At 45.5% G+C, this 71,274-nt stretch overlaps 1 protein-coding gene, 1 long non-coding RNA gene and 1 other non-coding gene across 5 annotated transcripts; 2 read left to right on the plus strand and 1 right to left on the minus strand.

Annotated features, from left to right (window-relative positions):
• Positions 1–4,060: 4,060 nt before the first annotated feature.
• LOC137767904 (U6 spliceosomal RNA) lies at positions 4,061–4,167 on the plus strand. The gene has a single exon (XR_011074595.1). It is a non-coding gene; the product is annotated as a U6 spliceosomal RNA (small nuclear RNA).
• A 2,018-nt stretch (positions 4,168–6,185) lies between these two features.
• Positions 6,186–33,809, minus strand: MKI67 (marker of proliferation Ki-67). Of its 2 annotated transcripts, none has more exons than XM_068548762.1 (15): positions 33,664–33,809; positions 33,054–33,251; positions 29,854–29,932; positions 29,647–29,762; positions 26,388–26,454; positions 24,441–24,486; positions 22,924–23,997; positions 21,442–21,617; positions 18,214–18,529; positions 18,006–18,124; positions 17,727–17,898; positions 15,730–15,885; positions 9,088–14,762; positions 7,756–8,199; positions 6,186–6,491 (listed from the first exon to the last, which is right to left on the minus strand). In XM_068548762.1, exons 2-15 carry the CDS (start codon positions 33,143–33,145, stop codon positions 6,396–6,398), a joined length of 8,628 nt encoding a protein of 2,875 aa, XP_068404863.1. In that variant the 5' UTR covers positions 33,146–33,251; positions 33,664–33,809; the 3' UTR covers positions 6,186–6,395. The 2 variants fall into 2 exon arrangements, with proteins under 2 accessions (XP_068404863.1, XP_068404861.1); XM_068548760.1 differs by having other exon boundaries at positions 18,214–18,535.
• Positions 33,810–45,984: 12,175 nt separating this feature from the next.
• Positions 45,985–55,391, plus strand: LOC137766974 (uncharacterized). 2 transcript variants are annotated; one of them, XR_011074457.1, is made up of 3 exons: positions 45,985–46,044; positions 50,699–50,956; positions 55,327–55,391. It is a non-coding gene; the product is annotated as an uncharacterized lncRNA (long non-coding RNA). The 2 variants fall into 2 exon arrangements; XR_011074458.1 differs by lacking the exon at positions 45,985–46,044 and adding an exon at positions 49,325–49,407.
• Positions 55,392–71,274: the final 15,883 nt, after the last annotated feature.

Here is a 71,274-nt window from a genome sequence, read left to right on the forward strand (position 1 = left end):
TAAAGTCATTTTTCTTTGCCAGTTTTCTCCATTGCATGCGGCTACATTCAAATGCCAAATAGCGATTAGAAGACTACCGTTCTGATCTCCTTGCTGTATCAGTCACTATGTGACTCACTTTACTGTTTCTCTCCATGTGCTCTACGAATGAAGAATGCATACCAGTGTTTTAAAAGGTATTTTTACGTGTTTTTAAAAACTTTTTAAAACGAGCCTGACACCTCGGTTTCAGCATTTGGAGTCATGCCCATGTTATTTTTTTAAATGTGTGATTACTGATACTTCTGTTGTGTTTGTGTTAATTTATGTGCAATCTTTATAATATATGTATGTATTCCGGTTTCAACTCTCATTTTTTTCTTTTATTCCATTTATCATTTGATCTTGCTCTGATTATGATGCCAGTGAATGCTGCTGAATTCTTTGTATATGCAAATTGCAAGATCCAAAACATTCTGATGCAAGGATAAATCTTTACTTTGACTTCCAGCCTGCCTGCGTCTCTTTCTTCATTGAAATCTCCTTATCTCGTTCCTCTGCCTTAAATCCTTTTAGACAAGACATTCGTTAGGAGGGAAGCATTGATTGATGCAGACAATTTTAGGACTTGTAAAATTTAGCTCAGACATGGTATAGAAACAGCCCCCTGGGCATGAGTGGGCGTGATGGCCAGCGGGCTGGTCTTCAGAAGTCCTGAGTGGTGTGTGGCGCACGAGTCACAAGTGGCCCTGCAGAGGGCCCATGTCCCTCCTCGAGTCCAAACAGGGCTCCGAGCTCTGAGCAGTGGTTTCTCAAAATCTACGAGGAAGGTGACCACATGCTCAAAGTCCACAGCCAGGTGGGGTCAGAAAGCCCTTCTAATGTTGCTTCTCCTCCTAAAACCTAAACACCTGTTAGGTCTCCCTTTACACACCTTGTGTCTCTGGTGACCCCAGCTCTCTTTTTCAGCTTCACTGCCCTTCCCCAGCTCACACCCCAGCTTCCTCTTTTAGATACTCTGGGCCTAATGTGGAAATCTAAACATACGCTTTTTATTATTGGTTGTATTTATTTAATAAATTTTATAAGCCTTGTTATATTTGTTACAGATGCGATTAATTAGGATGAGGGCCTAGGAGTCGGGTGGGCCATTAGGGTGGGTCCATTCTACTCCAGTATGAGGGCGCCTTTATGAGAAGAGGGAACTTGGACCCAGAGACACGTGCACAGGGAGAAGAACGTGTGAAAAGAAGGCAGGCATTGGAGTGATGCTTCTGCAAACTGGGAAGCCCGGAGGCTGCCGGAGACCAGGGAGTGGGTTCTCTTTCACAGCCTCAGAAGGCAGCAACCTTGACTTGGCCTTCATGCCTGCCGGACTGGAGACAATAAGACTTGGTTGTTTGAACCATCTGGTTTGTGGCACTTTGTTAGGACGGCCTTAGCAGACCAACACCCTGCCCCCGCTCTGACCCCTACAGCCAAGGTTTCTGTTGTTGGATGTCCCCGAAAGAAGCCCTGAATCAAGCACGTGGGTGCAGGTGGCTAATGGGGAGGAGACCCCCACACGTGCGAGTGAGGGAACAGGGTGGGAGGGGCAGCACAAAGACCCCCCCCGCCCCGGGGACTCGACTCTGCAGTGATGCACGAGGGCCTCCCCGAATCGCCCTCCCCAAGGACGGGACCCTGGAGCCCTGCCCCACCACTACCCCCGGCCCAAGTTGGAGGTTTTCTCCAGTGGTGCCAGCCCCTGGTTTCAAAGGACGGTGCCACCCTGGCGACACAGGGAGATGCGTTTGTTGTACAAGTTCAAACCAAACAGAAAGAGTGTGTACGAACTTGGCCTTTCACTTGACTCCTCCACCTCAGTCCATTGGTAACTTTGGGGTACATCCTTCCAGACAGCTATCTGCAGATTTAAACCTGTACAGTTACATAAACACACGGACTCTTGCTTGATTGTTTGTTTATAAAAACAACAGAGCCGAACTCCCGGTATATCATCAAATCCAGGATGACAAAATTGCCAAACCCACTTTGTTTTGCTGAGAAAGCAAACATACTGCCAATTATTTCTTGCAAGACACCGTCAGTTTTGAGATACATCCTGACGTTCGAGAGGTTAATATGTAAAAACCTCGTATCTTAGAAACGACAAAATGCACTACCTGCGGGCAGTTGTGTACATTGCCCCTTTGTCCCGCCTTAGGATCGGGCCATGTCAGCATATACACAGCTTTCTCATCCTGTCTAAAGGCTGCTTGGCATTCCTGGCATAAAGCTACTCTGGTGGACATAAAACGTGGAGACTAACCCTTTGTTATTCATGTTATAAATATTTCCCTTCGCTTTATAAAAGACTGTCGTTGATGGCTATCTAACGTCCCTTGTCCAGGAAGCTTTGGGACTTACCAGCCTGTTGACAGGGTTGCTGGGTGTGTGGGTGATTCCGCCTGGCAGCAGGGCCCTCTGTGGCCCTTGCATGGCGGCACCCAATAAACGCATCAAACCATTCATGCCTGTGGGATCACCGTGTAGACGCCAGGCGGGGCTTCGCATGAACAAGTCCTGGGCACTTTCTGTCCCTCTGTGAGGAGCAATGTTGATGACATCCACGTGTCAGCACGGCGCTCTGCACCAGGAGAGGGGAGACCGCAGCCATGTCCGGGCGACGGCCCGAGCCCCGGGGGGTCTGCACGGCACCGCAATCAGGGTCCCTCGGGCTGTGGCTGGACCATCGCATCTGTGTCTGGGAAGACGATCCCACCAGCTCTTCTAGAGGAATCGTCTAGAAAGCCCAGCAGATGAGCATTTCCCAGCCACAGTGTCTTACGTCGTTTTTAGTTCAGTAGCTGGACTTGACTTTATGGAGTGGACGTTTCCAATGTGCTTTCCACGACAACCCGGACACCTCCACCCAGCGTGCCCGTCTGCTGAGGCCTGAATTCCTCGGTCTTGACTGTGTTTCGGACTCAGGATGGCCCTTCCTTCCTGCCTCAGCCCCTCCAGGTAGTAACGAACTTGACGCCCGGACACCCAAAAGCCTTTCTCTGCACCTGACAGACTTCTTCCTGGGAACAAACCGACCCACCACGGGCTCCCAGCCCCTGACTTGCCCGCAAGTTCACTCCCAGGATCTACTCACGTTAGGACGGCCAACCTCGGGGCAACACGCGTCTTCGTTTGCTGACTCTGCGGCCCTGACCAAATCCCTGTCCCTGGACTCCCCACTTCTGTCCAGACGAACAGGACAGAGCCAGGGTTGTGGGGAGTCCCCTTCCCCGAATACAAGGGCTGTTCCTGCAGGACAAAAGTGGGCCTGCTGGCCAGGAGGGGAAGCAACTGTCCGGCCACGTCAGAGCTGGGGAAATGCAGACAGGAGGCCAAAGAGTCCACGCCGACCCCACCCCGTCTGCCACTCACTGTCTTGCTTTGGTTTGGTTTTCTTTCCCTTCCCTCCCTTTAATAAAAAATACCGTGGGTTTTAAGATCATTTCATCCCAGACACCTCCTGCACTGGTCACCAGGGTATAGAGACTTGTCCAGCCATGGTCTGCCCACCTGGATGGACAAAGCTTTGTCCTAGAAGGAGGCGTCTAGTTTTCACTGCACTACGTCCCACGAGGATGCACAGCAAGACCCCCGGATACAAAACGGGGGACTAACCCAGCCTGGGAAATGGGGATGGGGGTGAACGAGGCTTCTCTGAGGGAGTCTCACTGGAGCTGAGCTCGGGGCTGACGGGGATCATCCCCACAGGAGGTGGGGAAAGTCCCAGGCAGAGAAAAGAGCAGGGTGTGTGTGTGTGTGTGTTCATCTGCATGTATGAGTATGTGTGTGTGTGTATAAATGCATGAATGTGTATCCATGTGTATGTGTGTAGGAATGGGCGTGGATCCATGTATATGTTTATGTATATGCATGTGTACATGTGTGCAGGTCTACGTATGTGTGAGGGGGATGGGGGGGTTTAACTAAGAAAGACAAGAGTTGGCTCGTACAGAATTGGAGCAAAAAAGTCGAGGAGAGATTGTGGCAGCCATATCACGGAAAAGCTTGGAGATGAAAAAAAATAGCTTCCATCGTGCTCGCCTCGGCAGCACATATACTAAAACTGGAACAATACAGAGAAGATTAGCGTGGCCCCTGCGTAAGGGTGACACGCAAATTCGTGAAGCGTTCCATATTTTTTGTTATACGGAAGAAACTAACACAACATTGTAAAGCAATTTATACTCCAATAAAGATGTTAAAAAAAAAAAAAGAATAGCTTCCATTTAGTGAGAACTTTCCATGAGAGGGATGTTACTCACTTGGAATCTGAGGCTCAGAGAAGGTACCAAACCACACAGCGAGTAGGTATTTATTTCTTGCACCCCATTCTGAAACACACAATTAGCCTGGCTAAATAATGGTGGTTAATATTTCTGACCCTTCACCCTCAAGAATGCTAAATAAAGGATGTGTCCTGTGGACGTGTGCTTTTGTAGACACTTGTTTGAATGACCTTTTCTAATCCAGCACCTACAACCCTGTAAAATAAAACCACTCTTATGCTCTTGATATGCTGTACTTACGAAGGCGAGAAAATATGCTGATATATTTCAGTGAGATTTTTGGTTAGAATTGAACCCTAAGAGATTTTTAATTAATTTTTATCCCATTCCCCAGGCATACAGCTAATTGAAATTTTTCTATACGTAAGGTTCATAATTATTACTAAATGTGAAGTGCTGGCAGAACAATTTCATCATAGAAAATTCCTATTTTACAATTTCTTGAATCTTGCCTACCTAAATGACACATGGATGACTCACACCTTCAAATAGAGCGCCTTTTCTAACGAGGGTTGCGCTTCCTAAAATACTCTCCCTTCTGCTTGCCAGAATTCCACCCCTTTCCGGCCCAGCTCTTTGAATGTCCCCTCCCTGCTTCATCCTCAACCCTCCTGCCGCCATCTGTCACTCACCCTCCCTTAAGATTTCAGACAACACTGTCTAAAACTGTATTACAGCAGCCAAAATAGCAAAAGCAAATACCACTGACTCAGCAGACACACCTAGATTCATGTATTCATTCAGCAAACATTTATTATTATGTGGACCTGGCTCCATGCCAGACACGGGGATTACAAGAGTAGACAGGCAGGGGCACCGATGTTACAGTTCACACTCTAGGGGACAGCGACCTTTTCTTATCTTCCATCCATACCTCCACCTGGCAAGGTAAGTGAATGGGGAGGACTCCATACAGGTGACTGGAGGGAAGGTGTGCTCATTTCTGATTTAGGGAACACAAAGGAGGACAAAGCAGGACAAAGCAGAACAGCAGTGTGATGGACAGCTCTGAAACTGAAGAAAGACAAAGTCCAGGCTTAAAACGAGATGTAGGAGCCATGGGCTCACGTGTAAGTGATTCAGAAATGGTGGGGAAAGAGCCTCACGCTCTGCGGCTGTCAGAAACGGCCGTTCTTTTGGGGGAAACGTTCGGGTTTGTGTTGCTCCCTGTCCAAGGTGACCTGCTGGGGACTAAGTCAGGCCAACAGGCGTGGTCAGAGAAAACACAGGTGAGAGCAGATTTGCAGAAAGCTCAGAATGTGTAAATGACATGAAAGCTCAGAGGGGTGCTACAGTTTGGAATTGAGGGGCACCCTGGCCGATGGCCCTAAGATTGAGTGGGGGGGATCCCTTCTCAGATGAAAGCAGTCCCAGTTTAGACAAAGATACTTAACGTGAAAAAGGCAAGCTACCCGTCATTCCTCAAAGTCTCATCGTTACCCTGAAAATGGCATCACAAACTGTCCTCCAAATCACACATTTATTCCCTTAAGTGGTCAGGACACCAAGGAGAGGACAGCCCTGTGCAGATGACCCACAGCCCTAGTGCCTGGACCCGAGGTCTCCCCAGTGTAAAGGTATATCTTGTAACTTTCATTTTTCTCTTCCTATACCCACTCATTCATGTTTCCAGAGTGCCTGCCTGGTGTTGGGGATGCAGGATAGAAGCCCCGCCTTTCACATTCGGATGGAGGACACAGAAGGACACAGACACACACACAAGCATTTACAACACAGCGTGGCAAGTGCCTGAGCCCACGGCCAATGGGGGTTGACCGTGGAAATCACAAAGTCCAGGGCTTCATCTCGCCAAGTTGAAGCCCACACCTTGGCAAACCCTCCCCCGCCCCCGCCCCCGCCCCCGACCCACCCAAGTTTTAAATTTTTATCAGTTTAGGAGACCCAGCGGTCTCCTTCATAACCTCCATATGGGGGTTTTGAATAAACTATTCAGAGTCAGAAAATTCCAAGCTTTCTTCCCTTAAACCTGCCCCCCCCCGCCTCCAGACAGCATTATTTACAGAATTCACTTTAAAATTTACGGCAAATATTGTACTATAACTTATCGCTAAACTAAATTCATTACATGTTTTTCCCTTTTAAACTTCTTGGCTCTTTATCTTCACTGTCTCGATGACTTCTGGTTCTTATTTTCTTGACACCCACATTGTCATTTTCCTGTTTGGGAACAAAAGTATAACTCTTAAGTAATTTAAAAGAACAATTTTTGTAACCGGCTCTGCAAAAGCCCCGATCCTTTCTAGGTGTGATGCAGGCCTTTAGTCCTAGAAAATTAATCTTGAGGTTGGAAATAAACTTTAAGATAGAGCCCGTAAAAGTTGCCTTAAACTGTTTTTACTATTTAATTTTTTAAAGTTAAATATTGTGTCCTTTGATAGAAAGGTTTGTAAGCTATTTTTAAGTTAATACATCATAAAAAGAGAAAAAAAATTTCCACACAAATACGTATATTTTCACTAAGTTTCATAAATACCATTCAGGAAAAGTGAATTCAAATGTGTCATCAGGCTGAAATCTTTTTTTCTTTTATACGCAAAGACAATTATTTAAGACCTTTATTAACAGGTGCTTGCAGTTGGTTGACTGTTTTGAAAAAAATCAAGCTGTCAACTTCTATTACAAATAAAAAATGAGGTTTTTAAAAATCTCAACTTGACCAGATGTGAAACAAATGAAAAACCAGAAGACCCAAAAGATTTCGGCCTGGTTTTTTTTCTCAGGCCAAAACCTTTTGGGTCTTCTAAACAACTGATGTGTTTGAAGGGGACCGTCCCTCAATACTACACGAGTGTGAGCGGAGAGCACATTTGGGACGGGACAAAGGACACCAGACTGCCTCCCAGATGGGAACTCTTAACAGTACTACCCACCTAAACACACCTCCACTTGTTCTTCATCCCAGCTTTCCAAAGGGACGCCTTCGAAATCAGGCATTACCCCTCTGGAAGTTTCATTCAATCTCTAACCAGAGACTTAAGACAGCTGCCTGGAATCTTAATACAGGGTATGCAATGAGCAGCCAGAAAATACTAACTGGATAAATCCCTTTTTCTTCTTTAAAAATTTTTGGCCACGGCAAGCAGGATCTTAGTTCCCCAACCAGCGACTGAACCCGAGCCCCCTGCGGTGGAAGCTCGGAGTCTTAACCACTGGACCGCCAGGGAAGTCCCATCCCTTGTTTTTCCTGAATGATGACTTTATAATGTGAATTTACTATTCAAAGTGGAATTCCTAACCCAGATACACCTGAATATAGAGCCACAAAATGTGGTTTAGATTCATGCCTCTTAACATTAGTCTAACCGGGAGCTGGTGGTGTGTTATTACATATCATGTGCTGTGTCTGCTCTAGCAACATGGGGCAAAAATTATATTGAAACATTCTATGCACTTAAAAAAAGAGAAACAGGAAATTACTTGCCTTTTGAAGGCTGTTGGCACATCTCCTGGCACCCCGGGTTACTCTCTGCTCGGATTCACTCTCCGAAGGGTTTCCTCGAGGGCGGAGAGTAATCTTTCTGGATCTCAAACCCTTGAAGTCTGAATATTCCGTTGCTTCTTTCTCTTCCTGCTTCTTCACGGGGATTTCCACCCTTTCCTGCCTTGCTGTCTCCTCTGTTGCATCAGGCAAAGGCTTCTGATTCTGCTTCCCAGATCTCAAGTGCCTCCTTCTCTCTTGAACTTTGCCCCCAGAGGTAGGAGTCTCGGCTCCATCTTCTGGGCTTCGTAGCTTCATCTCTTGGGAGGTCTTCATGGACTTCTTTTCACTTCTCTTTATTTTCATCTTTCCTGCTGATATAAGAACCCCAGGTCTTTGCTCCTCTATATTGGTTTTAGTGGGGCGCCTGGTACGCAGGGACATTCCCTAAAAAAATTCAAAAGACATCCAAAAAACGGCAAGAATGAGGAACACAAATCTTAAAACTCAACATGGAGAAAATCATTCGGAAGTGAACTCAAAGGGGAATTAATTGGAAAATTTTCCATTGGTTCATTTTCTAAGATGCCAGTAATCTAATCGAGTCAAGGGAGTGCCTGTCACTTTGTTCCAATGGAGAAATCACCATTTCTACTGATAAACCATAAGTAAGGAATTCAGTATAAATTCCAATCACAATGTCTGAATGTCATATACGTCAGTCTGATTATAGCAAGCGTCAAAAGGGTATTCCAGGAGAATGCCCCATTATTCAGGTAGTAAATGAATTCCTAATCCTTTAACAATCATTGATAGAGCAGGACAGGAAAATCTCAATTTCTGGAATCGAATTTACAAGCTTCTCTATCTGACAGCCCTGACAGTTATGGTCTTCCCAAGACACACGCCCCGTGTAAATTGTTCTAATTGTTTAAATACTGACGCAGATACTACTTCTACCCAGCACTCCAGGTCTCGGTGTCTGGAACAAGGCAGGACTGAATTGCCCACTTTTTCTCGGCACAAAGTTCCACACCTCTGAAGATGAACACAACTCAGTCACTTCCTGAGAAGTTCTTGGCAAAATGTGTAATAATAATTTTGACCAGTTATTTTCCCAAATTAGCCTATTCTCTCTAGAAATCCCCAAAGGATGCTTTACGAAGGTCTGCAGTTACTCACTGTGTTGAATGCGGACCCCGCGGGGAAAGGGTACCCACATATATATTCGGGTTATGTACAGTTTATAGCAAACGTTATACCAGAATGGAGAGCATCCACCCAAGATGACATGGTATGATTACATCACACGATTACATCACACGATTGCATCACCTTATTTGGAGCGTGCGCGTCTTCTCCTTGTGGATCCGTAGCTTTAGTTTTCACGTCATTGTTGGGCAGGTTTCCCACAGGTTTAGTCCTTTGTGCCAAAATCCTCAGGCTTCTCTTCTTCACTCCCGAGGGTTTGGGGGGCTCCCGTCTCTCCCTGGGGGCTGTCCTCTGCTTCTTCTGGAGGGGCTTCTCTTCCTCAGGGTCCTGTGCAGCCATCGTGGGGCATAATCTCTTCCTGACCACAACCCTTGCATCTTCTCCCAGTTTCCTCTTGGGGGACGGGGAGATGCAGCTTTCACCTGGTGATTTTACAGGGTCTCTGCTGCCCACAGGGTCTCCCGTGAACCTAACTTTAGGGGCCCTGAGGACTCTTCGGGATATTTCTACAGGTCTTCTTCTGTCTGCTGCTTGCTTTGGGGCTCTCTTAACTCCAGAAGCATCATTTCCCAGTTCCTTGACCTGATCTGGCTTTTGGAAGAGCTCTTTGAAACTGTCCGGATCTTCCAGGGGTTGGGCCTTTTCCTTAAATGTTCTTAGCCGACTCTTGACACAAATTACATTTTCTGCTGAGTCCAGGTTCTGCCTTGAAGTTTCCTTAAACACTTTGATATTGTTCTCATCACCTACTGGTTCTCTGTGCGTGGTTTCCCCTGCTGTTTGGATGGGCTCTCTGAGTACTGAGAGCTCTTCTAGGTCCACTTTTCCCGGTGGTGACTTGAGCTGCCTCCTTCTACTTGCTGGCCTGGTGACTCGTGCGGCTGGTGGAGACTGGCAGGGCACTGCAGTGGTTATAACATCACTCACCGGTTCTTTGGCCTGATCTGGCTTTTGGAAGAGCTCTTTGAAACTGCATGAGTCTTCCACGGGTTGGGTCTTTTCCTTAAATGTTCTTAGCCGACTCCTGATGCCCGTTACATTTTCTGCAGGGTTGAGTTTCTGCCTTGAAGTTTCCTTCATCACTTTGCTGTCTTTTTCATCATCACATACAGGCTCTCTCTGCATATCCCCTGGTGCCTGTGTGGGCTTCCTGGGTGCTGAGGGCTCTTCTACATCCACTTTCTCTGGCAGTGACTTGAGTCGCCTCTTTCTACTTGCTGGCCTGGTGACTGGTCCGGCTGGTGAAGATTGGCAGGGCACTGGAGCTATATTAACATCACTCACTGGTTCCTTGGCCTGACTTGGCTTTTGGAAGAGCTCGTTGAAACTGCCCGAGTCTTCCATAGGTTGAGCCTTTTCCTTCAATGTTCTTAGCCGACTCTTGATGCCAATTACATTTTCTGCCAAGACCAATTTCTGCCTTGAATTTTCCTTAAACGCTTTGCTGTCTTTTTCATCACATACAGGCTCTCTCTGCATATCCCCTGGTGTCTGTGTGGGCTTCCTGGGCACTGAGGGCTCTTCTACATCCACTTTCCCTGGTGGTGACTTGAGCCGTCTCTTTCTACTTGTTCGACTGGGGACTGGTTTGGCTGGTGGAGATTGGCAGGACACTGGAGCGATTTTAACATCACTCATTGGTTCCTTGGCCTTATCTGGCTTTTGGAAGAGCTCCTTGAAACTGCACGAGTCTTCCAGGGGTTGAGCCTTTTCCTTAAATTTTCTTAGCCAACTCTTGATGCCAATTACATTTTCTGCTGAGACCAGTTTCTGCCTTAAAGTCTCCTTAAACACTTTGATGTCATTTTCATCACCTACAGGTTTTCTGTGTGTGTGCATGGTTTCCCCTGGTGTCTGTGTGGGCTTCCTGAGCGCTGAGGGCTCTTCTACATCCACTTTCCCTGGTGGTGACTTGAGCCGTCTCTTTCTACCTGTTCGCCTGGTGACTGGCTCTACTGCTGGAGATTTATAGGGTATTGTGGTGGTTTTCTCATCAGTCATTGGTTGCTTTGCATGATCTGGGGTTTGGAAGAGCTCTTTGAAGCCAGCCAGGTCTTCCAGCGGTGCAGCTTTTTCCTTGGGTGTCTTTAGCCACCTCCTGCTTCCAGTTACATTTTCTGCAGGGTCCAGCTTTTCTTCTGGAGTTTCCTGAGACACTGCAATGCCTCTGTCACCACCCTCTGGTTCTCTGTGTGAGTGTGTGGCCTCTCCTGGTGTTTGTGTGGGCTTCTTGAGTGCTGAGAGGTCTTCCTGCACAGCCACTTTCTGGGAAGGTGTCTTGAGATGTCTGGTCATGCTGGTTGATGTAACAGCTGGTTCTGGTGGTGGAGATCGGCAGAGCATTTGGGGGGTTCTGTCCTCAGTCATTGGTTCCTTGGCTTGATGTGGGGTTTGGAAGAGCTCTTTGAAGCCAGCCAGGTCTTCCAAGGGTGGGGCCTTTTCCTTGGGTGTCCCTAGCCACCTCTTGCTTTCAGTTACATTTTCTGCAGGGTCCAGTTTCTCTCCTGGAGTTTCCTGAGACACTGCAATGCCTCTGTCACCACCCTCTGGTTCTCTCTGTGAGTGTGTGGTTTCCCCTGGTGTTTGTTGAGGCTTCCTGAGAGCCGAGACATCTTCCTGTACATCCACTTTCTGGGAAGGTGTCTTGAGACGCCCCTTTCTACTTGGTGTGTTCACTGGTTCTGGTTGTGGAGATTGACAAGGTATGTTGGTGGGTTTGTCATCAGTCGTTGGTTCCTTGGCACAATCTGGGGTTTGGAAGAGCTCTTTGAAGCCAGCCAGGTCTTCCAGCGGTGGGGCCTTTTCCTTGGGTGTTCTTGGCCACCTCTTACTTCCATTTACATTTTCTGATGAGTCCAGTTTCTGATTTGGAGTTTCCTGAAACAATATGATGCTTTTATCATCATCTACTGGTTCTCCCTCTGAGTGTCTAGTTTCCCCTGGTGACTGTGTCGTTCTGCATGCTGAGAGCTCTTTCTCTGTATCCGCTTTCCCCAGAGGTGTCTTGAGCCATCTCGTCATGTTGGTTGGTGTGACAATTAGCTGTGGTTGGGAGGACATGCAGAGCATTTTGGGAGTTTTGACAACAGCCCTTGGTTCCTTGGCATGATCTGGGGTTTGGAAGAGCTCTTTGAAACCTGCGAGGTCTTCTAGAGATTGGACCTTTTCCTTGGGTGTTCTTGGCGGCCTCTTGCTTCTATTTACATTTTCTGCTGAGTCCAGTTTCTGCTTTGGAGTTTCCTTAGATAATTTGATGCTTTTATCACCATCCGCTGGTTCTCTGTCTGAGTGCCTGGCTCCCCCTGGTGTCTGTGTGGGCTTCCTGAGCGCTGAGGGCTCTTCTACATCCACTTTCCCTGGCAGTGATCTGAGCCGTCTCTTTCTACCTGTTTGCCTGGTGACTGGTTCTACTACTGGAGATTTATAGGGTATTGTGGTGGTTTTCTCATTAGTCATTTGTTCCTCTGCATGATCTGGGGTTTGGAAGAGCTCTTTGAAGCCAACCAGGCCTTCCAGCAGTGGGGCTTTTTCCTTGGGTATCCTTGGCCGCCTCTTGCTTCCAGTTACATATTCTGCAGGGTCCAGTTTCTCTCCTGGAGCTTCCTGAGACACTGCAATGCCTCTGTCACCACCCTCTGGTTCTCTGTGTGAGTGTGTGGGCTTCCTGAGAGCCGAGAGGTCTCGCTGCACAGCCACTTTCTGGGAAGGTGTCTTGAGACCTGTGGTCATGCTGGTTGATGTAACAACTGGTTCTGGTGGCGGAGATCGGCAGAGCACTTTGGGGGTTCCGTCCTCAGTCATTTGTTCCTCTGCATGATCTGGGGTTTCGAAGAGCTCTTTGAAGCCAACCAGGTCTTCCAGCAGTGGGGCCGTTTTCCTGGGTGTTCTTGGCCGCCTCGTGCTTCCAGTTACATTTTCTGCAGGGTCCAGTTTCTCTCCTGGAGCTTCCTGAGACACTGCAATGCCTCTGTCACCACCCTCTGGTTCTCTCTGTGAGTGTGTGGGCTTCCTGAGAGCTGAGAGGTCTTCCTGCACAGCCACTTTCTGGGAAGGTGTCTTGAGACGTCCCTTTCTACTTGGTGTGTTGACTGGTTCTAGTTGTGGAGACTGGCAGAGCATTTTGTAGATTCTGTAAGCAGTCATTGGTTCCACTGTGTGATTTGGTGTTTGGAAGAGCTCTTTGAAGCCAACCAGGTCTTCCAGGGGTGGGGCCTTTTCCTTGGGTGTTCTTGGCCGCCTCTTGCTTCCAGTTACATTTTCTGCAGGGCCCAGCTTTTCTCCTGGAGTTTCCTGAGACACTGCAATGCCTCTGTCACCACCCTCTGGTTCTTTGTCTGAGTGTCTGGTCCCCCCTGCTGTCTGGGTGGGCTTCCTGAGAGCTGAGACGTCTTCCTGCACATCCACTTTCTGGGAAGATGTCTTGAGCCATCTCTTGCTACTTGTTGGCATGTTGACTGCTTCTGCTGGTGGAGATTTATAGGGTATTGTGGTAGGTTTGTCATCAGTCATTGGTTGCTTTGCATGATCTGGGGTTCGGAAGAGCTCTTTGAAGCCAGCCAGGTCTTCCAGGGGTGGAGTCTTTTTCTTGGGTGTTCTTGGCCGTCTCTTGCTTCCAGTTACATTTTCTGCAGGGTCCAGTTTCTCTCCTGGAGCTTCCTGAGACACTGCAATGCCTCTGTCACCACCCTCTGGTTCTCTCTGTGAGTGTGTGGTTTCCCCTGGTGTTTGCTGAGGCTTCCTGAGAGCTGAGACATCTTCCTGCACATCCACTTTCTGGGAAGGTGTCTTGAGACGTCCCTTTCTATTTGGTGTGTTGACTGCTTCTAGCTGTGGAGATTGGCAGAGCATTTTGGGGGTTTTGTCATCAATCATGGGTTCCTTGGCATGATGTGGGGTTTGGAAGAGCTCTTTGAAGCCAGCCAGGTCTTCCAGAGGTGGGGCCTTTCCCTTGGGTGTCCTTGGCCGCCTCTTACTTCCAGCTACATTTTCCGCAGGGTCCAGTTTCTGCTTCGGAGTTTCCTTAAACAATTTGATGCTTTTATCATCACCTGGTTCTCTGTGCATGGGCATGGTTTTCCCTGGTGTCTGTGTGAGTTTCCTGAGGGCTGAGGCATCTTCTACATCCACTTTCCAGGAAGGTGTCTTGAGCTGTGTGTTTGTCCTGGTGCGCGTGCCGAGTGTTCCTGATCTGGGAGATTTACAGCGCATTTTTGTGGCTTTGTTCTCTGCATCCACTGCTTCCTTGGCATGAGCTGGGGTCTGCAGGAGACTTGGGATGTCCAGCTGGTCTTCCTCAGGCTCTGGCTCCTGCAAGCTCTCGAGGGCGGTCAGGCCTGCTGCTAGTTCACACTTCAGCTCTGAAGCTCTTCTTGATCTCCTCACAGCTATCATCGTTTTGGAATTTTCTTTTGATTCCATGTTTTTTGTACATGTTTCACTTTCCTTCACGTCTCCCTCCAGCTTCTGCTCTGGTTGTGGTGTTTTCCTCAGACATCTTCCCAAGACATTCTCAAGAGTGTCAGGTTTTGTGCCTTCGTATTTACACTCTACACCTGGTGTCTGTGAGCTTCTGAGCTCCATGGACCTTCTAAACTTGTTTGCACTTGATGTTGTCTTTGGTGTCGTTGCCTCAGACGCTGGAGTTTTCATCTCAGCACCTGTTGTTTTATACACGTTCCTCGGAGTTTTCATAATACTTTCATTTATTTTAATACACTGGCGTCTTAAGGCAGGGCTTGCAGAACTTTGATCAGACAGCTCTTTTGGTGCATCTTGAGTCCCGGGGAACACATTCTGTCCTATAAGAAATGAACACATACATGATGAGTATATTCTGTGCACTGTATGTGCCAATGTGGTGTTTTAGCCTCATGAGGTATTATTTAAGGACCAATAACCCAGCCTCCCATCCACCTCAGGATATGAGGCTGCTTATGTGGCCATAAATCTGTCTGACATGAACCACACACAATTAAGAACAATGTTTTTGGGTGACACAGAGTGGGGTCATGCATAGGCAGTGGTAAGGGTCTATGGGGATCGGATAAAAGAAAAACATTCCTTAAGAAGGGTCACCTGACGGCTGCCAGCCAGGTCTCAGTGAGCTGAACACACACATTTTTTTCATCAAACGTGAGAAACAGCTGCTTCATCTGCTGGACCACCAATGCAATAATACGGATTATACTTAGTACGCTAAGGGTCCACGTTACACAGGAAACATCAATTCTTTAGCGACAGGAAGCATCTTGAGTGTAGCACGCTGTCCCCTCTATGACAGAAACTCGGTGACCAGTGTAAACGAGAGAGAAACAGACTCACATCTCACTCTCATCCTGCGGCAGGTGCCCAACCAGAGATTAACAGGAGTACCTGCGCGGTGCACACCTGCTGCCTTTCTCTTTGGTAACTGACAGCACTTTCACATTTGAGTAATTTACATATAGGTATGATGAGAGATCATTACACTTTCCTGCTTGTCAGCCTCTTTACTTATGCTAAGTGAAGAAGGCCACGTGTACACACGTAGATTACGGTTAGTAAACAGGCATGCCTTTTCACGCAAGTCTCTGAAAGCCAGTGCTGGTTCAGCTGCTGACAGAAACCTCCCCTAAAAACAATGGGACAGGGAAGCTGGACATGGTACTTTATCAGGAATATCTGTCATAGAGAAATAAATAATACAGTAGCTGTTGTGAAAAAAGAAGACCATCTACAGTTTCCACTGAAAAGATCAAAGTGCCAGGGGAAAAAAAGAAAACCAACCAGAATTTTCTGAAGCGCACAGCAGAGGTTTTTCTCCTGAATGAGGTAATGGAAGCTCTTTTCCAAGCAAATCCTCTGAATTTGAAAAAGTGGAGGGACACAGGCTCACCCTTTGTGGTTTCTCTTTCACTGGAGTCTTGAACATTTCAGGCAGCCCTGTTACATGAAAATAGTGGAAAAACAGTTAACAGACAGACTGCTCACACCTGCAAACAAGCACGCCCGTCCTCACGTACAACAGAGGAAATGTCAGAAGGCAAACAACAGATCACGCCCTAGAACTTCTGGGAGACAGGGTCTCATGGGAGAGGTTGATGCATCAGCTGTGAACCCATTTTTTGAAGAGGGAAATGGGAAGTTAGACTCATATATGGCCTCTTCTCTGGCCTTCCTCTTGGAAAGAAAATGGAATGAAGGAAGTCAATGTCCACCCTCTTCTAGAGTAAACTCCAGCTGTGAGCCCTGGCCAGAGGACAGAGGCTGCCCTTCAGGGTCCCTCTCCATGCTTCCCAAAATCTAGGGCCCTCATGCTCCTTCAGTAAGTCCTAGGTTATGCAGTACTAGAGTTTATGTAGAAATAAAATGTCCAAATTTTAAAAGTGAGATAGGACTGCCCATTTTTAGTATTGTCAAGTAATAATATCACCATCTTTTCATTTTAACACCAAAAGGTAGTACTAACATAATCTCAGAAAAAAACAAGCAAAGCCATCCAGTTCTCTAAAGGGAAGATTTAAGTTTCTCAAACTCTCATTCTCCTCCTGTTCTCCTTACTTTTCTCATTCTGACATCAAGGGACCAAAACGCTCTCTCAGTCTGGCGGCCGTCTGCAAATTGTGTTTGGGAAGCCTGTTCTGAAGGCACCCAAGCCAGGCAACTCACTTAAAAAGCTCATTCCTCTGCCACCGTTCAGGCCTTACTTAAAATATCCAAGATTTACTATTTTATCACATATTAATGTTTTGTCATAAAAGTACTAACACCGAGGGGTGGCCTTTGTTGAGTGTCTAGAAAAATGTTTTGAAGGAAGGCTGAGAAAATTTACCATCCCAGGTACTATTTAAACTTCTATTTATCTTATAAATATTTTTGAGAATTTGTCTTCAATGCTTCGTAACACATATAGTAGTACAGTCACATGTGTGCATAATTTACAAGGATACACAGATACAGATATATCTGCGTATTGGGTGGTATAAGCTCAAATTGTTTTTTACTCATGGAGCATGCTATCAGAACTCTGGCTATCACTGTTCTACATTTTTATAGTTTGCTTTTAAAAAGCTAAATATGTTGATCCAAATGTGATTCTAATTGGAGGGTATCTTGCATGGGTTTTATAAGTGGTACAACAATTCTCCCATCTTAAAATCTGCCAGGAAATAAAAACAAGATTCCACCTAATGGATTCAAGTGTCACCTCCCTCCAGAAGTGCTCAGAATGGAAACTACTGGTCAAACAATGTAGCATAACATCCCAAACCCAGGGCCCTGCCGTGGTTCTAATCCGGTACAAGTATCAGCAGCTCACATCACACTTTTACTGAAAATGGCAATACTGGCTCAACTATGAATGGCTCAAAGAAGCCTTTGCTTCACGAACCAGCTAAGGTACATGGAAGGAAAGGAAATCTTGAAGAAGCAAAATATCACTCAAACCAATTGCTCCAACTCTGGCAATTATAAGAGCAAGGCTGCTTTCTTCACCATAAAGCCGCTGTCAATGTCGTATACCTGCGCTGCTCTCCCAGGTAAAGATGTGCATTTCCTGCCATACCTGCTTCCTACAGGCCATGTGACCCCAAATCCTCAGGGACCTGGCCTTGTTCTCCAATCCAGCACCCTCTTCCTTGAATATCATGACCCTCCGAGTTGACTAGATTGTTTATCCTCCTGTCCCATGCACAGCAGATAAACAAACGTGATACCCACCCAGGTGGACCCACACAGGAGGATGAAAGGGTTCTGGTTCTTAAGAGCCATGGCTATGCTTTTACCTGAAAGATCTTCACTAAAGACCATTGGTTTGTTGACCACGAAGTTGTTCAGCATCCTGTAGGGCCGAGCTGGCCCGTTCACTTTCTCGATGTGAGCTTTCCCTATTATTATGGTACAGGGAGAGTTTGCATGGCCTGTGCTAAATTGATTGTGAACGATGCCAGTCGGCTTCTGGAAAACAATCAGGAAATCAACAAAGCGTCAAAGCCTCAATCCACACTTAATGTATCCCTTAATCATATTATGTGTCAAAGAGCAATTCACATTGGAACACCTACCTTCGGAGTATTGGTTCTTCTTTGCCTTTTGCTCAGGGGTCTTGGAGGGCCACGTTTAACAGCTTTGGTCTGGGTCTGCTTGGTACCAAGTTTTACCACGTCTGCCCACGATTTTGCCACTGTCACAGGGAAAAGATGTTGAGACTTTTCAAAACCGGCAGTAACGAGAAAATCAACCTTGAAACCTATCTGCTGATACAACACTAACCAACTAAATTGGCCTCAGAAGCGCCACTCCTTCTCTTGGAATAAATCATCTGTAAGATGCCATGCTGGCTTCGATCCAGGGAAGCTCTCTTGGAGGGCAGGTTGCCACTTTTTCTCCCTCCTCTCTTGGGAATGTCTGTCTGATGTGGAGATTTGCTGTCGCTGGAGATGGAAGACGCCTTGGATAACCTACGGCCTCGGTCGGGTGCATCTGGAGAAGCGGGAGCAGCGTTAGGAGCTGGAGATCTCGTGAATGCGTTCTGTGCAGTCACTTCCAGACAGACTTCTGAAGAATCTTCTTTCCCTGATGGCTGCGGCTGCTCCTGACAAGATTTAAATGTGCATAAGAAACCTTACCACAAATATAACTTATCTGTAGGTTCACGATGGCGGAGTAGGACGTGCGCTCAATCCCTCTTGCGCGAGCACCGGAATCACAACTAACTGCTGAACACTCATCGACAGGAAGACACTGGAACTCACCAAAAAAGATACCCCACATCCAAAGACAAAGGAGAAGCCGTAATGAGACAGTAGGAGGGGCTCAATCACAATAAAATCAAATCCCATAATCGCTGGGTGGGTGACTCACAAACTGGAGAACACTTATACCACAGAAGTCCACCCACTGGAGTGAAAGTTCTGAGCCCCACGTCAAGCTTCCAAACCTGGGGGTCCGGCAATGGGAGGAGGAATTCCTAGAGAATCAGACTTTGAAGGATAGTGGGATTTGATTACAGGACTTTGACAGGACTGGGGGAAACAGAGACTCCACTCTTGGAGGGCACACACAAAGTAGTGTGCACATCGGGACCCAGGGGAAGGAGCAGTGACCCCATAGGAGACTGAACCAGACCTACCTGCTAGTGTTGGAGGGTCTCCTGCAGAGGCGGGGGGTGGCTGTGGCTCACCATGGGGACAAGGACACTGGCAGCAGAAGTTCTGGGAAGTAGTCCTTGGCGTGAGCCCTCCCAGAGTCCGCCATTAGCCGCACCAAAGAGCCCAGGTAGGCTCCAGTGCTGGGTCACCTCAGGCCAAACAACCAACAGGGAGGGAACCCAGCCCCACCCATCAGCAGACAAGCGGGTTAAAGTTTTACTGAGCTCTGCCCACCAGAGCAACAGTCAGCTCTACCCACCACCAGTCCCTCCCATCAGGAAACTTGCACAAGCCTCTTAGATAGCCTCATCCACCAGAGGGCAGACAGCAGAAGCAAGAAGAACTAAAGTCCTGCAGCCTGTGGAACAAAAACCACATTCACAGAAAGATAGACAAGATGAAAAGGCAGAGGGCTATGTACCAGATGAAGGAAAAGATAAAACCCAAGGAAAACAACTAAATGAAGTGGAGATAGGAAACCTTCCAGAAAAAGAATTCAGAATACTGATGGTGAAGATGATCCAGGACCTCGGAAAAAGAATGGAGGCAAAGATCGAGAAGGTGCAAGAAATGATTAACAAAGACCTAGAAGAATTAAAGAACAAACAAACAGAGATGACCAATACAATAACTGAAATGAAAACTACACTAGAAGGAATCAATAGCAGAATAACTGAGACAGAAGAACGGATAAGTGACCTGGAAGACAGAATGGTGGAATTCACTGCTGCGGAACAGACTAAAGAAAAAAGAATGAAAAGAAATGAAGACAGCCTAAGAGACCTCTGGGACAACATTAAACTCAACAACATTCGCACTATAGGGGTCCCAGAAGGAGAAGAGAGAGAGAAAGGACCAGAGAAAATATTTGAAGAGATTATAGTCGAAAACTTCCCTAACATGGGAAAGGAAATAGCCACCCAAGTCCAGGAAGCACAGAGAGTCCCATACAGGATAAACCCAAGGAGAAACACGCAGAGACACATAGTAATCAAATTGGCAAAAATTAAAGACAAAGAAAAATTACTGAAAGCAACAAGGGAAAAACGACAAATAACATACAAGGGAACTCCCTTAAGGTTAACAGCTGATTTCTTACCAGAAACTCTACAAGCCAGAAGGGAGTGGCATGATATATTTAAAGTGATGAAAGGGAAGAAACTACAACCAAGATTACTCTACTTGGCAAGGATCTCATCCGGATTCGACAGAGAAATCAAAAGCTTTAAAGACAAGCAAAAGCTAAGAGAATTCAGTACCACCAGGCTTTCTATTTATTTTATATTGGAGTATAGGTGATTAACAATGTTGTGTTAGTGTCAGGTGTACAGCAAAGTGATTCAGTTATACATATATCTATTCTTTTTCAAATTCCTTTCCCATTTAGGTTTACAGAATATTGAGCAGAGTTCCCCGTGCTATACAGCAGGTCCTTGTTGGTTATCTATTTTAAATATAGCCGTGTGTACCTGTCAATCCCAAACTGTTTAAATCTGGAAGCACCAAACTTTTCAACCAGTGTCTGGCAAGTATATGGTAGAGATGGGAGTCTATCTCTCTCACTTAAAAAAAAAAAAACGGGGGGGTAGGGGTGGGAAGAAAGCACCAAACAATTCTTAATTGGGGTATTTCAGGTGGAAAGATGAAAGGAACTTCCTCATGAGTGAGGCGCTTATCTAAGTCCAAGGAAACACCGTCCGTGGGAATTTAACCAACTTTGATCTGCATGGAAAGACAGCTACTCACTTCCAGGAGCCCATATAAAAGGAAAGGAAAGGAGACATACCTCACACGCCTGTTAGTGTGAAAGGAAATTAAAGACTTCCCAGGCCCTCTGATGAAGGCGAGCTGTGGGCCAACCCCTTTCTAGAGACCTAAGATCACAGCCTAGGGTAGGTGATGAAAAACTGTAAAGAGCTGATGTTGAAAATCATGGGTGTGCTGCCATCCAAGATTTTTCTTTTCACCTTGTAATTCTAAAAGGGAAAAACACCAGAACCTTATGGTTCTGTGTCATGATGCCTCCAGATTCTTTCCAAATGTATTTACTATAACCCTAGCATGACCACCTGACCCTGGAAGTCTGGTCAGCAGGAGGCCTCTGCAGAGAAGGAAAGTCCTGAGGACCCACCTGTGCTCAGTCACCCTCGGGCCGTGGTTAGGAACCCAGGTGTTCATTTCCCAACACCCGCATGAATGAGCTCTCACAGAGACTTTTATATTTTTACTTTGTTATTAGAAAGAAAAAGGTGTTCATTGTCATTCTACTAGCGTGAGGGGTTGGAAAGAATATGGACCAAGGATGTGTGCTATCATCAGACCCGAAGGGGGGACCAGTGGGTAAACTCACCTTGATGATTTTCTTCAGGACGGTTGGCGTGTGGGTGACCAGAGACCGTCTTTGCTTTGGTGTCTCTCCTCTTTTGAGAGGTGTGTTAGGAGGTAAGTTTTCATCGAATAATTCAGGTCTCAGGTGACCACCAAAGGAGACCCGCCTCCTCTTCAGGGACACCCCATCCATCTTATCTAGAGGGATGGGTACAGATGTAGAGAGGGCAAAGGAGCACCGTACCATAGGTGTGACTTGTTTCCATTTACCGTTAAAGACAAACCTACTGTAAACTCACTGAAACCTGGCACCTCACACACCTTTACTCTCCTGTGATGTTGAAGAAGGTGATGTTGCTTCAAGAGCTCAGGAAAGACCCAGGACAAACCACTAAATGCCAAGTCCCAACCTGACAGGACAAGGACTTTCTTTAAACACTGACAAGTCCTGTGCGGACAGAGCTTAATAAAGGGAGTGTCCTGGAGCAGTGGCTCCCACTTTGGAGCTGGGGGATGATGGGGATGGGGCTTCAGCAGTGGCCTGAGAAAGCTTTTCCAAGAGACTCACACTTGGGTCTCACTCAGACCTACCCAGTGAGTAGAATTCGAGCTGGAAAACTTCTCCCGGTGATATTGACAGATGGGCAATTCATGCGTCCCAAGCCCCACTATCCATCTTTGTGAACCACTTGTCAACACAAACCCTTGCCTAAGTGAGGCGCCCCGTTTGTAAGACTTGTGGTGACTCCGTGACTGATGTGCGTGGGTCTGCTTTCAGAGCCACACACCCCTGCCCTGGGGGCTCCCTGCAGAAGCAGAGCTGACAGCGGGGCACAGCATCAGAACACCTGGGGGCCCCCAAGGAGCGTGGGAGGCCCTGGAGCTACCACGCCTGCTCCATGGGTCACATCTCTGCCACCCCACGGGGTGCCATTAGGTTACTGGTTTCCCCATTTGCAAAAGGAAGATAACAAAACTCCTGTCCCGTGGGCCCTCCTGCTGCCAGAATAGAGGATGGGAAATGAGTGTCTGAAAGGCACGTAAAAGAACACCTGGCACGTAAACCCATGGGGATGGGGCGGGTGTGTTCTAAGAGCCACCCCACATGAAAAGATTTCCAAGGGATTTCCACTGACTTATTCTAGAGGATCAAACTCATAGGATAAAAGAGCTTATAGTTCAGAATTAAACTCCTGTGAAAAGCAATTATGCTTATGCTTATTCTCCTTTGTTTTGTGGTAGACAGAAGAATCAAATATGTTTTTGGACCACCTTATCTCCTTAGACCCCCTGTTAATTCTTCCCTAATAACCAGCACTTCTTCTGGTTGGTTGGTTATCTGGGTCTTCACGCAAATCTATGAGTAGATGATGAATATGTGCCCTTATGTGCCTCACAGAGCTAATCATTCGTGAATGAAGGAAGGTCCCACTAATTCATATCTAGACATAAGGTAGGCGTAAATTTGGGGGGGGGGAATAAATTTACAGTTAAATAAACTTACTCGTGGAATCGCCGAAGCTGCTGACATCAGCTGAGCTAAGACCCGGTAACCCAGGGCACACCGGATCAGCTGCCACGCCCAGCTTCTCAGGCTTGTTGAGAAAATCGCTTTGAATCTTCCTTTCAACTTCAGGGACCAATGGAGCTGAAACTGTCTGATGCAGAATCTCTGTTTCTGTTGTCAGATCGTCAACACTTGTAGGAATCCTCTTCCTCTTTTTGGGGCAAAGTTTTTCCGGTGTATTTCCAAAACTCTCAACTTTCACGGGCGTTTGAATTCTAGGTAAGAACTTCCGAGGAGGAAACGTTTTATTATCTGCCCTGGAGCCTTCACTTTGATCGAGGTTCAGGGATGCACCGCCATTGGCAACACTCAGGTCTTCACTCCGCCGGCCCCGTGAGGGACTTTGTTGTGAATATCGTACGGGGGTCGTGGATTTCAGCATCGCTATCTCTGTGCAGAGGATGCTGGGACTCCTGGTCTCCTTGGGGGTCTGAAATGGCTCCTCATCACTCCTCGTTCCCTCAGTCTGGCTACTTCCTTGTTCTCCTGAAGCAGGGTCTGCCTTAATTTGGGGGCTTTGGCCCGATTTTGGTCTGGATTTAAGTGAGACCAGAGTCTCACTCTGTAAACCACCAGCGCTTTCTTTTTCTGTTGTGCAATGACTCTGTGATCCTGATTTTCTGCGATTCTGTAGAACATTGACTTTTCCTGATTTCACATCTAACTCCACCTTCATTGACTCATAAAGCTTCCTAAAGGGAGACTCATTTTGGTCACTACCCTTAAGACACTTTATAGAGGAAAAAGCCTTCAATTCTCCATTACTGCTCCCCAATGTTACACTGGAATCTTCTTGAGAATCCCCAGCAGTGGGAGCTGTTGCATTTCTGCCGTTATCTCGGGGAAGTTCTGAGGGATGAACGCTGTTAGGTGTTTTCCCGGCAACAGGATCTCCTGAGCCACCTGAGACAGTACCAGCTCCTGTGACATTCTTCCCGTGCACCACAGGCCTTCCTGAAGCAGCTTCTTCCGTGAATTTTGAACGGGCGATGGAATCTTGAACTTTTCCATCTTGACAATGAGTTATGAAATAAGAAGCAGAATTCGAGATTTTCTCAATGATTCACATGGGCAATACTCACATTTTAAAATTATTTCAAATTGTCTTAAAAACCTAGCCTTTCACTTAGCCTACAAATTTCTTAATGTCCAAAATGTATTATAATGGCATTCTGGTACTAGTTCCATGATGAAAATAAATAAATCACTTTAGCCTCCTATACCTCCTATAACCAACAGGAGACATCCAATGCTATCAATCTGCTCAGAATTGGGGGGACAACTGAGCATGACGTTTCGTCTCTACATGGACCCTCCAACAAGCATATGGCACCCATACATCACTTGAGAAAAGTTAACTCAGGTGTCTGCCTATGTCTGTCCCTTCCTTACCACAAAGCTACATAGAGAACCAATCTTACAGGATCCCAGACAAAACCAAAAAAACTACTAACCAGGGTTGGAAGGGAAGCTAGATCTTGAGACCCGACGCGAAGGCTCCTGTGAATTGGCAGATAAGAACAGCAATTTAGATGCCTTTTCAAATACCGACAGTCATATTTACTAAAATGTTCTTCCTGTTGATGACCTTCTCTATCCAACTGTTCTTAGAGAACTTTCAGAGACTTTGAGAAACGAGCCCAAGACATTGGGCTGGTACTCATAACACAAGCATTTCTCAGTTGATTTTTTAAAAATATAGTAATAGAATAAGAAACAAACTTGAAGATTAAAACTGCTTAAATTGAACCTCAGTGACTTTTTATAACTTCCTTGAACTTCTGTGAAAGAAGAATCAAAGCTAAAAGTAAACATCATCCACACTCAGTATCTGGGAACCTACCAAGGGCACAGAACTATTGACTTTACACTGCTTTATCAAAAGTTGGCTACAGGACCTGTGGGTGAAGTGGGGCTCCACTTAGCGTGTGTGCTCATTGCTGGCAGATACTAAGTGTTTATCTCAAAGCCCAGAAGTTAAGGCAAAAGCGAAAACAATGCACCCAGAGGCCCTGTACCCTCAGAGCACGGGCTGGGATGCAGCCCTCCTGCTGGGCCGCCTTCACATTCCTTCCCAGGCAGCTTTTTAGTGGGTGAGGAACAACTACAGAATAACACAGATGTAAGATATAGAAGTCCAATATTGTTTCAAAGGAGGAAAAATAATATCCTCTGAATTATTAGGGGGGAAAATCACAAATATATCCAAAGGCAAATACTTTAACTTCTTTCTTTAATCAATTTCCGATTTCTTGGTATTGAATACGCTGCTTCTCAAACTTCCCATGTGAGGGCTCGGTTTCTAACTTCCGATCTGAAGTTGACAAAAGGAATCATATGACTGAACAATAAAAATGAATTAAAATTAAAAAATGTGTGCAAAATACAAGCCCATATTTTTTGTACTATAATATCCAATAGCCATAAAAATCACTGTCAAATAACATGTTCTAAGTATTCAACTTCAATATTTACGTGATCACAATCCAGATAACGAACAGGTCATAGACCACTGGGACCTCTTATCTAACCCATAGTCCAGCTTTTTGGTTGGTTTCCTTATACCTACTAACAAGTTAGAAGCTGGGTTGGTAGGTGGGTGGGATACCTCAAAAGCTAGCTTTCCCCCAAAGCTGATGAGCAGGGTTGACATTAAAGTTAGTCCTCTGGGGAAGCAAGGGCACACAGCAGGAGCAGGGAACTTCACATGCAGAGCCCACTGCTGATTTCAGGAGTATCTGTGCTAAGACTCTTAAGCCAGGGAATTCCAACCTGGTCAGAAGAGAATAGCTTGAGTAGCTTCATAAAAAGTAACAAGGATAGGACGTCTCAGGATTAACCCAGAACCTTCTAAGTCCTACTAAATCTCCCAGAATGGGCCCAGACTGCAATTTAATAAGGTGGGCCGTTTGGAATATGTTTTCTCCACTGATAGACACAGGGCAGTAACTCTCCTCCAGTGTCGTGGGTCATCTGTCTGTCAAAACTGGGAAGCATCATTGGTACCTACAACTCTGATGTGATTATTTTGGATGAATAAAGACCGATGAGTACAATGGGACAAAAAATGAGCCGCCAGATCATGTGGTTCTAGAATCTGAGTTCTGCGTCAGGGTTGCCCTAGCCAAAGGTTTGCGAAATCATATTGCGAGATACTTTAGGAGACTTTGGGCCCAAAGTGTTAACACCTAGTACTCTCATTTTGAATAAAAGAGGAAGGATAGTTTAAATTATCTTAATATACCTAAGTTCAACTTGTTTTACTACCTTAGTGACATTTTCCTACTATAACTGGTAAGTCATTCTCCCTTGTGAGAAATCAGTGTCAAAGTGCATATAAATGATTTCATATCATCATGCAAAAGAATCAGAGCCCAAAGTTCCATAATATCCCCCATCACCTGTTCCCATCTTTGTCCTGGAAATTCAGGTGACTTGCTTCCATTCTGATGACTTTCATTTTCATACCTGAAGTGCACAGAATGACAGGCACATATTCAGATTAAAGATTTGTAACCAATGATAAAACTTCCACATCTGACTAATGTCCAAGGAGCAAGGAACAAAGATCAGGTTTTATTCAAGATATTACCTTATTCATGGAAAGAAATTAGGAAAGTGTTTTCACGCTAAAAACTTAGGTAAATTGGTTTCTTTCGGAACACCACGGTCAGAGGTTGGGACCAGAATTTCTGAACCCTGACTGTTCTGTAAGATTCAACAACTTCCCTGAGCACCTCCTGTGTTGGAACCAACTGCGCAAGAGAGCAAAACCCGGTGTCTGCTAGTTTTTGTTCGTGGAAATCATCTGATGGCTTGGAAGGTCAACCAAGAAGCTGGGTGGCATCTGACACCTTTATCACTCTGTGTTCTCATTCACCACAGGGTAACCACAGAGCTATACTTTAAGATCACTATGATGTTTTCAGCTTCCCACTTACTCCATCTGTATCTGAACAAAGACAGGCACATTTTAGCAAGACGCAAAGATATTTAGCAAGAGACATGGTTGTTCTAACAGACCTCAGGTATCCATTCACAGAACAACCTTTTATAACACACACTGAACTCGGGTACCTCGGTGAGACAGCCTGATTCGAATTTAGATGCCACCTAAGTAAGCTCTGAAGCAACCAAGCGTCTGGAATTGTTTCTCATGGTACCAGAGTTCTGAATCAAGCCCTTCTTCCTATGACCCATGTCCTAGTCTTTGTTGGAGGTATTTTGTCATCTCAACTAATCTTAATTTGAGCAGCATCTCATTTGGGGGACATATTTCTGTTCTCCATTCCTCATCAAATATTTCCTACCTAGAAATAATGTTTATTTCTCTATCCAATAAAAAATACCCTTTAAAAATGAAGGCAAATTCACAAAAAGCACAGAAAAAGAAACAACCAGGATATTCAAATTAGAAAATATCTATTTAATACAAATGAAGGCAGAAATGAAGATGGAGTTCCTTTTGGCAGAATGGATGACAAAAATGATCCAACTATATCTGCCTACAAGAGACACAATTTAGAGTCAAAGACACAAACAAGATGAAAGGATAATGATGGGAAAAGATATACCATGCAAATAGTAACCAGAAGAGAGGTGGAGAGGCTGTACCAATACCAGACAAAATAGACTGTAAGATAAAAGTTATTCAGAGACACTGCACATTTTATAATGATAAAAGGGTCAATCCATCAAGATCAACCAGTTATAGACAAAAGTACACCTAACAGCTGGTTGCAAAAGATCGTCTAAATCTTAAGGATTATGAAAGTTGAAAGCAATGTGATTAAAAAAAAACACAAACCTATAGTATGAAATCTCTCATCAAAAGCATTACTAAAGGGGGGGCTTCCCTGGTGGCACAGTGGTTGAGAATCTGCCTGCCGATGCAGGAGACACGGGTTCAAGCCCTGGCCCGGGAAGATCCCACATGCCGCGGAGCAACTGGGCCCGTGAGCCACAACTACTGAGCCTGCGCGTCTGGAGCTCGTGCTCCGCAACAAGAGAGGCCACGACGGTGAGAGGCCCGCGCACCGCGACGAAGAGTGGCCCCCGCTCGCCGCAACTAGAGAAAGCCCTCGCACAGAAACGATGACCCAACACAGCCAAAAAATAAATTAGTTAATTAATAATAATTTTAAAAAAGCATTATTAAAGGTACAGGACATTTCAGAATGATACATGATAGGGCTTCATCCGCCAAGAGGAGATAATTCTTAATTTAAACCCATAGTATGGCCTCAAAATATCGGAAGCAAAAAACTGACAAAGTTAAAAAACAAAAAGAAAAAAAAAAATCTTCAATGCGTGATTTCAGCTCATCTGTCCAGGTAACTAAGAATCAGGGGAAAAATTTACTAGGATTCTAGAGTCAGGAATTTGAATCTGATGGACCTACACAGATAGAGCACTCCGCCCAGCAGCTGTGGAACACACATTTTTTCCAAACACCCAGGACAGATTAGTAAAAAATTAACCCTATCTTATCATAAAAAGCAAGCTCTGACTCATTTCAGAAACTGGAAATTACTCAAATGTCCATCCAGAATGAATAAATTGTGTATAATTGTGTATGTAACTGTGGATATTATTTCAGTGAAATCCTTAAGCAGTGAGAAGGAACAAACTGGGATGAATCCATCCATCCCATCCATGCTATGAATCCCACAACCGTAAGAGCAGAACTCAGTTACTAATTTATGGAGTTTAATAAAGGCAGACAAAACCATAGCAGTTAGAGGTGCATGCTTAGGTAGTAGAACTCTAAAGACTTTCATGCTATCAGAAAAGCCACATTAGTGGTTTACTTGGTGCGGGGAAGAAGTAATGATTAGAAGATGCATGAAAGAAACTTCCGGAAATGCTCTGTTTATGACTTGGGTGGTGTATTAGTTCTATAACAAAATGCCACACCCCGGGTGGCTTAAACAAGAGAAATTTATTTTCTCACAGGTCCAGAGGCTGGAAGTCCAAGATCAAGGTGTCGGCAGGGTTGGCTTCCTTGGGGCCTCTCTCCTTGGCTCCGGCCGCCCTCCGCTGCCTCTTCGCATGGTCCTCTCTCTGAACACCTGCTCCCCTGGCTTCTGTGTCCTAATCTCCTCTTCTTATAAGGACACCACTCGGATAGAATTAGGACCCAGCCTAATGGCCTCATTTTAACTTAATCATCTCTTTCAAGGTCCTATTTCCAAAGACAGCCACATTCCAGGAAGCTGGGGGTTAGGACTTCAACTTGGGAATTTAGGGAGAGCACAATTCGGTCCATGACGGGTGATGATCACAAGACTGGTCACTTCATGGTAAGTTGGGTCATACATCTCGTTTTGTAACTTTCTCTATGAGTGTATTTTACTTTAAAATAAAAAAAGTAAAATGAATGCAGTTTCACAACACTTGCAACCAAATGAAACTCCTTTAGGACCTGGCCACCTTGGCATAGTTACGTGCTCTCAAATCTTTGAGCTGGAGCACACAATAAACCTCACCTGCCATTCCTTCTAGATCCATATGAATTTAGATAAAGAGTGCGTTGGGAATGGCAACCTCAAACATGTTGACATTCACCCGCATTAGAGAAGGATCACTGATGAACTGTGAGGCTAGTTTTTGGTGAATCAGAAGGTCTATTTATTTTTAGCCCATTTAATTCTTACCTACCTGAAAGACCGATCAACAACAGTTATCACATCTCCATGTTTTAGCTGTACAGGTTTATCAAAAGTAGATCCATTTACTTGTGTTGGATTTGTGGAACTGAAATTAAACAATATTGCCTACAAGTAGAAAAGAGAGGAAAACATGTAAACTAATAAATGGATAAAAAGTGAAAAGTTTTAAAAAACAGACTTCCAAAATCCCACTCACCTCCTGCTCATTGATTTCAATTTTGCAGTGTTGTTTGGACACTACGGGAAGCTGAATACGAATGTCACACTCGATACCCCTTAATTCAAAAGAATAAAGATTTTTTAGGTTGCTGCAATTTTAAAAACTTACATCAGTGATTCAAAATAAAACAGCATCTGACTCTATGTTTGATCTGTAAATGTAATGACATAAAGGAAAGACAAACTGGGCAATGTAAATGATCTTTGCATTTTGCCCACAATTTTTATAAGTATTGTATAAGCAACTATTTTAAATCATTAAAACTTAGAGTACTTAAAAATAATTATAATGGAAAATATTAGAATACAAAATTGAATTGCCTTTCACTAAAATATCTATGCTTATAAGATCCAACTAAAGGAGTACTTTACATCAGTTTGGAGAATACTTACTGTTTGTACTCTGTGCTTTTTTTTTTTTTTCCTATAAAAAAGGTTTATGTATGTTTATTGGTAACGCTATGTATGTTTAAAGGTTTAATCATCACCAAAAGTGCTGTTATTTCATGCTAGGACCTCTCCGTGTCTCAGTTTCTTCATATACAAAGAGGACTCCATTGGCAAACATATCATGGTGTTCTTCAGAAAATTAAATGAGTTGCTCATGTCTGTCATTTGCTTGGCACACAGTAAATGCTCATAACTTGTGAGCTTTTTATCGTTTTAAAACTATATGATTGGGACTTCCCTGGTGGTGCAGTGGTTAAGAATCCGCCTGCCAATGCAGGGGACATGGGTTTGAGCCCTGGTCTGGGAAGATCCCACATGCCGCAGAGCAACTAAGCCTGTGTGCCACAACTACTGAGCCTGTGCTCTAGAGCCCGCGAGCCACAACTACTGAAGCCTGTGTGCCTAGAGCCCATGTTGCGCAACAAGAGAAGCTACTGCAAAGAGAAACCCGTGCACGGCAACGAAGAGTAGCCCCCGCTCGCCACAACTAGAGGAAACCCGCGTGCAGCAACGAAGACCCAACGCAGCCAAAAATAAATAAATAAATAAATAAATAAACCACATTATTAACTGACAGAGTCACAAGCCTCCTATCATTACAGACACTAATCTACAAGCAACAACAAATTATCTAGATGCAACCTGTCTTTTTACAGAAAACTAACATCAGCAGGAAACAGCTGAAGGGAGAATTCCCAAACCCACACAGAAACTAATCAAAGATGCCCTTAGCAAGGTTCTTTGGGTCTCTGGTGTCCCTGTTACCATCCTGTGGTTTTACATGTTTGAACAGACCGTATGCCTCCTCTCTGTACTCAATACGAACCTCTGGAGTCTAAGAATATCCCTTCCTACCTGTATCATGACCAAACACTTACGAGTGGGTTTCTGGATTATAAAATCTCGCATAAAAATACACTTAATCACTACAGTATAATAACAGAATTACTGCTATTTGGTACCAAAATGTTTTGTTTCTTTTTTTAAAAAATTAATTTTATTTATTTATTTATTTATTTTTGGCTGTGTTGGGTCTTCGTTTCTGTGCGAGGGCTTTCTCTAGTTGCGGCGAGTGGGGGCCACTCTTCATCGCGGTGCGCGGGCCTCTCACTGTCGCGGCCTCTCTTGTTGCGGAGCACAGGCTCCGGACGCGCAGGCTCGGTAGTTGTGGCTCACGGGCCCAGTTGCTCCGCGGCGTGTGGGCTCTTCCCAGACCAGGGCTCGAACCCGTGTCCCCTGCATTGGCAGGCAGACTCTCAACCACTGCACCACCAGGGAAGCCTCAAAATGTTTTTTGTTTTTCCCTTTTGAAGAGAGTGGAAGCTATGGAAAGTGAACAGCTACTTCAAGCCAAAGAAGAGAATTTGATTTTTAGGTATCAGAGCATCCCAGCAAGAGAGAGAAAAAGACTATCTCATTAGAACTGAGAATCTGTTTGGCAGGAGACTGCCATCAGCAATCACTATAGATCAATGGTTCTTAACCTTGGTGCTGTTGACATCTGGGGCCAGCTAGTTCTCTGTAGTGGGAGCTGTCCTGTGCATTGTAGGGTGTTTGGCAGCAACCCTGACCTCTGCTCCCTGACGCCAGTGGTGTGTGCCTCCCACATTGTGACATGAAAAAACTGTCTCCAGGCTTTGCCAAATAGCTCCTGGGGGGGCAATACGGCTCTCAGTTGATAACCACTGCTGCATACTGATTCCAAACTCAATTTTCCAGCTGATGTTATGACTGGACAACTGCCAGAGTGCTAAATAAATAGTGATCACCTCTCATACGCCAGGCCCCATACCAGACACCGAGCACATAATTATTAACTAGACAGTCCCTGTCCTTGGGGAGCTTAGTAGTGAGGCAGACAAAGCACAGTCTCATCGCCGTGTGTGGGGTTAGGAAAGACAAGAGCAGGGCTCAGTAAAGGCTTCTTCTCAGGTAACATGGATCCTGTCTCTGAAAGTTGGAAAGCAGTCAGTCACGTAGGAGGGTAGAGAAATTCCAGAGATGAAAGTTCGAACTGGCTGAAAGCACCAAGGTGAGAAAGAGCTTGAAGTGTGGTGGAACATGGCAGGAGTGGGGCTGGTAGGAGGACGGGGTGTGGGTAGAAGGGGGTCAGGGTTCCACCACACAGGGTTCCACAGGGAGGGTAACTTATCCATCACATGTTAGAAAAGGAGAGGGGGTGTGATTAATGGTGCCTGTTACACTGGGACCAGATGTTACTGCCGCCGCCACCACCACCACCAAGGCAACAGAAGAGAAGTTCTCAAAACACAACCAGAAGGACTTTCCTTCCCACTTCCATTTTTCCAAAAAGACCAACAAGCCATACACAGATTCCTTCCTTCACTTGTTCAATAATATCCCCCAGCAGCCAAGGAATGCCCAGTTTGGAGAGATTTCAGATGAACACAGTGGCTTGCTAAAGACAGTCTGAAGTGAAGCAGGATTTGAGAATCCTTTACATTTTTCTCCAGTTATATTTTTATCAAATCAATTTAAAAATTTTTGTTTGACTGAAAAAGCACAACTATGTAAACATTGTCTTCGAATTCTATTTCATAATAAACAACCAGTAGCATTGACAATACACAGGAAGTCCTGGGCAAACTCGAGGGCTGACTACTCCTAGAGCTGGGTATCTCGTCTGTTAATCTCTGATTAGTAATACCGAGGGTTTTTTTTTTTAAGCTAAATTGTCTAAATTGTCCGCGGGTGGGCAGGGCTCACCTTCCAAACAAGCAGGTATGAAGGCTCAGTGGAAAGTGGGGGCCGTCGACCCCGCTCCTTTTGATGGTAACAAGGCGTCTTGTAGGACCCATTTTCTAAACAGGAATTTTGACTATAATCCGTACCGGAAGGTCAGGCATCAAAAGGTTTGCTGAAGCAGACTTACAAGCAATCCTTTGACTGCACTTTTACACGCCACTGAACAAAATAACAAAAATAAAACACACGGGGTGGGGGCGGGGGTGAGGGTTATTCTAAAGGCAAAGAGCTAAGAAGTCACTTGCAAGTGACCACCTGGGGTCGCGTGTACTATTCACCGCTGCCCCTGCCGCCCCGACCCACGCCTTACCTGACCCCGGTGGAAGCCCCAGCCAGGCCCGGGGCTGCGCCCACCACCCAGCGCCCCCCAGAGACCTGCGTCCAGGACGCCGCCCGCCAGGCTCTTGTCTCCCGGGAGTTCCCACCGAGACCCCACGCCAGAGCCCAGGACGAGCCGGGCCAAGGCCGCGCTCCGCCGCCGGTCCCCGCAGAGCCCCGAGTGGTCCACGCGGCCCCCGGCCCGGCCGGCTGCCCCCGCCCCCGCCCCCGAAGCTCCCCGGCCGCGGCTCACCCAAGACGAGTCTCCCGGGGCGACACCAGTGGTTCCGCCGCTCGTCGGCGAGCAACCCGAGTCCGCACCGGGAGGGGCCGGCGACGCGTCCACCTCCGCTGCAGGGACCGGGCCTCAGTCCTCCGGCCCGCCCCCACCTTCGCCGAGCCCCCAGTCCCCGCTCCCCCCGCCCTCGCCCTCGCCCTCGCCGGTGGCCCGCTGGCCCTGCCCAGAGACGTCCCGGAGGTGCCCGGCGTTAGCGGCTCTGGCGCGGAAAGCCGCCGCCGCGCCCTCCAGATTCAAATGATAACATCGATTCAAATTTGGCGCTAAGCGCTGCGATTGGGCGCAGGGGAGAGGAGGCAGACCAATGGGAATGGAGGGGGCGGAGCAAGAGGGGACGGGCTCCGCGGGGCGGGGCGGACGGGCTCGGCCGGGCTGGCTCCGGTGCATCCGCGGAAGACGCCCACCTGAGGGTCATCAAATTCCACGGCACCGACGGGACTGAAATGCAGCAGGGTCCCTCCGCCGCGAAACCCTTCTTGCCTGCTTTTCTCTAAGGACCAAATACAATTGTACAGTTAACAGTGGTACATAATATGTTACTCATTGCTGGAAGGTTTACAATTTTTAAAAATTCCTATATCTCCCTAAAAAAAAGCAATTGTTGTAAGCAATTTCTTGTGTCTTTTCCCAGTTACACATGCATTATTCTCTTATAAAAACGCACGAAGACTATCATAATATACACATTGTTCTGTACTTTGTATTCTCTGCTTCACAAACTCCGAGGATATTAATATTGAGTACGTCTTCCTCCTTTCTTTCTTTTTGATGATGGCAAAGTATTCGGCTTTAGAAACCACAATTTATTTAATCTCTGCTATTGCCATACATATAGGTTTACAATGTTTTCCTCTTAGAAAAAATTCTTTAATTAATGAACCTGATGCACTACAAAATGGATGAATTGTAAAATAATTAGCCACAGGGTTCCTCCACGTGCGTGATGGGACAGGGGGAGGGGAGAGCTTCTGCAGGCCCTCGTGGTACGAAGTGAATTGGGGATGTCCGCCCTCCAGCTCACTCCACACCTTTGGAGCTTGGCCTTCCTTGATCGGGAGCTGCTGTTCTGGGGACCCGAGGGTCTCTTTGATCCTTGCAGGAGGTCCATGAGGTCAAAACCACCTTTGTAATAACAGACGGTCCTTGCCCTTTTCACTCATTTCTCGTGCGTGGAGAGTGGCATTTCCCCTGTGCACAGCAGATGTGAGAATCCAGCTGTCTTTGACTAAATCAGGTATTACAGAGATTTGCTGTGATACCTGATTTAGTAAAATATATATTTTATATAAAATATAAAATAATGCTGCTCTTTTCACTAATTTGTTTTGGATAATAGAGGTATTTTTCATTAAAAAAAAGATGTTTCTATGTGAAACATGAAATGGGTACATCATTGCTTTAAAATGAATTGATAAACGAAATTTAAAAAAATATTCAGTTAATAACCTACATAAACAAAAACTCTTAGTGGTCCTCAGTGATTTTTAAGAGCGAAAAGGGACCCTGAGACCAAAAGTTGGGGCCTTTCTATTCCCGAGGTACAACGCAGAGATAGATTGCCTACAGTTATGTGGGAAAGCACCTAGAAAAACAACGTGAATGTGTAGGATTCCCAACTCCTAATCCTCTGTGACAAAGCTGATGTGGGTTGGGTAGTGTAGATGCCTGGGTACTATTAACCTTCTGGGGGATTCGTTTCATTCCCTCACTTTTACACTGTCAAAGAAAGCTCATCCCCGATCAACCCCCGTAAAATGCTACTTTGTCACTCTAATTACTGCTTGTTATCAGGGACTGTTCTGTGACTGTCGGGGCAGCCTAATTAGAACTAGGAGGTGCTAGATTTCCTGTCAAATAATCTTACCAGCCCTCCGCCACACATACGTTCAGTTCTCCAGGGAGAGCAGGGAATTCAAGGAAAGACTTCGGGGACTGCCGAAGTGGGGCGCTTTGATCTGTGGGAGGACCCCTCTTTAAACTGTTGATGATGCGCTTGAGCAGCGGTGTTTTCTGTTGAACTGGAGGCTTGGCCCACAGCCTAAGTTTCCAGTAAAGCCCAAGTCTCACTGCTGGGAGGAGCATCCGGGTTTGCAGGGCTGGCATCTGTCTGCACCGGGGCGCCTCTCCAGCACAATCAGGCTTGAACAGCACGCGGAATAAGGACCCTGTAGTTAAAGCACCGCCAGCCCCGATGGGCCGGAAAGGGCTTTCCAGGGAGTCTGTGGACCTGGGGAGTTTTCAGGGAATTCACTTTCAGACCCTCGCACTCGTGCCCAAAATCGATCAGCCGGAGAAAGTGCCTGGGGGTGGGGGAGGGGTGGTGTCCCTGCCCCTGGACCGCGTCTCCCGGCCATCCCCCCTCCCACTCTCACCTGCCAGAAACTCACTACTGGGCATTGCCCGGCACCCAGTAAAGGGAAATTTCAGCAATTCCCTTAAAATCCACGCCCATTCGCCCAATTAGAGCGTGCACTTCCCATAAATTGAGTGTATGTTTAATAAATATTTATCACATTTGAGACGTTTGTGTTGTTTGGTCATCTCTGTTCCCATAAATAGTATCTTTTGTAATCCCGGACACCCGGTCCTCCTGGGGTGTAGAGGAGGGGCGAGGAGGGAGGCGCAGGGCCTGGACTTCCAGACGCCCCTCCTGGACCCTCCCCCCTCTCCCCTCGCCCCACAAGCTCAGTCTATCCGGGCAGGGTCTCATCCTGGCACCCCCGGGACCGCACGGGGCAGGTGCTCCGTCCGAGTCCACGGCATGTCTCGGGTCCCAGCCACGCACCCTGGTCCCGGGACCCTTGGGCGGGCGGCTGCAGGTAGGGGTCGCGGAGTCCATCAGCAGCGCCCCTAGACTCGCAACTTCATTCCCCCTCCCCGTCTCTCACTCACCCTGCTCCTGGGCCAGCCCTTAAAGTGTGGGTCTGGGACGAGAAAGGCGGCCCAGGGGTGGGGCTGGGGTCCTTCTGGAATGGATCGGGTGTGCTCTTGCCTCACGTTGGTCACGCGCCCTGCTGAGACCCTGGAGACCCCTAGAAGTCTGGTCACTGTCAGCTCCAGACCCCATGCCCAGGCGCTGACCCGGCCTGGGGCATCTGCCTGGCTCCAACCTCCATCTCCGAAGCTGGACTTGCTTCCCGGGGCCCCAAACCGGGGTTCTCCTGGGCTCCCTGCTTCGGATCCCAATCTCCCCTCTCCCCAGTCAGAAGCAGGACTCCCCGGCCATTCCCCTTGGCCAGCATTCCACAGGTGCGGTGACCAGGTGGTCTGTGGGGTTGCCCCTCCCTGCCTTCCCAGCTTCTGTCCCCACTAGGTCCCCTGGGCCTTCCTTCCCAGCTCCTCTGGAAGGCTAACTCCACCTAGGTCCAAGCACACATGAGACCACACCTCCTCCTCCAAATTCCCTCATCGCTTTCCTACTCTCTCAGTCCCAGCTCTGAAGGTGATGTGATACAATCTTGCTGACCTCTGGGACCTCACCTCAGGACCCACTGTAGAGGACCAGATCACAGATCAGATCACAGTAGACGGAATGAGCTGCTGCAAACACACACTAGATCATGTGACTTCCTGCATCACATCCTTCAGAGATGGCTAATTGCCTTCAGAATTGAATACAAACTCCTGCCAGGACCTATGAGGCCACATGTAACCTGGGCCTCTGCCTCCTAGGTCAGTTTGTTCCCAATCCACTTCCTGCTCAAGCCACCTGAGTTCTTCCTTCCCCAAAGGTGCCCAGATCCTTCTAGCCTCAGGGCTGTTGATTCTGCCCATCTCCCCCGGGAACTCTTCACTGGGGGAGGAAGGGGAGCTGGGCTTTGCAGACAGGATGAACCACAACTAGCACAGGTAAAGAACCACCTGGAGAGGAGTCAACCTGGACGTCCCCTGACCAGTGAAGGCCTCCTCCAGACAACCCTATGTGCCCTCCACCTCCCCTGTGTGCCCACGCGCGACTTAACAGCCTGGAGAAACGGGGAACAAGGACATTGATTTCTACTCTCTGAATTTAGAAAAAGAAACTGGGACAGAACGTGGCATCAGAAAACATGGGAAAAAAACAAATACCGTATGCTAATACATACATATGGAATCTAAAAAAAAATGGTTCTGATGAACCCAGGGGCAGGACAGGAATAAAGACAAAGACGTAGAGAATGGACTTGAGGACACGGGGAGGGGGAAGGGGAAGCTGGGACGAAGTGAGAGAGTGGCATGGACATATATACACTACCAAATGTAAAATAGATAGCTAGTGGGAAGCAGCCGCATAGCACAGGGAGCTCAGCTCAGTGCTTTGTGACCACCTAGAGGGGTGGGATAGGGAGGGTGGGAGGGAGATGCAAGAGGGAGGGGATATGGGGATATATATATACATATAGCTGATTCACTTTGTTATACAGCAGAAACTAACACAACATTGTAAAGCAATTATACTCCAATATGTTAAAAAAAAGAAAACATGAAAGAAATTTTGGAAAACATTTTCAAATTTAAGATGCTACTGGTATATGTTGCCATTATAGACTATTTGGAAAATATACAATGTAGAAGGAAGAAAAAGTTACCCCAAAATGCACACACACACACACACACACACACACACAAAGACCCAGTCATATTTTTGTCTGTCTACTGTTTATTTTGCATAATAAGCATTATATATCTGTGTATACACACACCATTTTATTTGCTATGCTTTCATTTAGCATTATAACATAAGCATTTTCTCATTCACTTTTGGTGAATATCACTTTGATAACTTTATTTCCCTGTGTTTGAACATTTAAGGTTTTCCCTGGCATTTTATTATTATAAATAATGTGCTGATGAACATCTTGGCAAAAACCTTGTTTTGACATAACTGATTATGTTCTTAGTTTAGATCTCCCCAAATCTAGTTTCTGGACGAAACAATATTTGCTCCTTATCATCTAACTGCTTGCTTTTCAAAGGCTTGTAACAATTTTTTTACTCAGTGAAATACTTGAGAATGCTTATTTTACTACCAGTTCTGTGCATTCACATTTTAAATTCTCTGCTAATTTGATTAGCCAAGGATGGAATATTGTTTCAATTTTAATTTTTTTATTTTATTTTTTTAAATTTCTAATTTTTAAATTTTTATTGGAATAGAATTGATTTACAATGTTGTATTAGTTTCAGGTGTACAGTAAGGTGATCAGTTTCAGGTGTACACATATATATTCTTTTTTAGATTCTTTTCCATTATAGGTTATTATAAGATATTGAGTATAATTCCCTCTGCTATACAGTAGGTCCTTGTTACTTATCTAGTTTTCAGTTTGAATTTTTAAATTACTGGTAAGGTTAAACACTTTTCTTTACCTTTCTAAAACTTTTCATCCTTTTTACTTTGGGGCAACAGTCTTTTCGTGCCATTTCCCTAAGTATCTTTAATGTCTTTGAGTTTTCCTTGTCAATTTATTTAACAAATATATAAATCCTTGTTCAGCGGAGTTAGCAGAATTTTAAAAGTCAGTCATAAAGCTAAAGAATATTTAAAGCCACTTGTTGGATTCCTTGGATAAACGTGTGTAAAGGATAAAACTCGCCAGCTCTCTGAGAACATTCTATGTATGGCTGACATATGTGGTGGGGGTAAGGAACAGATAGGCTCAAAAAAGCTACCTTCAAAGATGACCCAAAAGTCCACAGTGAAACTTCCAGAGTAGGTCACTTGAGTATAAAATGGGAAAATAAAACTAAAATAAGATTAGAAAGGACGTGGGGTCCTTGATCGCTGGATTCCTTGAAAGGACATTGGATTCCATGATCTCTGTCCAGGAATGGCTTCACTTCAGGTTGGAGCACTGGAATATCCACAGGCAGATGACAGTGCAGGGCTCTGCCAGCATATCTAGATCCCCAAAAGATGCTGAGTGAAATCACTACTTCAAAGGGGAACTGACATAGAAGGAAACAATTTTACTGGAGAAGATTATGACCTCTAGGTGTATGATATGTGAGTAGTTGAACTAGATAGGTAATTGATAATCTCTTATAAAAGATTATTCCTTCCACTGTCAAAGATTTGAGTAACTAACAATTTGAACCTTTCAATTCTGTGGTCTTCATAATTCTTGGACTCCCAGGGCCAGATGGTGCCCCTGGAGAGAATCTCACAGACCCTCTTTCCTGGAGGTGAGGGGGGTGTCATTATTGAAACTCTCCTGGAACCACTTTTCAGTATGTGGTTCTTGCAAAATGAAAGGAAAGATCTATGAGTTTAGGTTTAGATATTTGAGTTGCTTGAGAACAGAATTTCAATACTCTAATAATTAGTTCAGACAAGTTTCTATCCTATAGTAATTGTGTTTTTTTTTTTTACTGTAATAAAATCTTTAGAGATGATCAATGATTATTTATATGTTGTTATTAGAACATGATAGAATTCTAGGTGTATATCTATCATTGGGAAAGCCCTCATTACAGCCCTAACTAAAATTTTGCCTTTGAAACATTGGAAATTTCTGAGTAGGGAAAGGTAATTTTCCTTGAGAGTGACTCTCTTTCTCTTTTGCCAGTTTTAAAAAAATGTCCTTTACATATGTCCACTCATAAAGGAAGTTTTGCTGTGTAATGTATTGAAGAGTTAGTGATTGGCAAGGCTGAAATATTTACTTTACAAATACAGTACACTGACAAGCAACCAAGTTTCCAGACTCAATGGTTCCCGCTGGGTGATAGACTCCAAATTGAGCAAGACAGGGACCCTAGGTACAAAGGTGAGAGAGGAACCATATACAAACCAGTGCATCAAGCAACCTGAAGAAAGTACAGGCCAATTTGGAACACTTATTGCTAAGAATAGAATAGGGACCCCTAGAAATTTGAAGCTAAAAAGTTATGAGTCCTAACCTCCTATATTAATACTGTAGGAAAACCCTGTCACCTAAGTAATAAAGAAATGAATTGCAGTGGAATGTCCTAGACGTTTATCATAACAAAAGAGAGAACAGTGAGGAGAATAATTTCCCTAGAGAACAAGGAAAGCATGCCAGGAAGATATAGGTTTACAAAGAGGCCTTCAAGTATAGAGGCTACAGAAAACTTGTCTTAAACATCCTTACTTGGGGTGATCAAGCTTCAAATAACCCCAAACTGAAGATACCTTTAGTAAGTTTCAGTGTTGAATATTAAATATAAATGTAAGTGCAGAACTAAGGCTACGTGATGGTTTTAAGCAAAAGAATATCTTTTGTAGAGGGTATAAGCTCCGACAATGTAGACATAACACAACAAATAGCGACTGGGGTGGGGTAGAGGTGAGGGTATATGGAAAAGAAAATAAGCTCTCTGATTGCCTTCTAGGTATGAACTGGGAGTAAAAGAATATTACTTCAAATTAAATACTGTGTCAGAGAAGGTTTTAGCTAATTATCAAGAAGGCTCATATTAAGAAACCAATGGGCTCAAAAAGAAGGGACAAAGATATTACATAAAGCTGTTAGTGTAAGTGTAGCCATTAGACCATAACTACAAACACTCTGAAATATCTAAACATACAGAAAAGAGAGACAGAGACTACAGATAACATAGTGAAAGACTACATAGCTATATCAATATATATTTTTAAATATAACAAGATTGGTATCAAATACATCAATTGATTCAATAACTTTAAGTGGCCTATTCAAACAAAAAGATTTTAATATTTCTGTAAACTGCTATGGAGTAATTGCCTCCAAATATTATCAAGTGTAAAAGATAAAGTGGGAAAAGTTGCATATAGCATGCTACGTTTATCTAAAAAATGGGCTTATGAATATATGTGCATATTTGCTCTTATTAAAATGAAACAATATACATATAGTTTACATATGTATATATACATATGTAATATATATATTATGATATACATAATATACATATAATGTGAAATACATATAATGTAAAAATGGAGGAGGGAGCACAGGGAGAAAAGCTAGATTTCTCTGAACTTTCCTTCTTTGATAGATTTGACTCTTGAATCATATTAGTATTTATATAAATATAAAACCAATTGAATCAAAGATATAGAAAACCCTAAAAGTAGAAATTAAAGTGAAACTAACATTCAGGCAGCAACAGAGCCACACAAAGAGCAATAATTTAAAGTCATTTAAAACACAATAATTGAATGGTGCCATTCCCCAAGGATATAAATGAACTGAAAAATAATATCAAGCAGTTTTCAATAATTGCATTGGTAGTAATATTGATATCATTATTCTGAACTTATTACAATGGGAGAAAGCAAATAGGTAATTACATGAGTATCACTGGAGAGTTTTTCAGCCTAAGAAAAAAGGATATAAATATGAAATCAAACAGTGAAGTGTTCTGTGGATACCCTGCAAAGGAGGGACCCTCCCCTCTAGTCTGATTTGTGTGTAGGGCCTGATGGTGCCGCCTCCATCCCCCAGAGGGTATGAAAGGCTCATGACTCAGATAACTGAGGTCTCCGGGGGAGCAGGGCAGGCCTCTCACCGGGTCTGAAATGGCTTGCGAGTGTGAGGAAAAGAACCTGGCTGGGGTTTTACTGTGGTCAGGAGGCGGGGCCGGCATGAGGGTAAGCTGGTGGCGGGGGCTTGCTGGTTTGAAGCAGGGAGCATCTGTCCCTTCTTATCAGCTCACTCAGACGTGGGGTCAGGCAGGGGAGGCGGGGGAGGGGAGGGAGGCAAGGGATGAGGCTTAAAAGCTGTCAGCAGTCAAACATCAAAAAGCAGACTTGGATTCATTGTTACAGTAAGTAGATTTTGAATTGGGAATGGCAGTACGAATTCATGGTATATATTTCTTTTAAAATGTGAAAGAGAAGACGTATTTCCTGATATATTCCCAGAAAGATCTAGAACTTACCCAATAGTCATGAGTGTCCTTACTTCCTAGATTGTGGTCTCTCAATACTGTTTCCTACTAAAAAAAAACCAAGTTTCCCTATAGAAATGTTAAATCCTGTAACAGGTGCAAGATCTGAGCAGGATGACCCTAGAACGACTTGTCACACTGAAAAGCAAGGATGGGGATGGGACTTCCCTGGTGGCGCAGTGGTTAAGAATCCGCCTGCCAATGCAGGGGATACGGGTTCGAGCCCTGGTCCCGGAAGATCCCACGTGCCCACAGCAACTAAGCCCGTGCGCCACAACTACTGAGCCTGCGCTCTAGAGCCCGTGAGCCACAACTACTGAAGCCCACGTGCCTGGAGCCCGTGCTCTGCAACAAGAGAAGCCACCGCAGTGAGAAGCCCGCGCACCAAGACAAAGAGCAGCCCCCGCTCGATGCAGCTAGAGAAAGCCCGCTCGCAGCAACGAAGACCCAACACAGCCAAAGATAAATAAATAAAATAAACAAGTAAAAAGCAAGGATGCCTCTCAGAGACTACTGGGGTCACGCCTAAAGGACCCAGGAGCCGCTGTGAAGAGGCCCCCCGTGTCCCAAGTGGGGAAACTTTGATTGTCAGCTAAAAAAATATTGAATAACTACAGGGACTTGAAATGCACAAAATATATTTAAATTCCTCAAGTTCACAATGATTCCTTCAAAAAAAAAAAGAAAGAAAAGAAACTCACTGGCCACCTTCAAAAGACATAAGGAAACCAGTCCACTCTGGCAAAGCAAGGGAGAAGGTCAAGCTTCCATCTGCCTTTCTTCCAGGAGCTGTGCCTCAGAGCAAACACGCAGTTGATCAGGGAGAGTTTCTCTTTACAGATGCACTCAGTAAGTGACGGGAGAAGGGAAATTGTAAAAGAATGTCACCATTCTGCAAATCCTTCATGAAAAAATAAATCCAGGCAATGATCATCAAAGGCTACTCACATCACAGAAAGAGACTGAGCATTGAGTGCAAGCGGAGAGCAGTACACACCTGGACCTCCGAGTGGTCTGTGAAGAAATCAGCTGGAATGGGATTTGGCCTCCGGATGGAAATACCAGCGTCCAGGAAACACGAGGGAGAGGGGCAAGTAAGAGGCGGAGGTAGAATCCAGATGTGGGCAAGTCTGCAGGACAAGGAAGTGCTTTCTTCAGTATATGCAAGGAACAACAAAAACAAAAACAAAAACAAAACAAAACAGCAACAACAAAAAGAGGGCAAAGGAACCTATTTAAAGGAACAGATGAGAAGGTCTTGGACTTCAACCGTGATGGAGTAAACTGGTTTTAGACTCACCCTCCCACTTCAAACAATCGTAAAACGGAACAAAATATGTAAGGCGCTCTCTGCGGGAACTGGGCCACAGCCAGCTAAGGCTGGCATCTTTGAGAGAAGAAACAACGCAATTTGAGCCATGTGCCTCCTGGCCCTGATTTCTGTGTGGGTACAGAAAGGTGAGACCGAGTGGAGAGGAGGCACCTCCCCTTGTCGTGGGAGCAGAGACTGGAGACAGGGCTGCTGAGAAAGACGGGTTTGGCGGGCGTGATGCCGCAAGAGGAGGGGCTGTGTGCAGAAGGGCGGGCACGCCAACACCTCGGCTGAGGGTCCTTAGCCAGGGGCTGGACTTCCAAGTCCAGGGCAAGACTCTGCAAGGCCTGGCAGTCATTGGAAAAACAAATCTGTCCACCTAGATTTCTATATCCAAGGAAAATACCCTGTTTAAAAAAAGGGTGAAATAAAGACATTTTCAGATAAGCAGGAACCTAGAGAACTAGAACTCATTCCCAAAACACCAGGAAGTGCAATTTAAAACTACACGGAGATACCATTACACACCCACCAGAAGGGTTAAAATTAAAAAGACAGAGAACAGCAAATGCAGGGGAGGCTGCAGAGCGTGGTGGGTTCTCAGACATTGCTGTGGGCATGTAAGTGGCGTGACCAGGCTGGAAACTCACAGGCAGATACTTATAAAGTCAAATATACATCTTTCCCATGACCCAGCAATTCCACTCCAAGGCATTTGCCAAAGAGAAATGAAAGCATATTGCCACAAAAGGACTTGTGTGAGCAGCTATATCCAAAACCTGGGAACAATCCAAATATCCATCAACAGGGTATGTCCTAAGAGGCTATGTTACAGTATAAGCTGTGTTATATTTACATGGTGAAATACGACAAAGGAATAAAAAAGAATGAAGTCTTGGTACATAGGACATTGTGACTGAACCTCGAAGGACATATTACATTGGGTGAAAGAAGTTAGACACAGATGGGTACATGTTGCCTGCCCACTTATGTGATTTTCTAGAACGGCAAAACTCCTCTATGATAACAGAAGTACGATCAGTGGTTTCTGGTGGGCTGGGTGGTGGCAGGATGGATTGCAAGGGGGCAGGATGGGACTTTCAGGAGTGATGGAAAGCTTTTACATTTGGATTGATATGTTGATCACACAAGTGTTTATATCTGACCAAACTCTGAGAACTATACACTTGAGATCTGTACGGTTTTTGGTATGTGAAAAATTTTACCTGAATTCAAAAAGCATTTTAAAATCAAACGAAAGCAATTCACGGGCCTTTTTGGAATTGATTTGGAAAAATCCACTGCTAAGGACACATCCATGAGGCAGTGGAGAAACTGGGGCACTGAATGAGTATTTGATGATATTAAGGAAATATTTTTGGTGTGATAATAGTATTATTATTGTGACAAAGGTATTGTTATGTTAGAAGAGTGCTGACTTTTAGAGATACACACTACCTATTTATGGAGGAAGAAATAGGATATCTGGGATTTACTTCAAAATAAATCAGTGGAGGTGAGAGGTGGAAGTGTCCTGGGGGTATGGATGACACCAGATGCCCATGTACAACAATTGTTGAAGCTGGGTGATAGGTACAGGGGGTTCATTACGTTACTCTTACTGCCTCTCTGTATGTGAGGCCGGGGCCTGGACTTGCCTCCTGGGACCTCGCAGCCTCAGTCCTGCTGCGTCCCCAGCCGGCCTCCCGCGCAGCCCCGCCCCGCGCCCATCCCTTAAAGAAGTTTCTGTTAAAATGTTTAAAGTACAGTAATTGCTGGCGTTTCAAACAAAAATCCAGCTTTGGGACTTTTCTTGAAAGCAAAAAAAAAAAAAAAGCAGTCCACCCACATCAGGCCCAGTCGCCTTCCGCCATCTGCTGGAGCCGAGTGACCGGAGCACCACTGATCCGAGGCGCTTCTGTTTGTCCCACCCGGAAGCGGAGGGGACCCGCCGGCCCGAGCCCACGCGGCCCCCGGAGCGCGAAGGCTGGGGCCGCAGCGCCATCTGGCGACGCAGCGGGGCCACTGCGCCCTTCGGGTAGAAACGCAGGCTCAGGTGCGGGAGCGCGGCGAGGTCAGCGCAGGCGCAGAACCGCGGCACTGGGACTGGCGCTAACCACCCGATAGGCCGCTGTTACGAGACTTTGGAGGTAAGACAGTTCCATGCTTCCGTCTAGCGTTTGTGCTGAGGTCATTGCACTTCTCAGAGTTGTGCTGACCCAGGGGGAGTAGACCCCGTAGCCTGTGCCAACGCGTGGGTTGTGCCGTATCGCCCAGCAGGGTGGGCCCCGGAGACCCAGAGGGTCCAGTCTGCTCGGTTTCCTGGAATCACGGATCCTTCTCAAAGCAAACCCAAATTAAGTGCTGCCGGAATAGGACTGATGGGGATATAAACCATTATCAGCTGAAAAGCTCTGAATTCAGTTAAGGGCAAGTCTGTTCCAAAATACGATGGGAGAAATGTCTTTAACTGTCTCATGAAGCCTTTGGATCAATATTGCAACATGGAGCGAATTCTTTTTTTTTTTTTTTTTAAACTTTGGGTTTATTTATTTATTTATGGCTGTGCTGGGTCTTCGTTTCTGTGCGAGGGCTTTCTCTAGTTGTGGCAAGCAGGGGCCACTCTTCATCGCGGTGCGCGGGCCTCTCACTATCGCGGCCTCTCTTGTTGCGGAGCACAGGCTCCAGGCGCGCAGGCTCAGTAATTGGGGCCCACGGGCCCAGCTGCTTCACAGCATGTGGGATCCTCCCAGACCAGGGCTCGAACCCGTGTCCCCCGCACTGGCAGGCAGACTCTCAACCACTGCGCCACCAGGGAAGCCCGGAGCTAATTCTTTTGAATCATTTACTACTGCTGTAATAATAACTTACTGTCTGAAAGCTTTAACCTTTTGATATAAATTTACTAACTTGGAAACTTTAGACATATTGGCCCAATTAGCCATTATGTGTTTTAGGCATTTATTGTGTCCACTGAATGTCAGGCAGTGTGTTAAAAGGATGAATATGACATTCCATGTTGTCAATAGGCACCCAGCCTGCAGGGGAAAAATACCCGAGAGACTTACTGATAGGGTATGAAGAGTGTGACACTTGGCTATAGCAGATCCTGAGTATTCATAGGATTAGAATAGTGCGCCATCTAGAGGAAGATCTCAGTAGTCAGACTTAGCAGTAACCACCAGAAAGATGTCACATTGGAATATGGATAGGAATGAACCCCATGCTGGTTCAGTTTCACTTCTATGCTGTTGGGAATGTTCTTCAGGTAAACTTTGGAGAGAGATTGAAGTGAGAGAGGTGTGCGGGAGGTTAGAATCTATCTTCCTGAGCTTACTGCGTGGAGTGTAGAGTTAGTTAACATGATTATAATTTTTATCGAGGGTCCGCCCTATGTCAGGTGCTCTGCTAAGCACTGCAGGTTTCTCCTCTGCCCTAGATACTCTGGTTATTCCCTCCAGCGGTAGGACCGTGTGAGGTCCTGGGATGCAAAATTTAAGGAAGTGCTTGTGTTACCCAACGCAAGTTCCTGTGCCGGATGCCCAGTGAGGCCAAACAAGCCGAAACATCGGGGTTTGGAGTAGAGAAAGGTTTATTGCAGGGCCATGCAAGGAAACAGGTGGCTCGTGCCCCAAAAGCCCCAAGATCCTTGAAGGGTTTCAGCAAAGCACTTTTAAAGGCAAGGTGAGGGAGGGAGGGCGTGTGGTTGGTTGTTGCAGATTTCTTGGTGTGGGAATCCTTTGTTCTTACAGCTGTTCACCGAGGTCAGGTCACGATGTTCCTGTAAACCTGCAACAAGACAAATGCTATCCTCTGTTTTGCAACATTTTATCTCTATATGAATGGACTTTTAAAGGTCAGAACCCTGAGAATAGGTTATCCTGTATATTTCACGCTATAGACAACATTCTTGTACAAAAGGTGCAGAGCCAGCATGGCTAAGCACAGGCAACAGAGCACAAGTTTAAAGTAAAAGGAACAGATCCAACATGGAGTCAGAGTCATTCTTCCCTATTGCACTTGCTCTCAGAGGCTGACCCTCCACTTGCACGGCCCTGAGAGCCCCTCCTTAAATTCAGTGCCCCCCCCACCCCCTGCAGCCACATGTGTACCTCTCTCATCTGGCCCTGGTTCCCATTTTCTGAATGAGGAAACAGAGAGGTTGATAATGCTTCTGCTATCACACAGCTTGGAGGTTTCTGAGGTGGAACATGAATCCTATGGCTTTGTGTGACTCTGGCGTCCTTACTCTTAACACCTAGGTTATGTGGTTTCTTCCTGTGGCTCTAGGAATCCCTGGCCATTTTTAAAAAAGATATCTCCACTGTTAGCAGCTTTACTTGATTACAAAGCAGTGGAGAAGGGCTCTGGGGTTCACCTCAGTGGGAGCCTTGGGGGCCTGAGGTGTGAGTCCCTGCTTGGATGGGAATGGTGGGTTGGGACTTAGGTGCCATAGCCAAATGGCCACCTTAGGGCTGAGTGTACAACCTGACACGTGAAGATGTTGCTGAAATTCGGCCTCTGTACACCAGTGCCGGATTAAATCTCAGACACAGAGTTTTGGGTGAAGTAGAAGGAAGTAGCTTTATTGCTTTGCCGGGCAAAGGGGGCCACGGAGGGCTAATGCCTTTAAGACTGTGTGTCCCACGCTGGAGCGGGGCAGTGAGGAGTCTTATAGTGTTCAAGGAGCAGGGCGTGATCAGCTCGGGCACATTCTTCTGATTAGCTGGTGGTGAGGTCATCGAGAGTCACCATCATCCACCTTCTGGTTCCAAGCGGTCTGGGGTCTGCGTGCTTGTGGGCAAGCATCCAGTTAACTTCTTCCACCTGGAGGGGGCTTCAGTATCTGCAAAACAGCTCAAAGGACATGGGTCAGAATAGTATCTATAGCCCTTGAGGAAGAACTACAGGTCCTTGACTTTGTTTAATGGCTAAAGTATTATTATTTTGTCTTGCTTGACTGTTTTCCTTTCTGTATTTTCTCACTTCTCTGATTACATTCATTCTTTAACTAAAGGTTTTCTTACCGACAAAAGGCAGGCGGAGGACAGGAGTGGGGATCTGTTCTGGAAAGGCCTCACAGGGTCCTGCGTGGTTACAAAGGCTTCTGCAGCTGCCATGGACGGGCCTGGTTGTGTACAGCAAGCCCGCCCTGTGGGGAACCAGCCCTCACTCTTCTCTCACCACCCCACCGAGGCCATACGTGCCTCTTGGCACTTGTCACAGACTGAAGCTCTATTTTGCATTGTCACTTAATACAAACACTGATGCTGATCGTGTTGGAAGTCGTAGCAGTGTCTCCCATCTGTTGTGAGCCGGCCAGGACAGTCCCCCGTTTCCTGTGCTATCTCGTTATGCTTCGTGACAATCTCGTGGGAGAAGAATCATCCCCATTTGGGATAAAGAAGATGTGGTACATGTATACAATGGAATATTAGTCAGCCAGAAAAAAGAATGAAATAATGCCATCTGCAGCAACATGGATGGACCCAGCGATTATCATACTGAGTGAAGTAAGTCAGGCAGAGAAAGACAAATACCATATGATATTGCTTATATATGGAATCTAAAATGACACAAATGAACTTATCTACGAAACAGAGATAGACTGAGACAGAGAGAATGGACTTGGGGTCGCCTGGGGTGGGATGGAGGAGGGATGGATTGGGAGTTTGGAATTAGCAGGTGCAAACTATTATATAGAGAATGGATAAACCACTAGGTCCTACTGTATAGCACAGCAGCCTATATTCAATATCCTGTGATAAACCACAGTGGAAAAGAATTTAAGAAAAGAATCATCCCTATTTGGCAGATGGGGATCTGAGGCTCAGAGGGTGAAGTGACTTGGTCCGTGGCACACAAGTGGTCTGTGTCAGAGCAGGTGACACTCAGGTCTTTGTGTGATTCCGCTGCTCCAGACGCCCTCTCTGCAGCCTCTCTGTGTGTAAAGGACTCTCTCCTCGTGCACTGCTAAGGGAAGGGGGTGGCCGCTGCCTCATCTGTTTTTTGTGGTGGGATGACACTCCACTAAGGCCTGTTCAAAGAGTGTGGACCAGGTGATTAATGGTGTGGAAAGACCCAGAGGAAGTGCTGAGATAACCATGCTGCCGGCGAGAGAGATTAGGACCAAGGAGAAGCAGAGCCTCGGGCACCAGGGCTGTGCTGTCTGTCCTGGGGTCCGCCTGCCTCCGAGCCGACTCAGGGAAACCCGCTCTTTCATTGGCAGGACGTGGGCACCTAGAAACTCAGAACGGCTCGCTTGGTACTTGTTTTAAGAATAACCGCGTTCTTAAAATTTTGGAAATATTATTTTTTCATTAGCAATGTCTGCTTGTAATTGGATATTTATTCCAATGAGAAATAATGACCGGGTTCACTTCTAAAATGTTACAAAAGTGATACACATTCAGTTTTTTTTCTCACATTCTGCATAATATCCGTTAAGTCTTCTTTTGGCGTGAAAATGCATCTTCATGGGTCAGCAGCTGCTTTGGAGAGATGTGGACCTGGGTGTACCATCTTTCCTCACCCCTTATCACTGTGGTGACAACTTTCACAGGAGAGCAATAATAATACTGACTTTGGGGGTTTATTTTGAGAATGACATGAGATAAGATGTGTGAAATGGCTGTTATGGGCTGAATTGTGTCCCCCCCCCCAGATTCATACGCTGATGGAGTTCTAACTCCCAGTACCTCAGAATGTGATTGTATTTGAAGATAAGGTCTTTAAAGAGATAATTTATGTTAAAATGAGGTTACTAGGGTGGGTCCTAATCCAATATGCCTGGTGTCCTTATAGGAAGAGGAGATTAGGACACAGACACACACAGAGGGAGGACCAAGCGAGGACACAGGGAGAAGACGGCCTTCTACGAGCCGAGGAGAGAGAGACTTCAGAAGAAGCTGGCCCTGACAACACCTTGATCTTGGCCTTCCAACCTCCAGAACTGTAAGAAAATCCATTTCTGTTGTTTGCCCAGTCTGTGGTACTTCGTGATGGCAGCCCCAGCAGACTCCCACACCTGCTCTCCCAGGCCTAGTATATATTAGACCCCCGGTAAGTCCTGATTTCTTTTTCCTCTTTATTGTCTTCTTTTGGGAGGCACCTGATTATTATTATTACTTTTTAATAACGGTCACCTTAATAGCAACAGTTTTTTTTCTTTTTTTGTTTTTTGTCAATATATTTTAATTGAAGTATAGTTGATTTACAATGTTGTGTTAATTTCTGCTTACAGCAAAGTGATTCAGTTATACATATATATACATTCTTTTAAAAAAACATTCTTTTCCTTTATGGTTTATTATAAGATATAGAATATAGTGCTCTGTGCTATACAGTAGGACCTTGCTGTTTATCCATTCTATATATAAAAGCTGACATCTGCTAATCCCAACTTCCCACTCCATCCCTCCCCCAATCCCCACCCAATCCTTGGCAACCACCAGTCAGGTCTCTGTGTTCGTGATTCTGTTTCTCTTTCTGACTTACTTCACTTCGTATGATAATCAGTAGTTGCATCCGTGTTGCTGCATATGGCGTTATTGCATTCTTTTTTATGGCTGAATAATATTCCATTGTGTGTGTGTGTGTGTGTGTGTGTGTGTGTGTGTGTGTGTGTGTGTATCACATCTTCTTTATGCATTCATCTGTCAATGGACATTTAGGTTGTTTCCATGTCTTGGCTATTGTGAATAGTGCTGCTGTGAACATAGGGGTGCATGTATCTTTTTGAATTATAGTATTGTCTGGACATATGCCCAGGAGTGGGATGGCTGGGTCGTGTGGTAGTTCTATTTTTAGTTTTCTGAGGAACCTCCATACTGTTCTCCATAGTGGCTGCACCAATTTACATTCCCACCAACAGTGTAGGCGGGTTCCCTTTTCTCTACATCCTCTCCAGCATTTGTTATTTGTAGACTTTTTAATGATGGCCGTTCTGACCCGTGTGAGGTGGTACCTTGTTGTAGTTTTGATTTGCATTTCTCTAATAATTAGCGATGTTGAACATCTTTTCATGGGGTGGCACCTGATTTTATTAATTCACTTTCTTGAGGTCGGGAATTGTGTCGTGCTCATTTTGGCTTTGGCAATGTCTAACACACTCAAGGTTTACAGCATGAGTGAATCCGGATGCTGTTTCTCAAAGTGTGTTCTGTGGCACAGAATCCCAAAAGACTGCATTTGAAAAAGGGTCCCCTGGTCAGATGACTTTGGGAAACACTGTGATCTGGCTTGGGGAGGGGACATGGGATTCAGCGGGGAGGGGGCTACGTCTGTGGTCCCCAGGAGCCCACCGACAGGAGAGCAGAGGCCTTTCTTGTGGGTCTGTGACTCCTTGTTGCAGGGGGGAGCCTGTGGTGACTAACTCGACACTTGGCAATCACACGTGCGACTGAGATCCACTTGTGAAATAATGATTGCAGTCATCTAAGGAATCCGAAGATTTGCTTCAGTTGATGAAACTTGCAACTTGATGGAAAATTTTCCTAATAGCTTTTTAACCTTGGTTTGCAGGTATTTTCTCAATACCTACTCATGACCTTATTTATAACCTGGGCAATGTGTGTTTCTTACAGATGCAAGGACGTAACATGGGCTCCAGATGTTATGGAGCCATCACATACATTTATTTCATAAAATATCACAAGGTTCACAAACCAAGATGATTTGATTTACATAAAGCAAAGTAACCCATTGTTTGTTTGAGGAGTTTGTTTCCTAGTTGAATTTTGGATCGCCATGACCCGATGATGTCTTGCTGGTGATGTCTTCCTGTTTATGGTGGGGAAACCCTACAGGCACAGCTTCACAGCTCTACTGCCTTTAGCTTTCTAGGAGTGATTTACTTGCATTGCTCCTGTGTGTTATCTACGGTGGTCCAACATTGTCTAAGTTGACTTGGAATTCAGCAAGGCTTGATTGCAGTTTCCCTTCTAAATGGGCCGTAGATTGGTCCGGCTATCACTGTCAGAAAACTGTGCTCACAGACGTGTGTTGCTTTATGCTAATTACGTTGTGTATGTTTTAATTAATCTACACATTTTTTTTTTAATTACGGAAAGCCAGTAACTACCTCACACTCTCCAGCTTTACATTCTTTTACTTTAGAGGCAATTCATATTCCTGCTAGCACTCACTGCCTGTAGAGCTGTGGCCGCATAGGGAGAAGTCTCTGGGTCTTTGGTTGCTGAAACACTGGAGAACCTATGATTGGTGGCCTTGGCTCAACTTAAGGGGGCCAGGGGGTGTTTTTCATGTGCTGAGGCGCCTTCACCCTTTCCCCAGCAGTCCTTGGACTAGCCCTGGAGCTGGCCTGGCTAGCACCCTGTCCTCCTGGAAGTTAAGAAATAAAGAAAGAAAGAACGAAAAGACCGGCATTTATTGAGTGTGAAATCTGTGTCAGGCATCTGCTAAGGTCTTTACTGGGATCATCTCATTTTATCTTTACAAAAACTCCATGAGGAAGGTTCTTTTGTAGAGGATTATAATCATAAGTGTACTACGTTGCAGTGGTTACACAGCTCATGAAACAATTTAAATTTTTTTAAAAGAAATCAAAGTTGTACACGGACCTGATTTAAAAAAACAAAATAGTTTTACAAGGTTTGTTGAAAGGCACATATCCCCAGCTCAGAGCTCCCCTGTCTATGTCACCTCCCTCCCATGACACCTCCCCCCGAGGTCATCCCTTTTGCATTGTACCGATGTATTCCGTGCTGGCACAACTCCTCCTGGGCGTCTCAGTTTTAAGCATGGTCTTTTCTCTGTGAAGACGAGAATGCACACCTGTCCCTACCTCTACGCCTACCATACACACTCATACCCTTATGTCCACCCGTCCACTTCCTATACTTACCCTGCAATTCTGATTAGAGCCGTGTCCGCCGTCACAACTACATAAGTGCTGTTTGAAGCTCAGCCACGTAGTAAATTATGGTCACTGTTTATTGCACATTTTTTGTTTTGTTTTTCCAGGAGTCAGTTTTCTTTAATTTTCTCTCCCAATCGCTCAGTGTGGTGCATTCATCACGAGGTCGTTTGTGTTAACCCTCGAGACCTCTGGGTGCCTTCCCTTCTCTCAAGTTTCCTTCTTGAGGAAAACCTCTCCCAGAGCTCCCGTCCTGGGCCATCCAGTCTGCACCGTTTGCTCCTGAAACCTGTGTTCCAGAAACGCTTTTTTCTTTCTTTCTAACTCTCAAGCACACCTGCTGGTCATCTCCTAAGAAAGGCTCATGGGAAGCCTGGGTCTGAAAAACATCATTATTTCACCTTACACTTACTGCATTTCTAGGTAGGAAATAATTTCCCTTGAGAACTTTGGTGGCTTCTGTCCACCGTCTTTGGCTCCTGGGTTGTTGCCCAGAATCCTGAAGCCGCCCAGGTTCTGGATCCTTAGACGGGCCTCTTTTTCCTTTTGCCTCTTCCTCTCTGGAAGTTTGAAGGATCCTTTGTTTGTCCTCAGAGCTCTGAATTTTCACCATAATGTATGTTCCTATGGGTCCAGCTTCATCAGTTGTATTTGGGCTTCTCGTAAGCCCCTTTCATCCAGAATTTTGTGACATGGGACATTTTCGAGGATGATTTGTTAGCTAATTTCTTCCCCTTGGCCTTCACAGTTCTTTCTGTCTGGAAACTCCCATTATTTGGATATTTGACCTCCTGGGATGATTCTTTAATTTTCTTATTCTTTCTCTCCTGTTAACCAATTTTTTTTGCTCTTGAGATTTCTTTGATTTCGCGCCCCAATCTTTTCGTTGACTTTTTTCCATCTTTCTTATAATATTCTGAGTTGCCAATAACTCTCTTCTGTTCTGCAAACATTCCTTTTCATGATCTCTGTCTATGTTATACGGTTGTGAGCTCTGGTCTCCTCTTTCCGGGGACATTAAGGAAAGCTTTTCCCTTCTTCACACACAGTCTCAGTCTCCCTCAACAGGCTTCGTTCTGTCCATTTGTTTTGGTCACTCTTTCCTGGGTGATCTGCTTTCCTCTACTGGTTCCTGTCTGCTCACCTTTATGCACACATGACAAAATGCCCATGGCATCTCTGAGTTCCTGGGGCTGTGGGCTGGGAGCTGGGCGGTGGGCTGGGTCACCCGGGTGGTGGGTTGTAGCACCCAGCCCATGTCAAGGTCTGTAGGTCTTTCCTCACGGGTGGTCGTGAAACAGAGCAGGACCCTGTGGTCCTTGCCCCCCATGTTCTCCACCTGCCTTTTGTCTGTGGAAAAACTGTAGCCGAAGAATAAGTTTAATCAGAGAAGTGAGAAAACGCAGAAGCAAAGAAAAGCAGTCAAACAGGACAGAACAATAATAGTTTAGTCATTAAGCAAAGTCAAGGACCTTTAGTTCCTCCTCAAGGGCTGTAGATCATATTCTGAGCCGTATCCTGCGAGCTGTTTTATAGATACTGAAACCCTCACCAGGTGGAAGAAGTTAACTCCATGATGACCAGGCTGTAGCCACGACATAAGCTGCCACAGTTCCGAGAACTGGCCTCAAGAAAATGGGAACAAACTGACCTTGGAACTGAAGATAAATTATATTGATACTTAAAACAATCAAGATGATGCCGATCAAGATGAAACTGATGACCAATTTCAACATGACTGTCTGAGCTGCCTGTGCTGTTTCTGCATGGAGCCCCCTTCCTCAGGCTATAAAAGCTCTTGCCCCGATTGTCAGCGGGGGCGACTCAGCCCTCCCCCATGGTTGCTGGCCTCCAAAATAAAGCAAACTTTCCTTTCCACCAACTTGGCCTCTTTATTGGTTTTTGAGGGGCGAGCGGCTGGATCCCACTTTCGGTTACGGTCGGATCCCCCAGAGGATATTCCCTGTGTCCCCTGCCTGGAGGCGACAGGCCTTGCTGCCCAGTGGGAGAAAGGCTGGCATCTCGGCATCCGTGGGCTGTGTGCACTTAACCCCTCTGTTCCTACAGGAACTCCCGTCCTCATCTGTGTCCAGTGACCGCTGGCCCAGGGACCTCTGTTATGGACCTCTGGCCTCCCCTGGAGGGGGAGGGACAGTGTCCTGGTAAGCAGAGTGGGACAGGGACTCTCGCTGCCTTGTGACCTGCGTTCAATACCACTCCCACCCTTGAAACCCCTCCCTCTGCTCCCAGAGGCCCTTGTGCCACCAGTGCCCCAGCCTCTTGGGTTCTCTGGGTAAACCAGGGTAGCTTTTGGCCTTCTCGGCCCAAGTTCAACTTTCAGGGCCTGCTCAGTCAGTTACCATGTGTCCACTTGCCTCCAGCTTTTCCAAAATGTTCTTGCAGTCGTCTTTCCTTTTCTTCACACCTGTGTGAGAGGCTTTTATTTTTTAACTTTTGTCCTTGTGTAAAACGAAACCCCTCTCTCTCCATCTGCAGCTGTAGGTCTGTAATTCTCGTTGCAGAGTGATGTTCCTTTGTATGATGAGATCACATTGTCTTTGTCAATCCCCTTGTTGATGACAGTGGGTCATTTCTGATGGTGGCTCCTGTGAGCTTGCTGCAGGCTGCGAACATTCTCGTGCGTGCCTTTTGGGGCACATGTCCTCATTTCTGTTGGGTATGTATTTAAGAGGGAAATTGCTAGCAGCCATAAAAGTCTATGCTTCCTTTAGCAGACGCTGGCTGATGCAACGTTTTCCGAAGTGTTTGTACCAATTTTCACAGCCACCAGCAGCACCTGGATGGCTCCACACCCTTACCTGTATCTGAGTCCTTCTGATGGGTGTCACCGTGACCTCACTGTGTTTTCAACATATTTCCCTGTCGAATGATGACATTCAGCACACTGTCATATTTTTGAAGGCCTTTGGCTGTTCTCTTTTGTGAAGTCTCTGTTCAAGTCTTTAGCCCAATTTTCCATTGGATTGTCTTTTTCTGATGAATTTGTGTTTAAAAATATATTCAGAATGTCAGTACTTTGTGATATAGATAAAGGCAGACATACATGTATACACATACATGTATATACACACGTGTAATCTTCTGCTCTGTGGATTGGCTTTTCATTCTCTTAATGATGTTTCTTATTTTAATTTTAATTGTAACACAGCCCTGTTTAATGATTTTTCTTTGTAGTATTTTGGGGGTCTTGTTTAAGAAATCCTTGCCTCCTGTAAGTTTGCAAAAATGTTCTCCTAAGTTTTTCTCTAAAAGTTTTATTTTACCTTAGTCTGCAATCCATCTAGCATTGGTTTTTGTGAATGGTTTGAGATAGGAGTATGTGTGTGTACTATATATATATATATATAATATTTATATAAAGATATATAAAATATATATAAATATTATAAAATATAATATGTATTATATATACATATATATAAATAATATATATAATATAAATATATATACACACATATATATAATATAAATAAATATTAAATACATATATATAATATAAATAATATATATAAATATATATATATATAAAAATAAATATATTTTTCTATTTTTCCCCAATGGACATCCAATTGACCTAGCAATATCCTTTCTCCTCTGCACTGATGCATCACTTTGCCCTAAATATATATATATATTTGTTTGTTTTGTTTTTGTTTTGGATCTCTTTATTTCTGGTAATGTATGTCCTCCAGGTTTATTCTTCTTCAAGGCTGTCTTGGTTATTCTGCACTGAGTTTATAATAATTTCGAGAGGATTGACATCTTAGCAGTTTTCAGTCTTCAGTCCAGAATCTTGGAATCTCCCTTCATTTATCATTAGTCCTCTCAATAGTATTGTTAGTTGGAAAGTTTTTTGAAGGTCTTTGCACACACTTCACTCACTGCCCATAGTCATTCCTTTTTTAACCCTCCAGCCCCCATGTCAGCCTTTGACTAACAGAAACCCATTCTCAGAGATGGCTCTCTTTCCTTGTTAACAAACCCAGTAAACTTTTCTAATTTTGTGTCCCTGTAGACCTCTCTGAATTTTTAACTCCAGTGCCTCCTGGTGGATTTTGACTTTCCTTGGTACCACTTGCCCCTTCCATTATGACAAGCTTACAGTGAAAAAAAAATTCAGGTTCACATCTCCATACTTTGAATTCCAATTTTGTTCTCACACCTAGCCTCTTTAAAATATTAATAGACTTTATATTTTATGAATATTTTGGGATCTACAGAAAAAATTGCGTGGAAAGTATAGTTTCCCATATACCACCTCAACACCCCTCCCCCCAGCCCAGTGTCCCCTATTATTAACGTCTTGCATTGATGCAATACATTTGATACAACTGATAGCGAATCTTGATACATTATTATTAACTAAAGTTTATAGTTTACATTAAGGTTCACTCTTCGTGTTGTACATTTTATGTGTTTTGACAAAGGTGTGGCCATCAGTATCATATAGAATAGTTTCACTGCCCTAAAATTCCCATGTGCTCCATCCATTCATCCTTCCCTCAAACTCCAGAATCACTGCAAACCGTTGTCTTTTTACTGTCTTCCTAGTTTTTCCTTTTCCAGAATGTCATGTAGTTGGACTCATACAGATTCTTTTCTCTTAGCAACATGCATTTTAAGTTTCCTCCATGTCTTTTCATGGCTTGATGGCTCGTGTCTTTTTGTCACCAGTATTCCATTGCATGGATGTCACAGTTTGTTTATCCATTCACCTATGGAAGGACATCTTGGTTGCGTCCACGTACTGGCAATTATAAACAAAGCTGCTATAAACTTTCATGTGCAGGTTTTTGTGTGGGCATAAGTTTTCAACTCATTTGAGGAAATACCAAGGAGCGTGGTTGCTGGATCAGATGATAAGAGTATGTTTAGTTTTGTAAGAAGCTGCTAAACTATCTTCTAAAAGTAGCTCAACTGCTTTGCATTCCCACCGGCAATGAATGAGAGTTTGTTCCTGTAGTTTCATATTCTTGTCAGTACTTGGAGCTGTCAGTGTTTGGGATTTTAGCCATCCATTAGGTATATATGGCATCTCATTGTTTTTTTTTTTTAAGATTTTTATTTTTTTATTTTATTTTATTTTTTCATTTTATATATGTGTGTGTTTGTGTGTGAATCCCATCTAGTTGGTTTATACAAGGGACATCAAACAGAAAGAGGTTGATGTGATTTTCTTGTGCCCTTTCAAATGAGTTGCTTTGGAGGATCTGTTTTAAAGTATTTGTTTATTTATTTATTTATGGCTGTGTTGGGTCTTCGTTTCTGTGCGAGGGCTTTCTCTAGTTGCGGCAAGCGGGGGCCACTCTTCATCACGGTGCGCGGGCCTCTCACTATCGCGGCCTCTCTTGTTGTGGAGCGCAGGCTCCAGATGCGCAGGCTCAGTAGTTGTGGCTCACGGGCCCAGTTGCTCCGCGGCATGTGGGATCTTCCCAGACCAGGGCTCGAACCCGTGTCCCCTGCACTGGCAGGCAGATTCTCAACCACTGCGCCACCAGGGAAGCCCCTAAAATTTTCATTTTATTTATTTTTTGGCTGTGTTGGGTCTTCGTTGCTGCGCGCGGGCTTTCTCTAGTTGCTGCGAGCGGGGGCTACTCTTCATTGCGGTGCGCGGGCTTCTTATTGCGGTGGCTTCTCTTGTTGCGGAGCACGGGGTCTAGGCGCACAGGCTTCAGTAGTTGTGGCACGTGTGCTCAGTAGTTGTGGCGCACGGGCTTAGTTGCTCCCTGGCATGTGGGATCTTCCCGGACCAGGGCTCGAACCCACGTCCCCTGCATTGGCAGGCAGATTCTTAACCACTGCGCCACCAGGGAAGCCCACATCTTGTTGTTTTAATTTGCAGTTCCCAAGTGACATATGATGTTGAACATCTTTTCATATACTTCTTTACCATTTGAATATCTTCTTTCTGTTCACGTTTTTTGCCTATTTTTAAATAAAGTTGTTCATTTTCTTATTGTTGAGATTTAAGAGGTTTTTTTGTGTGCTTGGATACCAGTCCTTTATCAGATATGTTTTTGCAAGTATTTTCTCCCTGTCTGTGTTTCGTCTTCTGGTTCCCTTGACAGTGTCTTTTGCAGAGCAGAAGTTTTTAATTTTAACGAAGTCCAACTTATCAATTTTTTCAAGGATCTTATTTTAACACCTAGAATTTTTGTTTTGTTTTTGAGCCTTAAAATATGCAAAAGCTTGACTTTGAACTTCCTCCAGAGCAGACTTTGTGTCATTTTCTTTATTCCCCACACGTCTCTTGTCTTGCTATCCCATCATGGCCTTTCCCTTTTCTTCAAAACCAGATGAGGGCAAATAACCCTGGGGTGCTGCTGTCAGCTGTCTCTCTGCCAGGCCCACTTCCTTGTCCCCGTCCCAGACTCTGGCCCATTCAAGGCCCCACTTTGGCCTGACTCTGGATTTCACAGGTCAGAAGTTGATCCTACAGATCACCCCTGGGGCCAGAGGCAGGCAGAATCATCATTTGTTATGGAAATGACCTTCCATTTCAGAAGCCATGCGGCCTCCTCCTTGTTCATAAAAGTTTACATTTCTTGCGCTCTGTGATTGGCTCCGACTTGCTCCTCATTGCTTGGGTGATGGGTGTAATACCAAAGCAGGAGACGATGAAGGACGAGGCCATTACCTGAATGGTTGCCTGTCTGGGTGAGGGCTGTGTAACGGAGGGAGCGATGTCTCCCCTTCCAGAGTAGAAACCCCTTTGTTTTGCAACAGGAAACCTCTGGTAAGCTGAAGGCAGCATTCATTTTAGACTGGGAGCTCTCAGGTGAGGTGCAGCTGAGGTTGAATGACTTCAGCAGTTATCTCTTCATCATTATGCCACTTCTACCGAGGCCATCTCCTCTGTAAACACAGATGGTGACTTTTTAAAATAATTAATTAATTAATTTTATTTTTGGCTGCGTTAGGTCTTCATAGCTATGCGCAGGCTTTCTCTAGTTGTGGCGAGCGGGGGCTACTCTTTGTTGCAGTGCGTGGGCTTCTCATTGCGGTGACTTCTCTTGTTGCAGAGCACGGGCTCTAGGCACTCGGGCTTCAGTAGTTGTGGCACGTGGGCTCAGTAGTTGTGGCTCACGGGTTCTAGAGCGCAGGCTCAGTAGTTGTGGCGCACGGGCTTAGTTGGTCCGCAGCATGTGGGATCTTCCCGGACCAGGGCTCGAACGCGCGTCCCCTGCATTGGCAGGTGGATTCTTAACCACTGTGCCACCAGGGAAGTCCTAAGACAGTGATTTTATAATTTGCTCTCAGGCAACTGAGAGTTTGGGGGCTCTTTACCTTCTGCCTTTTTACAGCAGCTAAATCACAGCCAGAATTTTTCAGAGCTCGGCAAACGTCATTATTAAAAACAAAAGTTATTAGTTTCAACGCCGAACAGTAAATCAGTGTGAACCCCTTGCTGGCTCCCTGAAGGAAGGTCTCTGTCTCCTGGGTCCAGGAGAAACACAGCTGACCTTACAGTGGGGACCACTGGGGTGGGCCTGCCGGGTGAGCCCCCTCCTGCCGTGTGTGCAACTGTTGCATCTCCAGGTAAAGTAGGAGGACCACTGAGTGGGCTTCCTCGATTGGAGCCATCAGGCTTACGGACAGTGTTCCCCCTTCAGGTCCTGCAAATTCACAGATAGAAAAATAGAAAATAGAAGAAACAGAGAAAAGTGAAATGAGGCTAGAACAAGTTAGTTAAAACCATGCTCAGACCCCCATTCCACCCCCCGCTTTCTCCTTTATCCTCTTGCAGAACCTACTCCTAATTCTCAGGTTCCTTTTCTCCTGCGTGATCTTCCTCAGCTTCTGCAGTCCTTGGTTTGTACTGATGATTGCCGTTTTAGGGTTTGCACAGCGTACCTCTTTCCTGTCAGCCCTGAGCACAGGTGGGTGCCTGGTAGGTCCACAAACCATGATGGTTAAAGAAATGAGCAAGAACATTGGTGCCCGAATCTCTGGACGACCTTGGCCTCTCCGGCCTGGTGTTCTAGAATGTTCCACACCAGCTGTCTCAGAGGGGATGGCAGTTTTTGTTCTCTCTGGACCCCAGGTTCCCATCTTCAAACTTTGATGTGGTTAAAAATTTTTTTGCTTTATCTATAAAGCCCTTTATTCAAACCAATAAAAGCAAGGGTGGGGTTGCAGGGGGGTGAGGTGAGTGAGGGGACAGGAAGCAGACCCCAGCCTTGGAGCCCCCGTTCCACCTTGGAGACCCTTTGGGAGGGGCCTCTCTGCATTTCCAGTCTCTCCCTCTCATCCCGCTGTCACCCTGCCAGCTGTCACCCGCCCTCACAGCTGCGGGTCTGGACGGTGCCACAGGCCTCCTTCCAACCCCTCTCTTTTCTCTCCTTCCAACCCCTTGTCTTTCTTCCATTGCATGAGGCATGATCAGAGCTTCCAGGCTAAGCCTTTTAAAGTGCAACTTTTGCCCATCACTTTCCTCCTCAGAAAGTCTAGATGCCGCACGGCGCCCCAGTAACCGGGAGATAAAGCCTCTCTTCTCGGCACGGCATTTCGGGCTGAGCCAACTCTGGTTACCAGCGATCTTCCCAGGGTGCTCGGCCGCCACCCTCACCTGTGCCGGGCTGGCTTGCGGGCTCCCTTGCAAACCGGGAGGAGAAAGGAAACAGAGGAAGAAAGAAAGATACACGTGTAAAAACAGGAAGGAGACGAGATGGAATTTCTGCTCCTCCCTTGTCTCTGGCCGGCTCTCCCAGCCCCACCCTCCCTGCTGGAGGACAGAGACGTCCCACCCCGCCACTCACTCCTTCTACCAGAGGTAGAGAGAAGGAAGGAAGGAAGGAAGAGAGAGAGAGAGAGAGAGAGAGAGAGAGGGAGGGAGGGAGGGAGAAGGAAGGAAGGAAAGAAAGAAAGGAAGGAAGGGAGAGAGAAAGAAAGAAAGAAATGAAGGGAGGGAGGAAGGAAGAAGGAAGGAAGGAAAGAAAGAAAGAAAAGAAAGAAAGAAAGAAAAAAGAAACGGAGGGAGGAAGAAGGAAGGAAGGAAAGAAAGAAAAAAAGAAAGAAAGAAAGAAAGGAAAGAAAGGAAAGAAAAAATGCCTTAGAATAATGGCAGAATTGTGGTGATTAAATGAGCTGACAGGTATTTAATCATAATTCATTAAAAATCTCAAAGTATATCTCAGTGATTCTTGGTCTGTCCTGTATAGATTAGAATATGATGTAAGGCATGTGGGTAAATACACCTGCTCATTGGAAGGGAACGGGCTTTGGAATGAGGCTGACCAGGTTGCAGTTCTGGCTCTGCCGTGAGCTGTGTGGCCTCTTGTGAATTGCTGAACCTCTCTGAACCTCATTTTCCTCACCTGTGAAAGGGTAAATAAAGCCTGCTTCTCAGGGAAGCTGTGAGAACGAAATTAGTCAACTTAGGTGGCCCTTACAGTCCATGATGGTTTCACTTTCTGTTGTCCTTAAAGCAAAGCTCCCTCCGGGTCTCTGCCTGGAATCCCCCCTGTACTGTTCTTTGGGACCCACAAATTTCCAGGCTCTGAGCCTGGACGCGGAGGGCCGGCCTCAGGGAGAGAGAAGGTAGAGCAAGAAAGTCCAAGGGAAAAGCAGGAATTAAAGCTAATGAGGGTCTCCCTGTGCAGCTTGGGCTGTAGGGAATCCCACATGGGAGGTGTGGTCATGGGCCACGGCTCCATGATTCAGGGAACTTCTGGCTGCCAACAGTTAAGGCAGGATCTGGATTTTATGTGAGGGGAAAACACGAATCTTAGATCACTTATTTGCTTATAATTTGTAGGATAACATTATTCACACTCAAAAGGAATGATCACGTGTATTAATTTAAAAGCTGGCATGTGGAATAAATAAATTAGATTTTTCTTTAAAGTGTGTACAACATTTTGAGTCTGACACAGAAATTCTACCCCAAACTCCAGATTACTTTGAGAAGCTGATCTAATAAAATGAAGAATTAGAAAGACCACCCGTAACAGCTTAAGGAGAGTTCAGTGATTTGACAAGCGATGTACGTGGTATTTTGTTAAGTGAAGAAAACACACTTTCTAAAACAAGAATGTGTCGGATGATCCCATTTTATGGAAAACAATACAAGAAAAATATAACATATATAGACAGCAAACTATCTGGAAAGACATATCCTACTGCATTTTTTCTTCTTTTAAATTATTTTTAGTGCTTAGGTTGAATATTCCTTTGGTAATAAGAAACAAACAAAAAAAGTCCTGCCTTTACGTAACTCTTGGGAGAAATACATGCTCCACCTATGAAGCAGTCTTGCAAAAATAGTCAAACTCCACAGATGCTGAAGATTCAACTACCAACTCCCAAGAAATACAGGGGATGGAGGACTGTGTAAAGGGGACCCACAGGAAAGCAATCAGCCCAATACAGACTGAGGGGAACGCGATGGGTTAAGCGACTGGCTTCTGTAATAGGTAAAGAAATTGATGAGAGATAAAGATGGAGACCGGAGGAGGGGAGGGGAGAGAATTTAGAAATTAAAAGAGGCTTAAGAAATGCACCAGCCAGTTAACAGCATGTGAAACTTATTTGCATTTTGACTCAAACTGTAAAAAGTTATCATCCAGGAGGTTTACGGGACAATGGGAAGGTGGGACTCTGGCTATGTAATGCTATTAAGGAGTTCTTGTTAATGTTATAGGTACAAAAAGACCGACTCTTTCAAGATGGATTCCAAATATCTCCAGCTGGATGGCCAGGCTGTCCAGGATCTGCTCCCCAGTAATAAGGGGAGGAGGGGGGCAGGTGGGGGTCCCCCAGGCAACAGGACCGACCATGAGTTGCTGAATATTGAAGCTGGATGGTGGGACCCGGGGTTCACATCGCTGCCCTCTTCACTTTTGTGCCCGTTGACATTTTCCTTAATAGAGAAGTCTGAAGAAGCTGCTCTTGGTTTTCTCGAATGACTCAGACCGGCTCCCTGGACTAGAGATTTCTGCCCACCTTTCTCTGGGGGACCCTCCCGTGCCCCTCCTTTGCTGCTTCCTCTCCTTTTCCACTTACTCTTAATTCTCTGGAGAATTCTGGGGCTGGGCTCGCTGGAACCTTGGCAAGGTGCTTCGAGTCTTTCCATTCTGAAAAGATTTCTCTGTTGAGTACCTGAGGACCACAGCTTTCCGAGCTGGGAGACCTCCTCGTCCCCCATGGCTGTGCCATGCGAGCCACTGCCACTCAACGGTGGGCAACAGGGCACCACCTTTGCCGTTCAGGTACGTTACCAGCTAAAGCAAAATTATTAGCCTTAATACAATTTTAAAACAATTATTGGGCTAACTGGGTGCAAATTAAACAAAATGAACCTATAAATATATGTGTTTTTCAAATTAGTAATTGGATTTTTTGATGATCTTTGGCGTGACATTGATAAGCTGCCGCTCATAACGGTCTAATTAGGCAATATGTAAACTTTGGCACTCGGTTCTGTCCTAGTGGCTTTTTCAAATGATGTTTGTAAAATTTGCAATTTCATATTACAGATTAAAAATTAAAAACTGCAGGAGGCTAACATTAAAATGAGAATTCATTTCAGGGAAAGCCCTGTAGACAAAATTCACCCTAATAGAATTGTGCATTAGGGGCCGCAAATCACGATGTATAGTTACACAAGGGAAGCCTTGTCAAAACCAGTATTGTTGGTCTGTAGTTCTATTCACAGTATTAAACCCATCAGCAAAGCCACTTTGGGGAAAATGTGAACATTATCAAAGAACAGTAAATTAGCAAGAAATTAAAGCATATACCCTTGCATTTCCAAAACAAAAGATCCCTTCATTAAAAACCTTTCATCAGTGGTTTAATATTCATAGCAGTAATTTGCATAACTAAATCAGTTTTCACTGATGAGAGACGACCAAAGTTTTTTCACTAATTTCTTTTTTGAATGAGCTCTCTAGTTTTTTGATTAAAATTTCACACCAGTAGTTGAACAGAATTGAATCCATGGCTTAGCCATATTTGCAAGTATCATCTTTTAAAACACCAGATTAAATGTTACTTCTTAGGAAGGCAGGTATTGTTCAAATAGCTTTGTTTACTTTAACTGCATATATTTTTCTCTCCTTGAAATTTGGGCCTTGAGTAGAAAAGGTTGATAGGGACAGAATCAAGTTGATGGCGTTCGGACTTGTTTCTTGTTTTTTTTCTGAACCTGAGGGTGGGCACTGTGTGAACGAGCCGCTGCGGCCTGCTAGTTCTGGCAAAGTCATCTGCCTGCACACGTTAGGGATTCTAGCATCTTTGTGAAAGTGCCGTGATTTTCTAGCGCTGCTTCTCCTTAGAAAAGGTGGTAACCTGGTGAGGGGAAGAGGTGAGGAGGCCAGCTGGTTAGACCCTGGGGATGAAACAGAGGGGCTGTGATTTGCAGGGTTTGGTCCCTTGGCTGTGACACATCCATCCATTTGTCTAGCAGTTTAGTCCAAGTTAAAACCAAAATCACAGCTTATGTTCAGAGCGAGATAGTGCATGATTATTTTCTTCCCTCTTTCAACCTGAGGGGCTCAAAGGTAAATTGGTGCACACTTTTTGGAAGAAGGTAGTCACGTGACTTTCATCAGTTGTACGTGATTTTCAGACTTTTTGAAAAATTGTGAATGAAAATACCAGTGGCTGTCCCGGGTGTGGAGCTTTGCTGCTTACTCGAAAAGCCGTACCCTGAAAGGTGCGTTGCCCCTTCTTCTGCGAGGAGCATCTCCCCACTTTCTCGGTCCCAGGCAACCCCAAGTCACTGCCTGAAACGTGGCTCAATAATTCTAACTCTGGGGAGTTGTAGGTCAAAACCACTATCTTCCCAGAGACATTCAGCTGTTACTGGTGAATCGGTTTCTGGAGAGTCCTACATTTTGGGGACCGGTTGTATTTCTTGATACCCAAACCAGGAAACTCAACCATTGACATAAAAATGAGGACCTTAGGAGAACTTTTTAAAAATCATTAATTAATTAATTAATTAATTAATTTTTGGCTGCGTTGGGTCTTTGTTGCTGCGCGTGGGCTTTCTCTAGTTCTGGTGAGCGGGGGCTACTCATCATTGTGGGGCTTGTCACTGCGGTGGCTTCTCGTTGCGGAGCACGGGCTCGAGGCGCACGGGCTTCAGTAGTTGTGGCTCGTGGGCTCAGTAGTTGTGGCTCGTGGGCTCTACAGCGCAGGCTCAGTAGTTGTGGCACACGGGCTTAGTCGCTCCGCGGCACATGGGATCTTCCCAGACCAGGGCTCGAACCCGTGTCCCCTGCATTGGCAGGCGGATTCTTAACCACTGCGCCACCAGGGAAGCCCTCTCATTGTTTTTTTTTTTTTTTTTTAATTAATTAATTAATTAATTTATTTATTTAGGCTGTGTTGGGTCCCCGTTTCTGTGCGAGGGCTTTCTCCAGTTGCGGCGAGCGGGGGCCACTGTTCATCGCGGTGCGTGGGCCCCTCACTGTCGCGGCCTCTCTTGTTGCGGAGCACAAGCTCCAGACGCGCAGGCTCAGTAGCTGTGGCTCACGGGCCCAGTTGCTCCGCGGCACGTGGGATCTTCCCAGACCAGGGCTCGAACCCGTGTCCCCTGCATTGGCAGGCGGATTCTTAACCACTGTGCCACCAAGGAAGTCCCAGGAGAACATTTTTATAAAGTATTTATGGTGGATCGTCTTATATTCCTTTCATCCAGTCAGTATATTTATGTAGAACCTATTGGACACCCAGCGCTGTGCTTTTATTTCATGGAGATCCTGAAACTCTCTGTGCTGTGGATTCAATAAGTGGCTACACAACGCAGTTCTTGTCTGGTGGTTGTATGAAGCCCGGGATGGCAAGTTCCACTCTTCAGCAGGTGAGATTATTTAGGGCAGGACAAAGTCAAGTTAAATTTTTTTCTCTTTAGATGATCAGGTCAGCTTACCTACCTGTTAGCTTTATGTAACAGGTTTATATCACTAGCAGATCAATCTGAATATCTTCGAAACTAGGAGGAAACATCCCGTTTCAAGAGAACTTAAGAAAAAGCTTTTTTCCCTCTGACAGGCCTGTATGTCTCGTTTCACTGTCCACTGGTCTTAAACAGGCGTCTTTAAGGACTGGTCCCTATGGCTGCCCTTAGCAGCCTCCTCGTCCCTGGAAAGTGAGGTCAGAGAGAGTGGACATCTCCACCGCTACTGGAGGGACCAACAGAACAGTGGGAGCAAAGGCGGAGAAAATTGGAAGGCGTGTGTGTGTCTTGGACAGAGTAATTTGGCTGGTGGCAGAAAAGACGGACGGAGGAAACGCTGACTGAAGGCTTCCTGTGGGGGGGATGGATTATGTCTCTAGGGAGGGAGAGAAGGCAGCAGTGTGTGTGGGGTGACCCCGGCCCCGCCTCCATAGGATCTGGTCTTGGACAGACCTGTGTGGTCTCAGAGCATCCCCTGCTTCCCTTCTCCGCAGAGTGGTTATGTTCAGCCTAAGGATGTAGAGGAAATCGCTTAGAAAACCACATTGGCCTAAGCCAAGGCGGCCTGAGATAAAGTTAAGTCCAGGCGCGTTGTCCTGGAAACACGGGGGTCCGGGAGACGGGGCTGTGTGTGCAGATTGCCGTCCTGCTTTTCTTTCCACTGGGCTCCTAATTTCCTGGCCGTCTTTGACGTTTCAACGTGTGCCCGCGTCTTCTGTAGAAGTATATGAGCTAGAGACCAACCAGAACTTTTTGATACGTGCAAGGGTTATTATTAAATAGAAGTTTTAAATAAAATGCGGGACAAAGAGGGCTGTGATGGGAAGAAGAAGCAGAACGAAGGGAGGAACACGTTTGAGGTGTGACTTCAATGGCAGGATCGGGGTCTGGATGGTAACCTTGACCTGGCAGCCAGAAGAGAGTCTGCCCATGTCCGGCCCGGCTGGAGGGGAGCTGGAAGGGCCTGGTTCGCTCAGTCACCTCAAAGTCCCAACGCCGGTGCACGCTGACAGAGGCCACGTTTGCTTTTGGATGAAAGTTTTAGAGCAAGGCTGGCCACCAAGCACTAAGTCCTCTACTGAGCTCTCTCCACTTTCAGGGCTGATGTCCAGTCCCGTTTTAGAGGGACGTATTGGCACCGCCCGCGGCCCAAATTCAGGCCCACGTTGGTTTTCCAGGATTGAAGGAACCCTCAGATCCCAGCACTACCGATGCCTGACGCGTCTAATCTCTGACACCCCGCCAGCTCAGGAAAGATTTCATAATTAAAAATGTAAAAATGTTAATTACCTGAAGATACTTCCTGATGGGAAGCACTGATCAGGAGGGAAATTGATGGTATTGAGACAGGGAAAATTATTAGATTAAGCAATATTCATGGGAAATGTATCTCATAAGAACTCTGTGTGTGGTCCTGCCTGTTTGGTGGTATTTCTACGTTATGTTTTTTGGTAGGAGGAAATGCACTAAACTAAAAGAGAATTTGATGAACTGCGTTGGTCAGAAAGCAAGGTATGTCTTCCTGGTCAGAGAAGGATTCAGAGACTCAGGGTCGATGTGGGGAGGAGTAGGAGGAAAGGACCGTACAGCTTTGATACTCTTGTGGCCTCATGAGAGAGGGGTCTCGCGCTGGAATTTGGCGGGGGGTCCTGCTGAAGATCTTGGCTGGGCTGGTTGGTGGGTGGTTTGGATTGTGCCCAAGAAGGGTCTGTGGGCGCCTGTGCTCACATTAGGGGGGTGTTTCTCCAGCCGGTGGGTACCCGGCACCTCAGAGGCGCATCGTCTGTCCTATCGGGTGCCCTGGCTGCCTGGCAAACTTCTGTAAAGGTCCAGAGAGCAAATAGTTTCTGTTTTTCCAGGACTATACCTTCTGTCCCAACTGCTCGGCTCTGCTGAGGTAGCTCCAAAGCAGCCATACACAATTCATACACAAACCGCGTGGCTGTGTTCCAGTCAAACTGCGTTCACAGGCACTAAAGTTTGAATTGCATACAATGTTTACGTGTGATGAAATAGCTTCTTCTTCTTCCATCGTTTTAAGATGTAAAATCTATTCTTAGCTCGTGGCCCGGATCAGGCCCGCAGACTGTAGTTTGCCAGCACTGGCTGTGTGAGACTGTCTTAGAATCTTCACTGGCAGATCTCCTCCTTGATCAGTTTCATGTATTTTAAACTCTAGAAATGGAACTTTCTGCATTAGTTGAACAAAACCACAGCATTAATGAGAAGGCAAGAACTGAGAAGTCTTAGTGGGTCCCAGGTGATAATTTAAGTTGAATAACAATCCAAGTCTCTTTTGAATTCTGACATTTAAAAAAATTTTTTATTGAAATATAGTTGATTTACAATGTTGTGTTAGTCTCAGGTGTACAGCAAAGTGATTCAGATATATCCATAGATATATATCTACAGATATATATACAGATACATATATTCTTCTTTAGATTTTTTCCATTATAGATTATTACAAGATATTGAGTATAGTTTCCTGTGCTATACAGGGGGTCCTTGTTGGCTGTCTAGTTTATATGTGGTAGTGAATTCTGGCATTTTGTCTGCTTGGTATGACGCACTGTTTAGACAAGAGCTTATGTGGATATTCATTCATGCAGTGATTTACGTACTCATTCATTGACAAAAGAGTCGAATGTCTCCTTGTGTATCAGACACAATGTGAGGCCCTTGGAGATGCAGCTGTAAGAAGGTTAGGCAAAGCCCCTCTGTCCTGGAGTTTACAGCCTAGGGAGGCCAACTGACATTTAGCAATACCTGCACAGATACCCGTGTCATGAATGTGTCACTGTTATTGTAGCAGTGCCTCACCTGTATCCCTTGCACCTTCCAGCTACCAGTGTCAGCCTGTTTGTCTGCTGGCTCTTCCCCCATGCCTCCTCCCCCACCCATGGGAAGCCCTGCGGGCTGCAGCAGGTGTGCACACCTGAAGTGCTGAGGAATCGATACCTCGTTCGATCTCACCCAAGGACTTTAGGAGCAGGTGTATAGATACCCCAGCTCCCTTGCCCCCTGAGTGGGGAAATGCTTCTGTTTTACACCATTTCTTAGAGTTTCCTCCACGGGATTAATCTCTCCTCCCCTACACTGGTCACTGGCTTGAAAACAGACAGACATGTGACAGCTTGTGATTAGCCTGTTGGATCGGGGAAGCAACATTTAAACTGAGTGCTGGCAGAAGAAGTGGGATCTAGCCCAGGAGGGCGCCAGGGGTGTGCATGTGAGTGTGGGAGGACCCTAAGTAGGTGGAAAGAAGCCGGGGGGTCTGACCACCCACCTTGCTTGACACTGTGCCAGGTGAGGGGGTACTGAGACCCCTGCTCTCATGAAGCCAGAGGTCAACTGTGGTCAGATTCCTAGAGGAAGAATCTCTGGGATGTGTCTTGATCTTTTAGTTTTCGTATTATCTTCTGATTGTCTCATTTTGCCCAATGACAAGCCCATGAGTGTTGGGAGGGAAAATATTCTATGTGTGTAGAGAATGAGCTGCAGAAAAGTTGAAGGAGCACAAAGCCAGTGGGGCTCTGGGCTCTTAGACCCCTGGCGTTTCTCCCTCTGTGATAC

The sequence above is a fragment of the Eschrichtius robustus genome, chromosome 7 (assembly GCF_028021215.1).
Source record: "Eschrichtius robustus isolate mEscRob2 chromosome 7, mEscRob2.pri, whole genome shotgun sequence".
In the NCBI taxonomy this organism is placed as follows: Eukaryota; Metazoa; Chordata; class Mammalia; order Artiodactyla; family Eschrichtiidae; genus Eschrichtius; species Eschrichtius robustus.

Coding starts and splice junctions, on each gene's coding strand:
- MKI67 (XM_068548760.1), bottom strand. CDS start 33,145: ATGGGTCCTACAAGACGCCTTGTTACCATCAAAAGGAGCGGGGTCGAC. Junction 26,455..29,646: donor GTTGTTGATCGGTCTTTCAG/GTAGGTAAGAAT, acceptor TGTGCACTTCAG/GTATGAAAATGAAAGTCATC. Junction 24,487..26,387: donor CAGGACAAAGATGGGAACAG/GTGATGGGGGAT, acceptor GCCAATTCACAG/GAGCCTTCGCGTCGGGTCTC.